This window comes from Nomia melanderi, chromosome 1 (genome assembly GCF_051020985.1).
Source record: "Nomia melanderi isolate GNS246 chromosome 1, iyNomMela1, whole genome shotgun sequence".
NCBI classification, from domain to species: Eukaryota; Metazoa; Arthropoda; class Insecta; order Hymenoptera; family Halictidae; genus Nomia; species Nomia melanderi.
Window position 1 is genome coordinate 38280268 of NC_134999.1, and position 70167 is coordinate 38350434.

The following is a 70167-nucleotide window of genomic DNA, read 5'->3' on the forward strand; positions in this document are numbered from 1 at the left end:
CTGCGGGGAACGAGAGCCCGACGGCGCAGCCGGGAGGTGGAAATTAATCCTTCTTCCAGGATTTTTCATTGTCGACACCGGCCGTCCCGTTCGCGAACCTAATAATTACGACCTACCGATCGCCTCGACCTCGCTGGTGAAACGACAGCCGTTACGCTCCTCTCTTTCGTCGTTTTTCCCGTTCATCTCGCGTCGCGCAGGGATATTTTCTCAGGATAATGGAACCCCGAGTGCCGACTGACTATGAGAAACCTCGGTTTCTTTTCATTTCCAGCCGCGCCGCGTTGGAAACTCTTATTGCAACGATTAAACGACTCCTCTCGTTTGATCATTACGGATGATCAGGACAGTAAAAGTTCCCGATAAACCGAGCTACTTAAAATATTTAAGCTGGCCGAGTTAACACAGCGAGCAACATTTCGTTTCATCCACGCTCGCGCCGCTAGAATTCGATGCTAGTCGATATTATCCTTGTAATTGCGAGAATTTATTATAACCGCTCTATCTTCCGCACGCCGGAGCCATTTCCCATTGCCCGAGGTGCAACTCTGATCGCGAAATGCCGCGGATTGAAAACAGGCCGGCCGGTAATAAGCGCAATTACAAATTTAACGCGTCCATCCGACGGCCGTGGAGTCGGCGTCCCGTTCCTGCGGAATCGTACGGGTCTATACGCAAATCAACTGCGACGAATCGCGGAAGAATCGAGCTCCCGTCGCGGTATCGCTCGGGAAAAAATGCTCTTTTTCGAGAAGATAAAAAAGCCAAGGGATGAGGAAGAAGGCAGGACGAAGGTAGGTAGCCGGGGTGCTCGAGCAACACGGGAACAAAAGGACGACGGCTTAGTTCCGCATGGACCTTTCACGACCGCCGCGCTCAGTGACGCTCGTTCCTCATCTCGTCCTCTTTCCCCGGCTCTATCGTTCCGCGCTTCCGCCGCGAGCCATACGCTCGCCCGCAAAGAGATACGCCGATGACGATGATTAATCGTCGTACCTTTGTCTCGCGATAATGAGATTTTCGTTTGCGCAATGCGTCCATCTGTGAGACCCTTTCATCCCTCCCCCCTCTCCGCGTCCTTTGAAACCGCGGCCGCCATTTGCCGGTGCGCATTCCCTTCGAAAAATACGATTGAGGAACGACTGGTTATCGATGAGCACATTATTAGCATTAAGTGTATACACGCATGCAAATCGCGCCGATAACATCTTGTTTCTTGCTTTCATTTATCGCTCGAATGCAGAACACTCGCATTTAACAATGATTTTTGTATTCATTATTCAGGAAACACCGCGCAGATAAGATAGAGTTTATTTTGTTTTCAAATTGTATGTATTTGTGAAAACTTAGTCGGTTCATTACCATTGGAAGAATTGCGAGTAAAACGGGTTAATGCTATGCCCCTGCTTAACGAAAGAAGTTTATCAAAATGCTTCGATCAGGTGGTCCGATTATTGCATCAAAATAGTGCGCGCGGGAAAGATGCTAATTTCGATCGGGGTGGATGCTCGTCGCCTTTGCCCGAGCCCGGTCGCGTTGCTCTATTTGCATTTAAACGGCTCGACGCGGTTGACAAATGAGGCCGATATTATCGGACAATCGATCGGCCGGCCTAAGGAATCGCTTTGCTCGCGCCCGCCGAGCCGAGGAGCCGAGCCGAGCCGGCGAATCTCTTAACTTCGCGAGCCCGTTTCAGGAAAGGGCCGGGAAGAAGAGAACAATCGGGCCTGGCGACATGCCTCTACAAGCGGACTCCGTGTTCTTCGTGTCCTCCCTGTTCCCTCCCGTGTTTTTCGCCCTCTTTCTTCGTCCCCCGTGTTCCTCTTTTTTTTTTCTCTCCCCATCGTCCCCTCCAGCACTACCTCCGCCGCGATCCGTGCGATTCATCCGCGTCTATGGGAACGAATAAAACGCACGCTTTTGTGAGAAACTGCAAGTGTGGCTGGTAACCAAAGAACCGAGGATGATATTATTCCCCGTCTCGTGCGATCTTTTTTATTGCGGCAATCATAAGCGGCTTCTTTTCCAATTGACATGGGAATTGAGATTGCGACCCTCGGAAAATTAGATTACAACCAAGTTGCGGGGAACAGTGTTACAATGCCGACAATACGGGACGAGATCGCACGAAACGAATTAGGATTCGAGAAGTTCCGTAGGACGAGGGAATGAAATTCGAGTATATAAATTGGACAGAAAATTGTCCGCAGGAAGTATTGCGAAGACGTGTAATTAGCAAGCGGTTGGATTTTAGTGTCATTAAATGAGAAAATAAAAGATTAAGTGGGAAGCACATGATGATGCCAATAATGTCTGCTGACGGAAGGGCACCGAAGTAATTTTCGGTCAAGGGCAGAAGGTTTATGAACCCCTTGGGAATCGAATCGAGTAATGTTCGGGTGGCGTATGTCGCAGAGGAAACTCCGCACGGGCAATTACAATATTTCCTACGTTGTGAAAGAGGATGGGCTTGGCTGACACTCTGACAGCCCGTAGTCAAATGTTCCACGCTCCCTTGCGTCCTCATCTATGTCGCTATTGTGTCTGTGTTTACGCGTCGCGACTGCTGGCCCAACAATGTCTTCTCCTTTTCAAGGTACACGTGTCACTGTTTAGGATCCTTTCACTTGATCCGTGAGGTCGTTTCTCTATTCCGTTCCGTTCCTTACTGGCCGATATTAATCCAATGATTAATGAGTATCCAGAAGATCGGGATTTCAGGTGTGAAATAATTCGCCGAATCCTTTGTCACGCGATTTTAATTCATTCCGACGGTAATTTTAACGTCGAACCGGGTCTGTCGCTGGATTTTTCGCCACTTTGCAATACTTTTAAGTGCCTAGAAATGTAATTATGCATTTTTATTCGGGACCATTGTACCTGTTCTCTTCATCATCCACTTTAAATGACCAGGAAATATTGGACACAGAAAGAGACGCAGCCATTGATGAATAGCTCCCTATAAAAATAATAAATTATCGCCTCCAGAGGGGGTCCATTCTACAAAGCGGTGCCGACATTGTGCTCCGCGTGCACACGGCTACTGTTAATTACGTTGTGCCGGTACTGTGAGTACCGCTGCGTGGAATATCATGATTATTATTCTACGGTTCGAATATTCAACTCAATTATTCTTCCTGCAACGGATCACGTAATTTTCGCGAGCGAATATATTAACACTGATACAACCGATCTGGAAGATCTCTCTACTCGGAGCACGCGGCTTGCACATACGATCGTACGTTACTCGTGAAAGAAGCGAAATTTTCTATCTTCAGATATATTCTGAATATCTCCCAACATTTTCTAGTTCGTGCAACGTGTCTCCTTTAATTCGAAGTAATCTAGATTCTCGAAACTAAAAGCACGATATCACGAAGAAAGGAAGAAAGTGGATGTCCTCAAGGCGCAACCATAACAACTGTCGTGTCAGCCGAGGAAACACAACCGTAATCCGATTGTACAAATAGAAAAAGTCGAAAGCGTGACACTAGATCCTGTCAGCCATCGTTTGTCTCCGGCATTTGCCTCTCCGACCCATTGTCTTCCTCTGTTCTGGATTTCAAGAGACCATGGAAGGTCGTTGGGTATGCAGATTTTGACCTGGCAGCGTTGCGAATCACCGTTCCTTAGGAATCACCCTGTTCCACCCTCATTGTCGCTCGTTCTCATTTCTAAGAGCGTAAAAAGCGCGTCACATTTACAGGGAACGAGGAGACCACTTGTTTTTCGACCGTCACTCGACATCCTCTCCTCGTCGCTGAAAAACGGGTCGATCTTCGATCCCATAGAAATCTCAAGGACGCAGCTTTTTTCCATTCCATCGGTTTACGCCACGGTGGAGAAGAAATCAAGGAACCTTGCGTAACTGTCTTCATACGTGGCACGCACGCGGTTCTCTTTTACGCGCGCCGCAAAACATCGCCACGGGTTCCGCGCTAAAAACTCGAACGACTGGATTCGAGGATAGGGTATGCCTTTAAGGGGGGGATTGGATCGTACGAGCCTCCAGTGGTTAAAGGCCATCCAGCCCGTAATGAAATTATTCACTTGGCGATACGTGGAGAATATATTTTCACTCGAGACAGCGTTACTCCACCGATTTCAGCCTAAAGTGGTAGCTATCGTCTTTAGCAGCGATGATGGATCGAGGATGCTTATTGTCGTGTCAAATACACTTGGTTCATCTAACCCCAGTGATCTGGATTTAAGTGAATCTTAATCACGGTTTTCTCCGGCACTTTCCAGCATTCTTTCGTTGCTCCTGTTAGCACGCTAATCGCTAATGACGTGCATCTACATCATAGTAAATTATTAATGAAGTTATTCCAAAACGAACGCCATAGTGGCTCTCTGCCGGAAAAGTGCCTCGAATCACTATAATCAGACCGTAAATTTGTATGCATTTATAATATCCGCAGTGCCACGGGGTTACCATCCTCTCGCTCGTTCCGTTCCTCGTATCCCAGATGTGCGCATGAATAAATAACTAAATAATTCTAGGCATCCGGAATAATTGTGGGCCAGCTAGGTTTTCTGGTTATATCAATTGGGACTTGCGTGTAGCATGGCCGGTGGAAAAGATGAAGTTGACGGAACGAAGGGGGGACGAACGAGGAATAGGAACTGGCAACGGCGGCGGCTCGATTGATTGCGGTGCAAGAAGTCAGGCCTTGCCTTCCCACCGATGGTACGGGTGGACAGATGGACGCACGGTTACGTGCTACAGGTGCTGGGCCCACAGTCGTCCTCTTCCCTGATCCCGCAGGAACGCGAGCCCCGCGATATCCTCGTGCTGCTCCTATCGGTACCGCCAAAGCTGGCGGGAGGGAGAAGAGGGACGTCGCCACTTTTTCTACGTCCCACATTCCGGCCACGTCGGGCATCGCCGAGGATTTTGCTTTCCGTCACTCTTTCGTGCTCCTTTGATCGACATGTCGATACGCGCTCGTATCGCTTCTTCGCGTCCAAAACACATCTCCATCTGGATACCAGCGGAAGGGCGGGGAGAGATCGATCGACGATTTGAGAAGAAACTTTTCCCTCAATTGCGTTGATGTCTCTTTACAGTCCGCGGCGAGACTCTGATTATGTTTTCGTGGCTCCGATTCTTCTTTCAGCGTCTTCTCTCTCGTTTAATGTATCAGAGGATTACACCTCTCGGATAGCAATCTATTGTTCAGGCAATTACTATATTCACATAGGCATTCAATATGAGATTCAATTGAAAGATCAAACTTATCTTCAATACTCGATTGTAATATATACAAATCACGGCGACTCGAGAATGTTAACACAACAAGGCGCTAGAGACACGGTAGGCTACGGAAGGAATAAAAAATATCTCTAAGCACCGCTCGATCAGCATCGAACCATCTCACACGAATCTACCAGTCAGCACTGATCCCGATTCATCGACAAAGGGGTTGAGAATCTCCGGAAGGGCGTGAGCTGCGATCAGCTAGCAGGGAAAGGGGATGAAGATCGGGACATCCGCGAGGACACCGAGATGAATTGCGGAACGGAGCCGCGAGCGTGTCGCAGCTACAAAGTAGGAGAGAAACCGAAAGAGGACGAGGCTGCGCGGCGGGACAACGGGAGAGAAAGAGGGAGAGCAGCGGAGCGAGATATAAAGGTATTCAGGGTGGCGAAGGTAGCGGCGGCGGCGGCGGCCACATCAAAGCGTCCACCGACTGCCGGGCTTTGGCTTCGACTTTCCGCGCGTGTTCCAGCGTGCGTGTGCGTGCACTCATGCACGCGCTCCCGCGATCTCCCTCTCTCACTCTCTCTCTGTTCTTCTCCCGCGAGAGATCGGTCAGGCCGCGGACCGGCCGTGCTTCGAAGCTTCGATTCCGGTTGAACCGGTGCGCGCTGGTAGCCGCGTGCGTGCGTGCGTGCGTGCGTGCGTGCGTGCGTGCGTGCGATTCAGCGCACCTGTATCTGTGCGTATGTCCCCAACAGCCGTGCATCCGTCGTCCGACGTTCCCCGCTACATGGAAAGGATAATGTCGCAGCATCCTTCCGAACACCGTGGAACGACCGTGTCGCCGCGTCTCCACGCCACCGTACCCGGGGAACGTACCCTTTTTTCCCTCCTTCTTAGACCAGAAAGAACGACCAGGACGGGGGACTCGCGACTTAGGCCGTGGTCACACGAGCGTTTACACGTAAGATGGTGAATCTCGCCGTTAAGTAGAAAGCATTGTTGCTTGCTGAGAAGTTGCCAGACAATTGCAGAGTCGAATCAGTTAAGCGAGGTCTTTGACACTTCTTTTTAGAAATTAGTACCTTGGTTTGCTTGCTAAATTCTCTTGGTTCTCTGAAGAAGGTACTATCATTTTTTTTCCACTTTTTTTCATTTGATCGATTTTCGTACTTTTGGTTCTAATAAGTGTCTGAGATTTCTGGGGGAATCTAGAGCTTATAAGGGAGACAGTTTCAACGCTCGTGTGGCCACAGCCTTATGCTCGACCGGATGTTCAGGAAGGAACGCTTCCAGGTGAAACACGATAAATTCAGTGGAAATATTCCCGGTATTTTTATTGACGCTCCGCATACGCCGCGATTCCCTTATCACTGAAAAATCGTCGAAATTACGCGCAATCGCTGGCATTCCCGGGTCGGGCGAATATCGAGCAGCTGAAAAACGGGACGGACGAGCCGTTTTTCGAGTTGAAAATATTTTTACGGGCCGATTTGCTCGGCTGTCTACGCTGATCAGGAACCGTGCGGCGCGGTACGCGTCGAACCGCGTCTAATTTGAATTTCACCTGAATTGAAAGGCACCGTGCGTCGCGCTACGTGTCAAAAAGATTACGGTAAAGCGGGCTGGGAAGTCGTAACAATAGTAATTCACCGTAATAACTCATCCGCGTATAGAAACACTTCGAATAATGGTAACCGTGGCCGTACCGGTTGCCGGGAATCCTAGAATTTCCGTGGCACTTAGTGCGCCACGGTGTTGCCGGGCATTCTGCACAGTAGCGACGATTAATCACGGGGTAAATGCATGGGATTGTCTTGGCTCTTTCGTTTGCTTGACAAATTCAAACCATTCCGTTGCGATTTTGCGAAAATAGTTTCATCGATCCAACGAGAATCTTTACCGACTATCTTTAACTTTAATTGGACTACAATCTTCCATCTAATACTTTCCAATATAAATCTAGTAGTGAACATTATAACATTATTCACTCCAAGGTATCACTTATACATAAGATAAATTCTGCGAGCGAAGTAGCAAGATGAAGAATCCATTAAGATTCCAATCTCTCCGAATAAAGGAGCTATAATGTCACCTACAGTCAAAAGGAGATCACTTTATAAATTCACCCGAGGAACAGCTCGCTCGCGCTATCCTTAATTCGTCGAAAAGAGAAGAAAGGACGACAGAGAGAAAAAGAATGACAGAGGAGGCGAAAGAGGGGCCAAAAGAGAAAGACAAAAAGAGGGTGTAAGGGGATAGAGATTGACGAAGAGGACGAGGAGCGCGCGATCCTGACCACCACGCCGGCTGGGTTACTCCCGATCGTAAAGTAACCGAGGCGCAGAAACCCGACGAAACGTGCAATTGAAGCGTCGAGCGAGCGTGATTACCGTCATCAGCGAAGTTCAAATACCGGTGTAAACGCTTCGCACTTTCGACTCGCTTGGATATGCGATTGTGCGAGATCGTGAGCGGCTCTACACTTTGATCGGGGACCCGTATTACGAGGAATCGCTCGTCTGCCCCGTGCCCCGCGAGGGGAAAAGAAGGGAAATTGAAATCGCCGCGGAGTGTAAAATCATTTGCTGGTTCGCGCCGATAACACACCGGTCAAAAGGATCCTGTATCTGCCGGACAGAGGTGTACGCCACGGGTACACCAGTAATGCATCGGCCCCGAACATCGCGGAATATAATCTCCGTGCCGGTGAAACTGGTTTCATTGCATCGAAATCCTAAAATTCAAGATCGCGGCGCCCCGGACACGCGTTACCGCTCTGCAACGTGTTACTTCCAACAAGAATAACGTAATGGATCCGTTAAGAGCGGGGCGATCAACTTAAATGCCGCGCTAAATTACTCGAGTTAATTTTTCAGTTACTCGGCCAGTAATAGCGGCACGATAAGTAATAACGGTAGACGCGCAAAAGAACCCGTTCATTTGCTAAATAGACGGCATTATTGTTTCCCCGGCGTTTTTTTTTCACTTTCGATGTTTTAATCAATATCCTACGGGCGGTGATTTAATAAGTGTATACATATACATATTTATTCGATATTACAGTGATTCCGTTTATCACTTAATCGGCACCTACAGCGGGAACAATTTACTTAGTTGCTTCCTTCGCTTCCCGTCAATCATGTTTCATAGAAGTTTTTCTAATTTCATGCATTTTCGCTATCATCCCCTTTTAAAGATTGTTCGAGGGATATTGCCTGCTTGAGACACTATCGCTGCCATCTTTTGACTCGCCAACTAACTAAGCGGTTGGAACAAGGTACGTGGCGCGCTCTGATGAAGTATCTTGGAAACACCTCGCGAAGGTTGATGGAAAAAATATTGACCATTCGCGACTGAATTTTGGTCCTTTGGATTTTGGGGGATTTGTCTTCCAATCTTCTACATCTCAACAAGTCGTTGCATCAATAAAAAATTGTACAACAATTATAATGTATCGCCAAGTTGAACAAGACTCTTCTTGTGTTAGGGTGTATGGTATTTTCAAGTGGCATATTCCAAGAATAGAAGACATCGTTAAAACATAAAATTTGCATCAAAACATAATTAAAAGTCAACAGTCTCTATATATTACAGACCGAATGACAGTAAGACTTCAAACTTGTCAGAGCTATTTATCCTGTTTAAATTAGCCCATTCGAATTTCTAGATTCCCATTGTATTTTATTTTGAAACGAATCAGTTGCGGGATTCGACGGGACTAAATGAATGGTCCGCGTCTCGGCCAATCGCTTACGGTTGTCCGCTACTTAGATCTCGTCCAAACGATTCACACGGGGCACGCAATTAACGTCCACGAGCTGCTTAATAATATAACGGTCAATTTGTCACGATTAGCTACCGTAATGATAGCTCCCACGGATAATTTATTGTTAATTATTCCTCGTACGGCTGTCGGTGTATATTCCCGGTCACGTTCATCAGGCGCCGACAACTAAATTGACAATTAATGGAAATATTGCACGCGCCCGTAATCATTGGAAAAATTATCTCGGCGTCGCGGCAGCGATAAAGTCTCGGGTGTAGTTAAACTGCCCCTTCTTTACGGCACATCGTAACAACAACTCTGCCTGATATTATGTAGTAATTAGGTTATCTCTGCGATCGTCAGTAGCAATTTGCTGACGGCGTTAATTGTAGCAAAATTTAGTAGCTTCGGAATGGAAGAAGAGAAAAAAGCTGTAGCCGGGCCTCGCGCGCGCGACGCCAGTTCAGATTCCATCTCTCGGCGGGTTGGACACTTACGAAATCGGTGTCACGATGAAATTACATCGATCTAATCTGACCGGGCTCTGCCCCGCTAATCATTAAATCCCGGATCATTACTATCATTTCAAATTTCCCCGGTCGTGTTACGTTACTTAATTACCTGTAGCGGTTAATGTACTGAAAATATAACGCGGTGCTAAACACACCGCAAAACTATAGAGGAATAATAAGACCTAATAAGAAAATCGGTCGGTTAACTTTCGAGAGTTTTATTCTATTACGCTTGCTGCCGCGAGACCGAGTCCAGGCCAGCCTTCATTCTTTCTCAGCCGAGAGATTTTCAACGGCGGTTCACCTTGAAGGTGCACCACCGTCCATGCGAATCTTCGGACTCGTGCAGCATCGTGGCTCACCGTGCCGCGTCACGACGGCCGAAAGGGGAAAAAAAATCTCCACAGGAACTGGCATTACACGAGGTGCGCATAAAGTTCCATGAATTATCGCGTGGCTCGCCGTGCCCCGGGTGAGTGCGGGACTTACGTGTTCGGGGAAGCAATGCTCCCGGTATGGCCGCAAGATGGGCTAGAGTTGCCGATCTAACCTATACTTACCGTCACTGAGATAATCTAGCGCTGGTCTAACCCACTGTAATCCGAGCGCCGGCACAGTCGTGTCGGGGACTCCCTCGATCCACTCTTCCTAGTCCTCGCTAACTGTGCTTCTAGCACGCTCACTGAAAAAATACCGACTTTGCGCTGACACCGATTTCGGTTGCCAAATCTGGCCAGTCAGTGGGGGTAAAGTTGGCTGGGGTTCCTTTCGCAATTCTACGAAGCAACTGTAGAAGTTCGTTCGCTGTTGTAGCTCATTTCGTTGTTTATAGATTCTATAATTTGTTTGCAATGAATGAACAGGGCGAATGTTTTATACAATCAATCGCATAACGTCCATTAATATCTATGAATCTAGTTCTTTCAGAAATTTCTTTTATCTCAACGCCAATTTCAGTTCCACTGATCGTTCAGTTCAACCTCATTTTTCCGCCAACCGATGAATCAGGTTTCCATTTGGAATCATTGGTATAAGATCATTTTCGTGAAGGGAAAATGTTTGCGACCGATACCATCAAGGTTTTTGCGGGATGGCTCGTTGCTCGTACTTCGGAGACACCCAATACAGGCCTGACAGTGACCTGAACGGGGTCCGCAGGCCGTGGGTGGTGTGGTATCTCATGGGTGAGGAGAGCTCAGCCAATGGGAATGGAACGTGGGTGGTTGTAGTGGCCCGAGTTTTCACAACCGCCTTACCTTTGCGTGGGTGTAGGTTGCACGGCTTGCAGGATGCACCATCTTTCAAAATGGTGGCCGGTGCCCCCCCCCCCCCCGAATCATCGCGGCTCTATCCATCTGATATGGCCGTCGTTTCTCAAATTCGCGACGGTATAAAGTACGAACACGTGTCCCGCGTATCTCTCCTTCTTAGAATGCAACGCGAATGCAACACTCTACGGATCAAACAGTAATTCTCCTTTCCGAGAAGCAATATCGTATCAAGGTAGACGTCTCGCGTCGGCTAACGAGGTCTGCCCGTCACAATAAAAAATCTACCGCGTTACAAATGCAACCAACCAATGAATATCGTTTCCAAGAAACCTGACAGCGTGCGTTGCAGCGTCATCGATTATTGATTTTTTCCCATTGAGAAGTGAAAATTATAATCACGAGAGAGAGAGAGAGCCGCCGCGCGTGATAATGGAATTCGTATGCGGCGAGTTACGAGCCGGCAAAGTGCACACGATCGATCCTATTGTTTCCATCTAGAAACGTGTGCTTTAGGAATGCACGCGGTGCAAGGGGACTGCTGATCTTGTCTGTATAAAAACAAACCGATGTCCCGACGCTATCAACGCCGTCGCGACGCAACGTGGACTCGAGTTGATCACAAAATTGCATTACGCTGCAACAATTTGCATACCTGCCCCGCGCACGCTAATTTATTCCCACTTTGTACACACATCTATTTTCAACACTATTAATATAAAAACGTCGTAAATTGATACCAGACCGGTATCTTCGGGATCGGCCGAACATTTTCGTAGACGCGAACCTTGTTCGATTAACCGTAGCGGCTGGAAAAATGGTTGACTCATTGGCCAGTGAAGGGAACGCGATACAAGTGAATAACTAGACTGCGGTAATTAAATGAGACCATCCCGGGCAAGCGTCGCAGCGCGGCCACCCTGGAAGGAAATACTTCGGCCGGTTCGGAACTGGTTTCCAGCGATTTTTGTCGGTTATTAATTGCACCTCGCACATATCACGGGCAGGCAAAGAAATAGGGCTAGACAGATTCGCCGTCGACTACGATCATGACGTAATAGGCACGTCGCGGCATTGTGTAATCGGCGTGACATGATCGGAAACCGGATCGCCGCATTACGAGGGGTTTTGCGGCCTAAATTTTTTGCCAAATGTCTCCCGCAATTTTCCGCGGCTCCGCCGTTATATTAATGCCGCGGCCGGAAGAGGAGGTGTGGTCGAAAAGAAAACATCTGGATCAAGAATAAACACACTTCGAACGAGATCGTTTTATTATCAGTTCCAATAGAAAGAGAGAGAGAGAGAGCGGAGAAAATTCAATATAATCAAGCCCGTGGCGTCCTCTTCGGTTATCCTTGAATCCCTTCGACGATCGCCTAAAACAGATCTAAAGAACACCAGTAATACCGTAACGGTGCAATTCCCGGCATAACCACGGATCCTAGCAGTGATCCAGTCATCCGGTGTGATCCCGCGTAGCTGAAGGCGCGCGTGCACGCGATTTTCACGCGTGCAGGACGAAAAAAAGGGAAGGGAAGGAACTGCTTCTAATTTTCAATTCCATATTTTACCGTTGGATTATCAAGCCCGCGCTCGGAATTACGGTTTATCTAATCTCGATCTTCGCCGGGACACGCTCGCCACGTAGCACGCCCGCGGATAGAACTCGTTCCCGCGCCATTTTCTATGCTCGCCCCGACAGGGGAGCGCGCGCCGGATGAAATTCGAACTCGCGGTTCCTCCGCGCGATTAGGATCGCTCGAGTGCTCGTGACCGACGGCACTATCGATGGAACCGTCCTGTAGACGGCCGCCGAAGACTTCGGCGTTCCCAGGCAAGGTCCCCGCCGTGTCGGTTCCTTGGAAACAATTACGCCTGCTGGCTTATAATAACGAGCCGTTCTTCTGGAATCGTAGGTACACTCGTGTGCACGTGCAATACCCACACACGCGCATACACACACATGTACACACACACACAACCGGAGAATCGTTTTCAACTCGCGAGCATGTGCACACGGCCGCACCGCGCGCTACGAAGATGGATAGGCTCGTAAATCTATTGGCAGAGCGCATTCCCTCGTTTTCGCATCCCACTTTTTCCTTTTCTGACGCCGCAGACCCTTCGGGGCCCTCACTCGTTTCGAGATTTATCGCCTAACGCCAAAACGCCGTGGGCACATCTAAGATGGCCCCGAATGAAGTTGGTTTACCTCCTTCCTGGCTCCTAGGACATTCCAATGGCGGATCATTCGGCACGCAGGAGATCTGTCCGCCAATATTCAGTACTCGGGGATGTTCTGTCGTGAGACCATTTCATCGATTCACGCACGTTTGCCGGACAAGTATCTACTCGCATAATGGTCCTGGCAGATCTTGAATAATCAATGAGGAATCAAAGTCGAGGATACGGGGCGAACGCGAATCAACTATGCCGCGTATAGAATTACGGTAATTGTGGACGAGCCGCGTAATGTTCTGCAATTGTTTCAGGAGGAAAGAATTGTTGGAATTCTGCCGTTTAGATGGCACATACGGCCACCGTCGTACGCAGTCTGTCAGTCAAGCATTAATTTTCGTATCCTTATCGTCTCTCGCAAAATATTGGCTGTCATCCTTCGCCAATAGCCCTGTCCTCGCAATTTCCACTGGAAACGTTTACAGGATCAATATCATTAACCGTGGAATACATGAATTCGAGAAAACATGCCCGCGCGACAACTCGAAACGACACAGAGGTTAGAGACATTTTTACGGGTCGCCATTTTGAACAGAGATATCGGCGCGCCGGCGAAAGAAATCCATACGCCACGCGGCTCGGAGCTTTTCTTACGCAGGACCCGTAATAACCCAATAAATCAGGGTAGCCCGGCCGGTGCAATTACGTCCCATGGTTGCGAGACTCGCAGAGAACCCAACCCTTCTCGTAAATATTGCCCTCCGCGACGGCACAACATCTTTTCTGGTGTCTGCTTTTTCTTTTCTCCACGCCTTTTTTCTCGCTGGTCTCACGACCCCGAGCACAATCAGGGATCCCCGTGTACCCTGCGTTGCACGGGGTTGTCGATGATGTCTGTCCACCCTCCCCCTTTCGCCCGCTTAGCTTCCCGTCCCTTCCACCGTGCCGCGTTTCCTTCAGATTCGCCGGTTTCTTTTTGCATTCGGCCGTGAGCTGCGGTGCATAGCGCAACCATGGGAACCAACGGCGAGAGTTAGACTTTCGGGGGGTTTAATTGCCACCGAGCGATCTGTTAATTCCTAAGTGTCAGCTTGAGGAAACGGCCGGCAGAGAAAGAGAGAGGAAAAAAAGATCACGCAGGCATGCAACAAAAGATCAAGATCCACGCAGGCTGTTTCGAGGGTCGAGTGTTTCGCGTTCGTTCGCGCCTGCGAGCAGATAGTATACACACGTCATTCGGCCCGATGGATCGCGAAATTTACGATCTGAAGTTAGATACGTTCTATCGTCTCGTATCTCTCGTGGAAAACGCAATAAATATCGCGGCGTTATCTGTCCAACCTGTTACCACGCAAGTAAATGAAGATCGACAACGTGGCGTTCGCGCGTCCTGCTGCAGCCCGATGCTATAGCGTCCGCTAAGTGACCAAAATTACAGAGTCATTACATTGCATTGTGACATTTATTGCCCACGGATAATACCGTGTCATTTAACTGCCAATAATGCCGTGTATCTTCTTTAGCGTCTTAATACGCTGACTAATAATTTATCGTCTACAAACATTGAACAACTACGGAAAACGATCGCAACGATGGCCATTATTGTTACATAAGTCGATTTAGTACGTTATAGCGGCTTATTCTTTAACGACCGGGGCATCGTCTTTAATTCTGTTAAATCAACGTTTCAATCTTCTTTTTTCGGTTGCTCGATTCCTTCTTCCCAGAATAATGAAAATCTCCAATGAAGAGGTGAAATTATCTTAGTTCCGAGACTCGTTTATTTCTATATCATTCACGTTCCCGCAGCTTTTAACGCGTGTCTTCTTTTTCCAACGTATGTCAACGTTTCGTTCGCGCAGTATCCTCGAGAACGCGCGAGATCGTTCAATCAAATACAATCGCTAAAAACACGTAGCAGTGCAGATCAACCTAACCTCAAACTGCACTGCGTACGGGCCCCGCCGTTGCACGCAGCAAATAAAACGAGCGGCAGTCGACATCGAAATTATACGTATAGATGGCATTGATGTATGGCCGAGCGGGTTTTGATAGACCGGACGGCCCTCGCAGCCGAGTATAATCGCGCCGCAGCGCATCGTTTTCTCGCCGTGCCGGTGGAGTCCTCCATTTTGAGTCTGGCTCTCGGTAACCTCGGCGTCACGGTCGTAAAGGAAGCTGATTATTGGCACTGGTATTCTATCTGGCCGATAGATAAATTTCAACCCGTCACCGATATCATTACCTCGTCCCTTCCGCCCTCAACACATCGGACAATGTAAAATTCAATTGAAATTTACCTGCGAGATGCATTTTGACTATCGTAACACGGTCAATAATTCTTCGAATCCGAATCGTATCGGATAAATGCTAGAAACAGTGCACGAATGAAATTTTCCTTGAAAGAAATAGAAAGATTTTCAATTTGACAGCGAGCCGAGGCTCCATTGCTGACAGACAAGGAGATTCGTTGGAAATCTCGAAATTCGCAACGAGATAAGTGCGCCGGGTTGGCGTGCCTATCGCAGGTAACGCAGTAACAGGCAAGTCTGTGGAAGGAACCGCGGCCCCAGGATATAAATCTTCGGCCGACAGATGCGCCGCCCTCAACGTTCGCCATCGACCAACCAACCGACCAGAATTTCCGAGGGTAACGCCCTGAAAAACCAGGCTCGCCTTGGATGCCTACTGCATTTGCATGTCATTTCGTAAGCGATTACACCCACCCCGAAACCCGCGGCACATTCGAGAAACGCGAGAATCCCATTCACTCGCGTAGATCTTCTATCCACGGTCTCCCGACACACATTACTCCGTCAAATGCATCTATGCGCATGAAATTTCATTGATACACCGCGCGCCACGGTGCTCCTCGATTCCTCGCTATCGAAGAATCTCCAGCGAATTCCGTCGTTTCCAACGAGCTGAATGGCGAACGAGTCTCGTCTGTTAGAACCCGCGGAACTCCTCATGCTCCGGAATCGCGTGTGAACCGTGCATTCATAAATCCACATAGAAGGAAAGGCCCGGCGTGTATTATATACAATGGCGTGCGTACAGCACGCGGGACACTCTCGTGTATAATGAGAACAGACATCTTCCACCGATAATATTTTTCTACCACGGAGTAGCACACGCATTCCCCGGACAGGCGAGCTGTCGTGAACGCGAATGCACCGCGATAGTTGCTGCCCCGATCCGCAAGGGAATTCGCGAATCACGCAACGCCGGTAATCTCCTCCCGCACCTGAGATAATTTCATTAGTCTTGTTACGGAAAGAAGCTACACCGTCGTGAATTCGAAGGAAGGATTCGCAGGAGGTAACGAGATCCGCGACGAGATCCTACATTTAGTCCTCGGAATGATTTCGATTATATTAAGTACGGCTGGTTATCAGCCGCACATCGGAATCCTCTCTCGTGACCGACGAGTCGTGTCAATATCAGCGATCTTTTATTCGATAATGGCGGGGCCTCTTTCTCCCGTCAGTTCGCCAGCAAACCCTGCCATTGTACGACGATGCAACCGATCGATGAATATTCAAGAGGCGAACGAGTCCGATCGGTCTTTCTCGGGAAGGCTTTAACTTATGTGCACCGTCGGATTTTTCATTATACCGTCGCATCGTGGCCAAGATAAAACGCGGACGTGCAGCTTCCTGGCCGACCCTCCTCCCCACGGATACTTCATAATTCTCCGCTCCCCGAACGGCGACGCCACGTACATTACTTTTGCATTAAATGCGTGATTTATCTGCGCCGGCTATATTTTCGCGTCCATGTATTCCCGCTTTCTTCTTGCTCGCGTTATTTACGGTGCATCGGTTTGTCGTTCGTTCCGTTTTAATTATAAACGAAAGAGGCCCGTCCCCCGTTCGACGGGCGCAGGTCTTTTTTGCGAGACAACGTTGCAGAATTTTGTAAGCGAAGAATTACAGTTTCCGCGGGCCGGCTGCGGATCCCGTCGGATCGCAGGATTTTCGTGCGGATCGTTCCGGCGGGAGCTGGAGGTCCAGCGTCGGGCTTGGAGGTCGTGCATCACAAGAGTCTGGCAGGATAATAGCTCCCTCCTTCGAAGAGTCTTATTGCCGGACCATGCGCCAAGTGATTGATAGGCACCGAACTATAGAGCGGGGCAACGTGATATTTCGAAAGGCTATACGCGCGGCTTGGAAGCGAGGCCGTGTATATAGCCGCGCACCGTAGAAACACACTAGACGCTACACGCGAAAATTCGCGTGTGAAATCAGCCACGTTCCAGCTACGGCTCGAGAGTAATTTTCTTAGCGCACCGACGTACCGGGCTCATTAAGCCGTAATGGAAAAATCAAGCAACTCTTTGATCGCATAGAGTTCTCTATAAGAAAACTATCTACCCTTTCCTTTCTCTAGGTGAAACGAGTCAGTTCGGCGCGCAACGAGGCTCGTTGCGCTATTCCAGGCAGCGAAAACGCAAACGCAATGTCAATACCGGGTTCGTACAGATGACGCGAAAGAATTCCTCCCGGAAGGCTCGTTACCGTGAAATCGAAGAGCGCAGGAGCCCTGAAAAATGCATAATATTGGAAGGTGGACGTCGATTGGCCAGCTGCTGCCTTATTTCATTCCGCGCGCCAGGTGGAGCCACGAAACAGACTGCGCGCCGCACCGTGTCCACCGCGCGCATATCATTACGAAAATTGTGTTCAAGAGGTGTAACCCGCGAAAGCAATGAGGAATTACGGCGTATATGTGATGGTCGTGCACGCGATCCCAAACGCCGCGTGATTCGAAGACAATCGTGGAAGAGGTGGCGACCGAGTCGACCCGGCATTTGGCACGGCCTTCCAGGGACAGCCAAAGGTAGCACGTCTCGAACCGTTCGTCGAGTCGTGCGAGGACTAAACAACTGATCCCTGAAGTTAGCCGGTATTTAGAGGAGTGAACTGTGTTCCGTGGAAAAGTTTCCTGAGCGTTTCACCATTATTGCAGTTTCGTCAGGAGTCAAAGTGTACAGCATCAGCATAGGTATCAATGCGTCTTTGACTCCCGATGAAGCTAGCTGTAATGATGGCGAAACGTCGAGGCAATTTTCATATTGGTCACGGCTTGATCCCGAGAGCCTCGAATAACTACAACCTTTCAGACCATGAAATCGCTAAATCTACCATCTCATCTGTGATAAAATAAAAAATGATATTGTCCAATCGCCGAGCGTGTTTGCGTCGCACGGACATTACGGTTTCAGTCCGGCACGCGTATCGACCAGGTAGGTGTAGGCTGAGCCTAGAAGCTGCCGCCGGAAACCATTCTTCCACCAACCGCCCTCTCGGTATCCTTTCCGGTGCGGAGACTGTAAATCTTTTCCAGCACGCCAACCGACACGAGGTCCGCCCGAGTCCTCGAAACTGCCCTATTTTCATCGCGCTATCGTTCCTCGCCCCTTGAACCGTCCCGTCGTCCGCTTCAGATCGCGGCGAACGATCAGTGAAAGGTTAGCATACACGACGAAGAACTACGCCCTTCGCAGGGAAGCGGGGGTGTACCGTCGGCGCACGGTAAACTATACCGTGGTTAGATTGTTTCAGCCGGTCGGTTATGAATATATTATTTCGGTTTTGCTTTCGCCCCGATGGCTCAGCTAATATTAGGTATCGCTCACGGCCGCGGAGGGTGTGCTTCTAATTACACGTGACAACGGCGCAACGTTTCCTGCGAGATAACCGCGGAAGACCAACGAGCCCGGTTAGCTTCTCGTGAAACGTGTGCCAATTAAAACGGTTCTCCTTCGTCTAATCGCTCGCAACGGTAACGAGTCCCCGAGAATGAAGCCACGGGAGCAGAGAGACCACCGGAATCGGCTTGTTGATCGCGAAAATCCATTTTGTAACGGTTTTCCATCTGGAACGTATTAGCCGGACTTCTTTCCACGGTGATTTCAATAGCGGCATCCCAGATCTTGCGGTCAGCGGAATGGGTATAGCATCAACCCTTCACGGTGAATTGGTCGCATGCCTTGCGGTCGTGTGGCCCGCGAGAAAATACACAGCCCGAGAAAATCGAAACGTGCCGGATCGATCTGTTTCTGACGCCAGACGCCACATAATGGGGGACTCGAGGCCTGGGTACGCTCCTTCCCCCGTGGTCCCGCCGGCTCTTTGTCCTGCCCGTTTCTTTCGGGTTTACGTGGACGTTTCGGTCGCGGTGCCCCGCGGTGGCTCTCGCGCGTCTCTCGCCCGGAGGGACCCCGAAAACCTAACCTCAAAACGCACGCGGATAATTGGGGATAATGTCGGGGTTCCCGGGGCCCCGTAATTGCACGAGGCCAGGCCCTTTCGAGGCTTCCCTTCCCTCCACGGCCTGGAACCCCTTCCTCCACCCCTCCCGAGCCGCCAACAGTTCCTCGTTCCTCGTTCCTCGGCACGCCGGGCCCTCGCGCTAGCTGTCCGTCCATCCATCCGTTCGTCCGTCCAAGCTCTACGTCCGTCTGTCGACCGCTTTCGCAGAACCCGATAGTACCTAATTCGTCGGTTTGTTTCGTGCTGCCGTGTTATTACGCGGAACCTGGCCCATGTAGCCGGGCTTATGCGATCCGCTTTGCCCGTCCACGGTCCCGCCGCGAAAGACAGCCGGCTCTCGGTGACCTCGAAAGTGGACCTCTGAGACACGCTGCCGGGGCCTTGCAGCCTCGAACATGTAGCTCTCTGGTACCGGGGAAACTTTTATCTTCACTGCAAAGTGTGAAGACTGGGGAATCAAAGCGAACTTGCGCTGATCTTATGAGACTTCTATAGGGAACATGGCTACTTAAATGCCTAGGATCGACGAGACGTTCCCGTTAAGTGGATTATTGGGATCGTAGATGTTTACAGATTCACGGAATTATATAGTTTATCTAGAGGATGATGTCCCGAGATGGAAGTTAATTGGGATTGCGAGATTGATAGGTGGACGCAGAGCAGACGAAGCGGAATATCGTTAGCTATATTGAAATGTTAGGCGAGCCGAGTGTGAGGTACGGATCCATTCGCTGTTTTGTCACGATTAGAGCACGATGCCGAGATTGCACTCAACAACCTCGAATTACGTTGTCCCCATCAGATCAAGTTTAACACAATTATCCAATCCACGGGCAAGAACTGGGTAAACATTAACCCTCTCCACTCTTACGCGGACCTATTACGTAGGTACACGTCTATAATATGCTCTACCGGCGAGTAAAAACTTGCGGTGTTTCAACAACGGTCGTTAAGCCGACGACGGGAAAAGTTTGAGTAAACGCGGGGAACTCGGGGGAAACTCCAGTGTGGCGATAACGCAATCACGGAAAAGGGAGTATCGAGGAAGAAAGACGAAATCGAGATGCAGAGGTAAATGGCCGCGTAAAGGAGAGATTTGCGACGGGCGGAGAAGAAACGCGGCACCGGGGCCGTCGCAACGGCGATCCTCGCGTTCTAAGCAGGCAATGTTACAAATTAGCAGATAATCAATTAGCCCCAAACTTCCGGCGTGCTTCAGCAAACAAATGACAGAACTGGACGCGCGGCTCGTAAAATTTTTGGTAATTAAAGACCTCTGGGGACGTAGGGCGGGGTCAGGACCTGCTCTAGCGACGGATCGTTGTTCTCGTGAACAGAGTCAGCCGTAAGTACCACCGGCAAGAATACCGTGAAGATTAATTTCAACGTGACATACAAAACATACCGAAAATCTGCATATAGATAGAATCCGCGGTGTAATAGAGACGTCGGAACGAATTTCGTCGAATCTCTGGAGCTTCGTGGCTCCTCTGACAAATCCGTATCGAAGGATTTCATTCCGAATCGTGTTTCGATTATTGAGCAATCGGTGCCGTGATCGATGAGATCGAGCTGTATCTTCTCTTGATGCGGGACACATCGCCACATTTAGGCTATCATTATCCGCATCTGCCGCGGCTGTCCCGCAAGATACGGGGGAAGCTGTAATTACAGCCTTAAACGGTGTGTATTCCTCCATTCTTGCGACTCGGTCTTTGTTTCCACAGCTTGGGGGTCATCGCATTGTCGTTAGTGCCTCTTGCGGCTGGTCTGATTCGAAGGTATCTATTTGGGTGTCTAGAAACGACTTATGTTCGTAAGAGCGTGTGCGTTTCCTGGAGAATTATTTAGTGCTCTTTCTGATTTCGAGGAAACACCGCGCATTAATCCGGTTTGCTGAGGTTCCTGGACGCGCGGTGCTTTTCCCACCGTATTTACGTACTAATATAGAAAGTGTGCAACCGTAATCGTCCCTCGAGACAGACGTTTTCGCATTCTTTTTCCAAATATCGTGAAAATCTAGGTGTCCAAGACGCGTGCCGGCAAGGGCTTACGATTCTAGCTATCGCAGGAGGTGTCTACCGTCGGGCAGCCGTTCGAGCGCGTTCCGAGGCGCAAATATTTCACAATGGCGGGGTTCGAGGCACTTCGAAGAAAAAACTGCCGACGCGCACCAGCCAATTTTATAAAAGAAGCGTCCTTGTGGATGGCCAAGGCCACATTTCAAAGGCACAATGAAATGAAAAGGTGGAAGGAACGGCTCGCCTGCGGGAACATCGAAACCCGTGGACGGGTTCTGGTACATCGATCGTGAACGGGAGTCCGTTCGATAACTAGGAGGATCTTATCTCCGGGGCTCCCAGTTTCGACGGTCCTCGTACCTCGAACTCTTAAAAGGTGTACCCTCGAGGGGCGATCGTGCTTTGAGGGCGCCGCATCGCGCCAACCACGCCTCCTCCACCGTTATTTACCTCCGTCCTTTTCGCCCTTGCGGTTTTATTGCCTCTTTCTCCCCCTTTTTCAACGTTGGTCCAGCAAGCCCGGGAGCGATAGATATCCCCGGCATCAATAAGGATCCGACGGCACCGACGGTTCCGTTTTCTACGTGACGAGTCGCGGATAACCATCGTTCCTCCGGTTTCTGGCGAAATTCACGGGTTTCGCGTGGTTTCGTACGATAAACGTCTCAGAAATCTCGAGGCATCGCCAACAGATAGCAACTTGACGCGTTTCCAATGCCCGCAGCCTCTCGTAACACGTTAATCATCTCGCCAAAGCAAACCACGACCATATTTTACTAGCCTGGAATTTTTGCCGGGTAAGAAGAACGCGCAGCGGCAGCTAGATAAATAAAGAAACAAGTTTTTTAAGCACCAAGTGAACAACACAGTACGCCCGCGCAAGCATGCTGCTTTCAAGGAGTATAAATCTCCCGTGACAGTGATGTCTGCGCCCGAGGCATGTCGGAGGTGCAGAAGAATTTGTCTGCAGAATAAAACGAACCGAAAAAGAAGACAGTGGCGCACTAATTAGAAGGTAGGAAGTAAATAAATGGAATACTACCGACGGATCTTTTTTCAAGGGACTGCGTACGACAGGGGCGTTCATCATATCGCTTCAATTAACCGTTTAGTAATCCCGTGTTTACCGACGAAGTGTTCACTGCGGTTTCACGATGTTCATGCAACCGAACAGACGAAAAAGGCAGTAATAAACCGGTAATTACTGTCACAGAGTTATCCCTCGTCTATTCGCGGAAACTTTTACACTGCGAATATCACGGATACATCGGAGAAATCCCGACCCATCGGTGAATAAGAGTGTGGTCACCAAAATGGCGGCTACGCGCCATATACGTTCCTTCCATACGAACGATCACGTATTCGCAGAACTTAGGAAAATTACTAACACTTGATCACGTTGAAGAGTGTATACACTGACGGGCACAGGTGCACTCCGATCGTTACGTCACTCGTGTAATACACGGAAGGGTGGAAGATCCAAGATATCTATACCCTGACTCGGAACGAGCCCTCCTCAAGGTCGCCAAAATGGCGACCGGATAAATAGACAGGTTGATCGATCCAATGACGGACGTCGCGGTGTCTCGAACAAACGCGTGACACTTTACTGGATAGCAGGGTGACAAACGGAAACGCACTCGAAGTCGATTCGAAGTGGAGAGCCCGGAGAGAGCACACGGAACGGGCAGGTGTAACGCGCAGCGGCAGTAGACACCAACTGATCTCACATAACAACGGCCGATAAAATTGTTGCGTTTCCACCAAAAATTATCCTCTTTTTTTCCCTCGCGGTATAAAAAGTACAAAATTGTGGTAATTTAGCCCCCACCGCCGTGGTCGGCGATGCTCCGCTCGCTGCCCACGGGGAGGAGAGAGGCAACGAGCGCACAGGAACAAAAGAGAGAGAGAAAGGCGTGAGCCCCGGCGTACGGTAAGCGAACGAGGATAGAAAATGTTAGAGACAGCGGCAAGGGGGAGCGGAGGGACGGAGGAGGAGGAGGAAAGCAAAACGGGGGCCTTTTGCCCGTGAATACTGGCGCACTAACAACACGGGACAATTACGGTTCAATATAGCCGACGTTAATAGCGATAGCTGGGGCGGCTTCACACGTTCAGCGTATTCATCGTTCCCCGCATTCGAAGAAAAAGTACCCTACTTGAAATAACTCCTCGAGTTTACACTATACCCGTGCGTGAACCGACCGATGCTACGAACTGGACGAAACGTAGCATGCGAACGTTCGACGTGAAACGGTAGCGTCGATCCGTCCCGAAGTAATTGGCCGTGGCGGCAAGAAACACGCGGATGTAATTGCGACTTACGGAATGACGACACTATTATCGCGTGCAGCTCGAGCCAAATAAACCGTCAAGACGTGCCTGAACGGAACCGAACGGAGCGGGATCGCGTCGATGTCGCTGCACCGACAACTTCGGAGCACCAGGATCACTTCGGTAAGGTGTTCGAAAGGTATCGAACGAGACCAGCCTGTTCGATTTCGCAAGCACGGATACTCTTGGCTTGTACTGCTGCTCGTGTGAACTCACCCAGTGCTTAAAGCCACTGAGAAGGGGCATACTATGAAATTAGTATAATCACGATCAAAATTACTCGCGCCGGGCTATGCTGGAACCACCAACCGCCGCTCAAATAGCCCGCCCCGCCATCGCCAATCAGCGGTCGCGGGTTAGCGGCCATCTTGCGCAATACCGCCTGCGCGTCGGAAGCCACGAATTACCGCAAAAGTGGATAATCCCTGTTCGTGAGGCGCATACCGTACCGGCGGGTACATTTTCGCTGGTGTCTTCCTATCGGAAGAACAGAAAAGAAGATGTTTCTCTAGGATAATTCCGTCCTCGTCGCGTCTATCCGCGGACGATCCGCTCCGCGCACGGAACGAGAGTCAAGCGTGCGTGGATCGCGATCAGATACCATTCATAGCTCCGGTCACAATACGTTGGTTCCCTTCTTGTAAATGATAATCCGTTCCATTAACTTCCCTTTGTGTCTTCGTACCGTAGTATCGCGCAGAACCGCTGCGTTATGCTGTCACATTCACGGAACGCTTTCCTTTCCGTGTTCGGTGCACGGGAAAAAAAAGCGGCACGCAAGTCGAGACCGCGAAACGTAATCGCGCTTCGAAGTCTCTCACGCAGGCTGGTACAAGGTTGTCGTCTTCCATTTACGGCACAGTCATGCACTATGTAATTATAAGGACAAAATATTTAGACTGTTCTAACTCGGCGTACCGAGCCTGCGTGCACGGACGGCGGTAATGACAATGCTCGCATGGATCCGTCCCAGGGCTCTAAACAAACCTCGTTGTCTATCTTCCCTTGCCACCGATTCTTCTCCCTCAAATTAGTTAATGACCCTAATGACTCTAATGCGGCTATAATTTGCCGGGAGCCGTTAGCGGACCCGCTGGGTGATAATCAGATAGTTTAAATACTGTCTCGCATTTTCCCTGATTGCCTCATCACAAACTAATTAGCGGCATCTGATAAGTTTGAACATTTTTCTCGGTGTCGTTCACGTTTGCGCACACCTCGCAACACGGCGGTGCACGTATATGCAACAAAATAACGTCGCGTTTATCCTTAATGCACACGCCTCGCCCGCCAGGGGTTTCCGTAGCGCCATGTTACGTTTCGTTAAGTTGCGTCACGTGGACTGGTCCCCTGATCATAGTCCTTAATTATCGGTGGCCTGAACTATACGACGAGATGAGAGGATCCGAGGTAGCTACTCCTCTCATATTAAAAGCGAAAATAAAAGTATAATAGGTCTCTCGTGCCTCGCATTAAACAAGCAATATAGAGCATAAAAGGAGAAGCTAGAACCAGCTCTGTCCTGCGAACGGACATCGCTACCTTCGCGGAAATTCTAATCGCGTCTTTAAATTCATGATGGGCCGCAAACGACGCGAGAACGGCCCCAAAGAGTACTTCGTTCGGAATCACAGAACACTCGGATTACCGTTCAGCTTCGAGATTTGCATTGCTAAAATTCGATAAGAAGAAAACGGCGGATAGGGAGAGAGAGAGAGAGGGGCGTAGCATAGAAGATTCCTGCCAGTCCTTCCGCCGTTTTTCGAGGCACATACTATCTGTTACACCCGGGGCACGAATACGAATTAGGACCAAGTCGCAACAGGATCGAGCCCGACCGATTTCGAGTATGCTGGCGCCTTGGGCAACGATAAGTTGCTGTAGTGGGTCTAGCCACTGCTCTGCCCTCTGTAATTATACCGTACACAACCGAGCGCCCGGCTTGCTCTTTCTTTCTGCGTTACTTTCTCCTTCGTTTTCCACCGTTCCTCTTCTTCGCCGATGCTTCTTATTGTTCAACGTGTGTTTCGCCCGACCGTGGTCCCGCCGGGGGCGAAGGTTGCGCTCGGGCAGCCGTCTGCGAGACTCCCTTCCTTTTCATCCTACCCGCTCGCGTTTCGTTTGCTTTGTTCAACTTACCTTCAACAACCAACACTTGGTCCATTGTTCACTTTTTCCACGAGCACTGCACTTTATGTAACGCGAACACGAACGACGGATGTATTCCGCCGACTTTCCTCCATGAAACATTTCGTTAATGCCGCCGACGTGTAATCAGCACGGTCACTTAATTGATGATTCCTCGTTAGGTACATCGATACGGATATTGTCGACCGGCCACTGTCACTGCGCTCGATCCCTGGAAGCCGTGTTATTTGCATCTCGAACGCCCGGAGCCGAGGACGCTCCGTTGTGGATATTTGAAAGAGGATAATTGGTTCCAGATCCGAGCTCCGTTCGCGCGATCGCTTCGATACGCATCTCGATACACATCTCGGCCAGTGTTCTGCGGCGTGACCGTAATTTCGTATCACGGTTTAATATTCGTGAAAAAACCGGCTGCGCGTGGTTGCTCGCCGACGGAAGATCTGTGCCGCGACAAGTTCTCCTTTCCCTCCACTTTCCATCCTCGTATTTATCGTGTAAATTATGGTCGTGTCTTCCCGCTTGCGACAGGGATTCTTGTTTACCGGTCAACATTTGCCGACAACCGCGGAGATATCGACGGCGAATGCAAATATCGGCCAGGGTAAACAATACGTCGGACCGTTCTTAGCTTTCGAATCGAATTAGCAGATGTTACGAGGAGATTCGATAGCTCGGTTCGTAGCTGCAGCCTTAATAAGCTCTAATAATCGTGGTTAAACATTGTAACGTCGGGCACGGGTCGGGTTTCGCTGCGCGTGTACAATGTTTACGCGCGTACTTGACGCATGGACTCATTTATATGAATACAGGATGCACGGATACCTCTCATCCGCGCGTGCATATAAGCCCGACCAATTGCAGTGAACCTGTACACCTCTATTTTCCGGCTACGCACGCTCGCTGACTGCGAGATTTATGATTTGTTACGTAACGACATCTCTCGGTAGATTTAGTTGCACGTACGCGGTGTGTAATCATTTCACAGACTAGCGAGCACACATTACCCGAAAACGTCCGATACCAGATAATGTACACTCTCTGCTGGAGATAGTGATATAGTGTTCGCTAGCACGAATCTACGGATGCGTTCAATAATTAAAGATGTTGAAATGCGCAGTGGCTTCGCAGGATCCGAACTTATTCGCGTTGCGTTTCGGCGCTATGAGTGCGCTTTCATGGAACATCTCGTGCGTAACGCATCACCGCAATTAGCTAATGACGTGTTGCCGTACTTCTCTATTTTATATTCGTGTGTATTTCACGTGAAAACCTGAAATGTTCGCTTCCGGAGGACTCGCGATTTGTACAACGCGATCCAAGTAGCATCGTCGGGTCAACGACGGCCACTTTAAGCGGAAGAAGGAAAGGTTGTGACCACCAACCCCATATAATATGCAAACAGTACGTCCATCACGGGGAACAACACACGAGAAAGCTTCGATCGCCGAAGGCTTGCGTGTCAGACAGCCGGCCGATCAGACCTGGAGTGTTAGGAGCAGGCGTGATACCGCTTTTTACGGGTTAACCGACGACGATACCACGGCATGTTAACGGTCATGCGATACAGTAGGTCACGCATGCAAAAAAACAATGCGCGCGTGTATGCGTGAATTCGATATTTTTGCATTCGTATGCGCCTACATGGATCTGCATATATGCAACGTTACACAACGAAACGGAGTTTCGGAGTTTAACATTGTATCCACTCTTCGGCTGTTCGAAATTCGCTCGCGTCTCGAGCACTTTGCAAGCGCACGGCTATTCGACGGAAAGTTCTTCTTGATTGCGGTGAACCATCGAATCAGGAGGGTGCGAAGGTAATCCACTTTGCCCGTCACACCTCGCGCTCCATGTTAGACATTGATTTCGCATTATCCTTAGCAGCAAACCCGACCGATTGGCTCGACTTCTCTCGATTGTCCGATGTTCGAGCACGAGAGACCCCTTCTCCGTAGACGTGTTCGTGTAGGCACGCGTGTCCACAAAACCGACGCGCCGGTGTTTGTATTTGTACGAAGGGAGCCAAGCTTTAACGCCGGTGGGGTGTAGCACGCGAAGTCGAGGGCGGCGGCAACCGCAATATTAGATTAATGGCGGATGTACTTCAGTTTCAGGTGCGATATCGTCTTTCAACCTAAACTTCGCCGGGAATTCGACTTTTCTTGCGGCGACTCGCACGCGCGATACATCTTCTCACATCCTTTAAACCATCGCCGTTAATACGCGAGCGGTGTGATTATCTAAATCGAATTACGCGGTATTACTTTATCGTAATTCGTTTCGAAATTCAATTCAGGCAGATAGAACGTTTAAGATGGCCCCCTTATCTCGGATCTAAGATCCCGATGATACGCGATGCAAATGGTTGACTACATTTTAAGGGACCCACTGTACCACGCTGCGACGTATCGTCGCGTACCATAAAGAGGCATAAATCAGCGTGCAAAAAGTAGAAAGTTATAGCCACCGAGACGTCCAGGCAACGTCTTTGCTTGAACAAGCGGCAGCACCGGGATGGCCTCGAGGGCTGAACGAGGTAGAGGAGCAGAATGGGAGATCCCGGCCCTTGATCGTGATAAGATGCAGCGGCGTCGTCAGTTGACAAAGGGTCGTAGGAACGCCCCCTCAGATCCGACGTGCAACCGCTTGCGGGGGCGTACATATTAAAATTGGACCCCCACCTCTGACCCTCTATCAACCATTCGCCGATCTTGTTTATTACTGGCACGTACAATCACGTTACCAGAAAATATGAGCCCTTTTACTAAAATGTTCGTCTGTTTACATTCATGGCTTGCGTACTTGTGTACCAACACTATGTTACACAGCAAGGGGTGCTATACTGATATGCTGTTGGTAACATTGTGTTGGAACTTGCTAAGAACCATTTGGGGTCAAGAGTTTCAGGATTTTTTGGAACCTCTTCTGTTCCAATTGTTTCTGTATCTTATTACAGGGTCATGTATCTATAATATTTTGGTATTGCGATATTTCTTGCAATATTTTATATTCTTGATAGTAATATTCTTCTTATTTATGCATTATTCTTCAAATACATTGAATAGTTTATTCGTTGTAACCTCTTCTTGTTCTTCTGTTCCATATTCTTGCGTTGTAACAGTCATTTACACTTAAATACTCAGTAAACATCTTGAATAGTTACTTCATTCATAATTATACACATTCATGCACTAATATTGTATTGAACACACATACTACATAATTAGGAAAGTAAAGGAAATTCACATCCTGACTAAATTTCCAGCTTTCCTTTGTATAAAATATATCATATATTACACCCTACCATTAGTAGATTAACTTCTGTTGTATATTCATCATCAAATATAATCATTTCCTTAATATTAAAATATTCTTACATGCTAAAATATAATTATACCCTTCTATTGTCTGTTCAGAAGACTTTGTCAACATAAAAAATGAAAATATTTGTTTCCAATCTTCAATTGGGAATCATAACCAAAATACCTTAATGTATTTTGCTCCTATATACTGCTTAATATCTTATTTTGATAATAAAGGATGAAAAACATAGTCGGAATTCATGGACAAACATATACAATATAAAATACAATAATTACTCATCGTTTCAACGTGTCTTTTCGCAGCATATAATGATGATTACAAATAAATAGCTTACATGCTAGTAGTGCCATTTTGTGCACCAAACGTTCTAACGGTCGTTACATTCTTTCAAAGTTTACTCACGTGAATAGGCGATGAAAAGGGCAACCTGCGGAATCATATTTGTGCAACCTGTGAAACTGCATGTTCATGCGTCGTTGGGGCCAAATAAAAACAGTTAAACGTCCGAATTACTTGCATATTCTTTCTTCTATTGCACGAGCAAAACTTCCTCCGTCCAACGCACCGCCTTCATTATGCAGTTCTCGATTGTGCCGACTCGATATGAATCGAAATCGCAACTGGTGCTGCCCTCTGCAGGCTGCAGTTTCAAGCATTCGATTAGTGTGGGATCTCGAGGGCGCATCGTTTATTTACCGCGATTGCTCGCGGTTTGGTGATTTCAAATTCAATTTAAAATACGAATTTTCAAGTGCATCGTTTGAAAACACAGTTGAAATGTTCCCGCAGAGTTCTCAGAAAAGGTACTGGATGTTCTCTGATGAAAATGATTTGACAGTACTGAGGGAGAAAACAAACGCTGAGTTTATTGAAAGACATGGGGTGAATATGACGGTAAGTTGGACGGTTTTTGCGGTGAGTTTCAATTTTCATTTTGTACATTTAATTCTGAAAATGTTCATTGTTTTCTGTTATCTTTTTGTTATGGTAACATCACTATTCGTCTCAGCGCTATATGATTTTAGAGGTTACATTCCTTTCTCTACCGATAAACTGAAACTATCGATACATTCGTTCACTGCTATGTGTTGTTACGTTTTTATTATGTATTCTTTTTTTTTTTTATTCCATTACGCATACATCTTATAAAAGTTATACAGTAATTATTAGTATCTTGCTAATAGTTGTAATATTAAAAATATATTTTCAAAAGTCAGAGGAAAGGGAGGAACATTTCCTATCATCTACAGAGGAGCGTACATTGTTACGCTTTTATGAGTTGCAACTGAGAGATTTCTGTCGTCGATTTAGCCCTCCAATGCCACGGGCTACAATAGCAACTGCGTTGCACTACTTTAAAAGGTTCTACCTAAGAAACAGTGTCATGGATTATCATCCGAAAGAGATATTAGTTACATGCGTTTACTTGGCTTGTAAAGTAATTATCATGAGCTTAATCTGAGCTTGCCTATGAATTCATATGTTTCATTGGAGGATGTATTTTAGGTAGAAGAATTCAATGTTTCTATATATCAATTTGTTGCCAACATTAAGGGTGACAGAGATAAAGCATCTGATATTATACTTAATAATGAGTTACTTCTTATGCAACAATTGAATTATAATTTAACAGTGCATAATCCGTTCAGACCTGTAGAAGGATTAATGATTGATATTAAGGTACATTAGTAATTAAGTTAGGATTTATTTAATGTTAAGGTAATTTTAACTTAGGCACTTTTAGACAAGGTATGCATCATTGGAGAATCCAGAAAGGCTAAGACCATATATAGATGAGTTTTTAGAGAGAGTCTTCTTAACCGATAGCGTTTTACTTTATGCTCCAAGCCAAGTTGCATTGGCAGCCACATTACATGCAGCATCTAGGGCATCTGCAAACTTGGATAATTATGTGACTGATATTTTATTCTCTAAGGAGCATTTAGGGTGTATAATTGAAGCAGTAAGAAGTAAATATAAGTTTATAAATAGTGTTTAGAAATATTTTTAGGACATACTGCAATATAAAATGATTATTCTAGAAATAAGGTCTATGGCAAAATGCGTAGAACCTCCATCGAGGGATGTAGTAAGGGCTCTGGAAAAGAAATTAGAGAAATGTAGAAATCAGGAAAATAATCCTGACAGTGATATGTAAGTATAGGTATAAGCTAATTTACAGTTTAGTTTAGTGTTATTTTAGGTGGAAGTAAGTTGATTTTAGTAGTAAGGTAATTTGGCTGGTTCTTGTACATTGTACAATTATAGATATAAGCAAAGAATGCAAGAAATGTTGGATGAGGAAGACCTACAGGATAACGAGAAATATGCTAAAATAATACAGGATCAAGCAGCCCATGATGAGAAGGTCTTAGGAGTTAGCAAAGTTTTGTCTCCTTCAGCTCTTTAGTAAATAGATCCTAAGTTACCATAAGAAAATACTGTAACAAATTTCATTAATATAAGTTTTATACGAAAATTCGTTTGTACAGTTAATAAATAATTTATTATGTAGCATATAAGACAAAAATACAATATTATTTATGAGTATACTTATTTGGAGATGAAAATATGTTTGTTCAGTTCGTCGATTAAAAATGAACAGACTGCGTTCGAAAAAAATCTCCATACTGTATATATTGCATCTCTCCTTACAATAAATGCAAGTACAAAAAATACCGTACTTTCCGTCGAATCTTTAACTTTTTATCTATTTACCGACGAATATCCAATCCTTTTGGATATCATTTTTCAAACGTGATATGTATCGATAGCGCCGCGTTTGGCGCAACTTCCGAATCGTTCCAATTCTCTCATTCACCCACATAGTAGAAAGACTTACAATTTTCAATGTTTGAAAACACTAACATAAATTACGATACAGTGCACTACGTTCTAAAATGGTTAACGATATCTACCATACGTGATCCCAGTTTTTAGCGATTCGTTCGCGCACTATAATTTCATTGCGGTGGACACACACATTCTTAGGTTTAACACAACTGCTAGCCACTTGTTTATTTACGAGTCCGGATGCCGAAAGTCTAATCTCTGACTCAAATGATACGGTTGACTATTTGTGGGGATATTTTGAAAAATCGAAGACTGTTGTCCCATTGATAAATTACTCGGCAGTGGTTGCACGATGGGTAAGGCAGGTGGTAAAGGCACTGTCGCTAAATGTTGAGGGAAGATTGGCGTTCCTGGTTGCGGTTGTCCCGGATAATTAAAGAACCTAATGTCAAATGTGTCGATTAAAATTCGAAAGAAATACATTAATATATATGAAAGGAGAAAAGGTACTCGCCATAAACGATCTCCGACAAAAATCGGCCGAGGCGCTGGAATTCCCAGACTGGAATAATATTGTTGTGCCAGCAACTCTACATCGTTTGTGTATTTCCTCTTCCACTTGGTGCGTCTGTTTTGGAACCAAATCTTAATCTATGTAAAACAAAAAAATGAAGCTATCTCAACAATACTGCGTGATTGAGTGGCAAAGGCTAATCGAGAGAACGATAGACCGCCCGGGACAAAGATAAGATAGTCGATACGTAAAATTAAGGGATACTTCCCTGCCAAATGTTTGGGAACCAAAAATATTTGCCCCGGGTGAGGATCGAACTCACGACCTTAAGATTATGAGACTTACGCGCTGCCTACTGCGCTACCGAGGCTCTTGAAAAGCTTTATTCCGAACCGTTTGAACAGGGTGGTAAGTGGTTCAGAGCTTTTTCAAGATCCTTGTAAAAACTTAGCTATTTCTAAGTTTCATATCGAACCGTATTAAAGAGTGTGAGAAACGTGGAAGCGTGACTGATGGCGTGTGTCTTGGATTCGAATGTGGATGCGTGGAAGTGGATGATCATATGGACGTCTCGGAGAAAAAGCGAACACGTGAAGCGACGAGGGAAAAAATGATCCAAAAGTTTTCTGAAGGGAAGCCGGATTCGGAGCATTCGAGCGGTAATATATCCTAATTAAAAAATCGACGCCTCTTCGGTCCGACGCCTCGCAGCATCCGTCGTCCGGGACGTTTGGTTCTTGTGGCATGCTGGAACGTATACGCGCGGATCGGAGAAACACCAAGAAGAAGGGGACTCCCGGACCTGGCTCGTTAACTACGAGAAATATTGTGACAGTTATGTCTGCGGCACGACACGTCTCCTTCTTCCCTCTGATCCGTCGTCTGATCGTCCTCCCTTTCGCCGTGATCGCGAAGATAATTATCTGCCTCGTTCGCGGCGCACCGCGATATTTCTACCGTTCTGGCAATTACTGCGGATCCGCAACATTGCTGGCCGGCCGATTGCAACCGCGCTGAAGGAGAAAATATGCAGCCGCGTTATCGTAAATTAATTAATTTAAAGCGCGACAAACCCTCCTCGCGAGCCAATGCGCTACAAAGTGAATGGAGGACTTATGTAACTGGGCTTAATCTACTTTACAGCTTCGCGTAGTTAACACGAAGATTACTTAAACCCTCCCCAGTTGCCTCCGGGGCCAGGGTAATATTAGAAACCCGGCGAAAGCTGCGTAAAAAGGTGTGTCACTCGTGTCGCGCGGCGCTGTCACCCGGCAAAAACGATCGAACCGCTAAGGAGAACCCGATCATTAATTAAGCTTCTTCCACGAAAGGAAGAAGCGACCATTTTGCTGTCTTATCGAGTCGAGTACGCGGGAAGAAACGGCGTATAAAGTGCTAATTGGTGCTCGAGGGGGCGATCTTCCCCCATGGCGCCATTGGATCTGGCGCCTACACATATGGTGGCCCTCGGTCCCATAATTCAGAGGCTAGTTGATTTTTAAGGGACTGCGTCTAAAGGGACAAGGAACTTAAACTATTTCAGGTGGCGAGTCCTGCGGAAGTCGCAGCGGATGTTATCGCGATTTATTGTGCGCAGTGCGTCTTGTTCGGGGCGACTTCCGCGGAACATGTTTCCTTTTAATCTTCCGGGAATCTTGCTTGTCTGTTGCCTATTAGAATATACGGGGTGTCGGGTAAATCGCGATACCGTTTCGTTAATCTACATCGCGCGGTACGCTTTATAGTAAGAGTAACTTGTAATCGATCGGCTTTCATCGGTGTTCAATCGACGAACAATGCGTATCATCCGTACCTGCGTTTCGGTGAGTTTGAGGCTCTTGCTGAGCTGCAACCTCTTCGCCACGCTCAGGTATTTGTTCCTCTCGAATTCCGCTTCCAACGACTTAATCTGCGACGCGGTGAACGCGGTCCGCGGCCTCTTCTTCCTCTCGTCGTCGCTGATCGCACCTCCGCTTTTTTCTTGACCGTCTCTATCCGCACCTGTCGTGGAGTTGGCACCACTGCTGCTGGTGCACGCTTCTGTGACGATGCCGCGGAAAAGAAGAAAGATAAGTCGCGACACGTCCAGCCCGCCGGGAACGGAATAATTAAACAGAGCTCCCTTATCGTGTAATTATCGAGTAATTGCGTGACACGGCCCCGTTACATTGGAGCCCGAGAGTAAACGGAACGCGAAACACGTCGTAATTAAATGAATTCTAATAACACGTGTAGTCGCGGTAGATTGAACCGTGGCCCGCGGTAAATTATAAACCGTAACGTCGTGATCGGCGTTTGATTGGGAATAAATGGAGCAGGATCGAAGCGAGTGACGCATTGACAAAGGTCCGTCATTAATCGTGGCGGCCGGTTCGTAGGTAGAACACCGTGACGGACCTTGTTTTCGTTTTTAATTACTTGTAAATGAGACCACGCGCGGCTGCGCGCCGCGGACACCGACTCTCGGCTCCCGGCTCCCGGCTCTCGGTCCCGGCGAGGCCCAATTACCCCCACGAAATTTTCCTCCTCATCAATCTCGAGACTCCTTTTTGCCCGTCGAAGTTGTTTATATTTATATTTATCCCGGCGTGTACAAGCCGGTCGTACAAGACGTCGCGCCTCGCTCATGAGGAATGTCTTCGGGGTCTCTTTTAGTCGGCTGGTAACAGGACCGCGGCTCTAAGCAGCGGGGATCATCTTCTAATTATCTGCCCATTCGTCATCCGACGAAAAACCGTGGCACCGCGCCGCTCCGCCACTGGATATATGTCTGCTACTTCGGGGAAAAAGAAAAAGAAGACACTTGCGACACACCGCGTTTCTGTGACGCGTCGTCGTTCCACTTTTATTACCACGCGTCAATTTAGCATCTTGAGAAGCTAATCAGATTCCCCCGCGTCCTAGGAATTACGACCGAATATTTCCAATTGAATTTGTCGACGCGAAGGTGTTTGCAAAGGGTGAAGCGGAACGTGTCCGTCAAATCGAGATTCAACCCCAAGGCAATCGGTTTTTTTAACCCCAATAATTCGACGCCTAAAGCTTCCTTGTTCCCGGGTAGAATGAATCGGAGTCGAGGGACCCTCGCAGTTGGGAAGGCAATAAATATCCCGATAAAAGTATTTGCGGCTCGGTTACAGGGACCGCGGAGTGTCGTTTACCGGCTACTAATTGTCAGATGGCGACGTAATTGTCGCGTTTCTCGCGCGTTTTTCGTGACTTCCCTTCGGCCCGTACTACCGAGTCGCCGGCTAAAACCGTACCGCCTCTAATTCACTCGACGTGAACCACGCCGTGCGACGTGCAACGGCCGTGTGTACGTGCAAAGTCAGGAAAGATTCCAACTCGGAAGCCTAAATAACAGTACACGCCGGATAATAATATCAAATTGTTCTACAAATTGCTACTGTTCGCGTTTTAGCGTCGTAAGAGGATCAACGGGAACGTGATTCATCGGGCAACTTACGCGAGAAAAATTATTGTTTGTCCCGTTTGCTTAGCGGTGCACGGCCGCGGAATTCTAATGGACCGTCCGTTTAAGGATTACAATATCCTGAGGGGAGGGAGAAGAATTACGGGGCAGGATCTACGGCGCATTTTTCACCGGAAGCGTCAAGCGCGCGAACGGAAGAAGGAAAATATTTTCGGAGGGTGACTGCGTTCTCTCTCGCGCGGCTCATTTGTCGTCGACTTTCTGACTCGGTTGCATTGACGAACGAGCTCCGCGAAGAAGGAAGAAAGGGTTAGAGGAGACGCGGCGCAAAAAGATGGCCAGGACAGCGGCGCGAGTGTGCTCGGGATGGAGGACCGCGAGCGACGCCGAAATAGAACACCACGCCCTCTAGTTTACCTAATTGCCGCGAGCCGCGGTGAACTTGTCTTCTAATTATTCGGTGATGAATGGCGCGAGCACGAGTAGAAATGCGCGATAAAGCGTGGCTAATTTTCATTCGTTCAGCGCTGCACGAGTTCACGGTGCCGGCCGACTGCCGAGATAATTAATTCGTGCACGAGCCGCCTCGATTGGTCAAACGGCGGCCAGAGGTGAGATGGATGGCCGAGCCTTTTGTTATGATCTAGGGTGTTGTTCCACGGAATTGCCGATTAAGAGACATCAACGGAACAAGGTGACGCTCCAATTCGGAAGAGAATAAAAAGGCGCGGATGGATTCCAATTAAAAGAAGTACAGTTTTAATCGACGGATCTACAGATTTGCGTTACGCGTGATCAACGTTATCGCGTACGAAACGTACCGACCATTGGATATAAGAAAGACGGACTCGTTCGCAAGGAGAACAACTTTTGGACGATTTTACTCGTCCGCGGGGTTGACTCTCACGAAGATTTACGGATCGCGTTGACGGCTTTGTAGTTGGACGCGACGTCCCACATATCTCAGTCCGGGCACACGGCGCAAACGAGAATTGTCCTTTCCTTAGATCTCGAATTTATCGCGCCGACCATTATGCTGTGTAAATCAAGCAGCTCGTGGGTCCTTGGTAGAAATTAGTCGACGAGAAACTTAAATCCTTCCGGTGAAATGGAATTAAGTTGCTGTGCGGATCTCGATGGCTTCTCGTAAGTCCTCAGCCGGTCACAACATTCGTTCGAAGTGGAAACTTTGTACCAAAGATTGTCGATATAACCACGAAATGGAGAGAATTCTAAGCATCGTTTATTTAATGCGTTCAAACGAAATTGGATTGTATTATGTGCTTGATGCCATTGGACAAGGGCTTGCGCGACTGTTTCCTCCGCGAACGATTGTCGTCGAGAATTGCCAAATACAGAAGTGGAATTGTTACGTGTATTTGATCGGTTAACGAAGAAAAAGAAAGGATTCTTTTCTCGTAGAAAGAGGGGTCGAAGAAGCAAGATCAAATGCACCAAACAAGATGCCACAGAATGGGCACGGTCTGCTGGGTCTTTTTTCATTCTACGCTAGGTACCGCGGGAAGGCACATTTTGCTGCATTTCCATGGCAGAATTAGCAGGAGACAGATAAATAGTGGACGAGAAGCAGGAACACTGAGTGGGCGTGGACCCTGCAGGAAGTAATGGATCAAACTCACGGGCAACTGTCCTCCGCGCAAACTTACGAATTCGTTACCACACGAGGGTACCGGGTGGATTCTGTAACAATCACTCCCTTTCACATCGGTAACAATATCCGAATTAAGTGGGAACAATTACTCTTTATTACATACTATGTAATAACCGTGAGTTTCAAAGGCTCGAAGAGGACTCAAGTTTTCTGTAAACGCATTTGTCTCGTAGAACCGCGTCGTTTTCGGTTTTGTTCTTTAAAACAGACTGCGCAGCCTTTAAACCGTGATTTTTGTTATTATTTATGCATTAAGAATACGATAAAAGAGTCGGTTAAGATGTTGAAAGAACGAACACGTTTCCGTGCTGTTCGATTGAGATACTTTCGCTAATCGACTGATTTTGCAAAAGGTAAATACGCGATAGACACTTTGCGACGCCTTAATATCAATTTTTCATCTGGAATAACTCCAATGTTGATTTTATCCTCGCTGTAGGCCATGTGCCTTTATTAGCTAAGTGATTTGAGAAAACAAATACAGGTGTCAAACACTTGTACAATTTAAGTCCTGACAATTTGAGTATCGCAAAATGCTGCTGATCATCGAATTTAGTAACATAATAAATGCTGCGTTAAATAAATTTCTATGCCCATCAGCGACAGCGCCTTGTACGTATTAAAAAGTTGAAAAAGTCGAAAGTATTGAAACGGTTTTCTTCGAAACTTCATCTTCACTTACCGTAGCACATTTCTGGTTCAGGAGAAGTGGAGCAAACCATATCGGAATCATCGAATTCGATATCCTCCACCATGATCATCGATGAATCCGGCGCTACCAGTTTCCGGCCATCCGAGTCGTTCGCTGCTTAAAAGGATCAACATAAGATTGAATTGATTGTTCCTTAATTAGTTCTAGACTCTCCCAAATCTACTTACATTCATGACCGTGCAAATAAACTTCGGTTTGAATGGGCACACGCCTTTCGTCCCCCGTGCTCTTCTTGGTTGGCGCTAAAAGGCTTTCAATGCTGAACGAGCATAATTTCGGGCTTTCGGCTAACTCTGTCGATTCCTTGGCAGATTCCGATGGTTTTACGCGCTCCTCCGACATTCTAAATTCTCTTCTTACTCAAATACTAGCCACTATCATCTAAATCTTATCACCATTCAATATTCCAATTGGACAATCGAATGTCCCGGATCCTCTGAAAATACGTGTCCTCACTTTCGCGCAATCTCTTCGATCGTTTCATCGATTCTTTCGTGACAGTGGTTCATTTATCACACATCGCACCATTTGTACACCACGATCATCACCGAGGAGCCACAAGTTCACTCTGAACGACAAGTCGGTTTTATGGAGAATCAGTGACACGTCCAAGTGTTGTCATCTGGAACCAACGGGTCCCTAATGATCTCTGGTGTAGGGAGCACAGGATCGATTCCGGTTTATCGCCACCCTGCGAACCGTTCGCGGGATTAGAGTCGAAACCAGCGACTGTTTGTCGGGGTTGCTCGCGATGTCCAACAATATTTTTTTTGGCAGCCAAGTCAAATTCTTCGTTCTTCGAGGCGGTGTCGAAAAGCCACGTGCTCACGACGTCATCCGCGTCGCGGCCAATCCGGTGCCGCTCGGGGCGGTTCTTGGCAAGCACGTGCGTTTCTGGAAGGAGCCCCTAATGATCTCGTACAGCGCGACGGTAGCAGTCACTAAACGGTGGTAATGAGGTATCCATAAATTTCTGTCACCGCCATGAAACGCTATTTAATAATTGTCCTGACAGAAGGCGGGCGTGATTCGAAATCAATTTTCAATCTGTTGCACGTGAAACGTATAAAACTCCCCGACTTCCGTATCATCGACGCGACGGTCCGATGGAAGGCGTCGTAATGACGATCCGCTGAACGTGTTACCAGCATTTCGATAGCTTAACGATCCCGTTACATATAGAAATATTCGAGCGTCTAATGGAAAGAGAATATTCGCGGAATTTATAGATCGAGGTGGGCGGACGATTATTGGCAAATATTTGGATATTTGTACAGAACAAGATGAGCAAGATGAAAAACTGAATAGCCCGGATGTATTATTAGATCTTAGCCAACGGTTCGCGTCGTTTGAATTCCTATGGATTCATATAAAACGGTGAAGCGCGACAAGTTTGTCAGGCGTAACGCGGCTTGCGCACAATCAGTCGTGGTTTTAATGAGATTATTAGACGCACAATCGACTGTATTAACGCGACGATGATAGGGATGACAGAGTGATACAAGAACTGTTGACAGATGTGGAACTTGGCTGCGATTATGCGAACCAGCAAAATACACTGCAGAAATTTGTATCAAACCGTTCGCAGCCAACTCGCGATTATTCCGTATAAATCAGATCGGCCAGCGCGTCCCGTGACAATTCCTTGCCGGACAAGCTCCAATTAAAATTGATTTACGGTCGGTTACGTCTGATTTATATCGAACTATCCATTTTTAACTGAACCGTAAATATGAAACGTCGAAGAGAACGTTGTGAAACGGCGCGTTCGATCTCAGACGGTTTTCGATCTAATGAACGTCGAGCGCCCGCCGATGGAGACAGCGAGTTGTCGAAAGGACCTAAAGTAGGTGTGTCCGTGAGATCACGTTACTCGGACGACACTCCTATCGCAGGTTCCGCAATATGTTACATTGCCAGAAAGCTGAAACCCTTGGAGGAACAGGTCGGCCAAAATGTTTGTCAATTTCACGCTTAATTGGTGTCGCGATCGACAGGGTTCCCGTTCGCAGGATGGATGTAAATTATCGGTTCCTCCGAATGCGTCAACCGCGAAACAAGCCGAGATATTGAGACATTTTCCCTGGCGTTTGTTTCCCCTCGCCTTGAACATATTTTTGGAGTCACGTTTCGTCAGACGAAAAATCTCGGAGCCCGCAATTCTGTGTTCTCACCGTTGTAATAAGCTATCGCGTATCATCTTACAACATCGATTGTTGGCACAATTAACTCTGCTCATGTCGACGCCACTGGGATATGGGTGTCAGGGAACAAGAAACCACGATTATCGTATGTTTTACCGTTTTGTATATCTTTATTTATATATTAACAGAATAAAGGCCATCTGATAAGTGCATCTTGCCTTTCATTACACAGTAAAATGTAATATGTGGATGGCGAATCTTTATGCAGATATAACATGGATTCATTTGTCGAGTGCAGAATCCAACGGAAATTCCTTTACCCATTGGGAGTTTTATTAGGAGGATTTTCTTGTTCCTTTGAAACATCGAGAATGTTATAAGTGCATAAAATTCACAGTCCAATCATATGCATAGCAATACGAATCCGTGTTACTGTTCGAAAAGGAATAGCTGCGTTGATTAGAGTACAGTATTAATACAATTTGTTTCAAGGAAATCTTTAGACATAAATTAAAATTCGTCAGATTATTTTGACGCTCGTACTATCGTTATAAGGATATATGTATTATTTTATGTGTTGTTTGTGTAACTGTTATTAACGCAGTTGAACTGCGTTTGGTCCGTGTATCACTCGTGATTAAAATATATTACTGTTTTGATAAAGTGATACCGATGTATGGAGCACCAAGTATTTTCCAAAAGTACCGTGAAACGCAAACGTTCGATTACAGTGCAATTAACCGGGAAGGTGTAAAATATTAACAAAATATATACTTTTTAATTAAACCTGTTGAATATTCTAGTTAGTGAACCAACTTAACCCATTGGAACTTGATTAATCGATGACAAGCTACATTTGCTGCGTCGAATTACCATTCCATGTGTTATTTTCATCATTATCATCCCCACCTGAATGAAGTCTATGTATATTCCCCTCCGTTTTGATGGTTGTCCCCCCTTGATCACCCAAATATCTTCTGACCAAACTAAATACCACAAATAATATTGTAAGAAGCCGTGAATAATACCATTCAACTGATAAAAGAACTCCTTCATAAATGTGGAACCTACCCAGATGAATTGGTAACATTTTGAAGGTTCGGTATAAACGTTTCGTCGGAACTATTCGCAGAGTCGTTGTTCTCAACGGGGTTGTTTTCTAGTCTCCGAGCGTTTTGTTGCGTACCTCCTAAGAAGTAACCCATCAAGAAGTTGTAAACACCTAGTATAGGTGCAAAGAAGGTCCACACAAATCGTGATATGAACCCAGCGTTTTGTGTCGACGTTACGGTCGTTGTCACGTTAGACTAAAATCATACATTAAGACTGTAAATAATTCGTAGTAGGACGAAAGTAGGAATCTTTTTTAAAACACAAATATCAATTACATTTTTCAATGGTAGAATTAATATTACAGCGGTTGGAACCAGTTCCAGTTCCAATAGAGTTTTGTCATCTTCTTCGGGTGTTAAGTCCCTTCTCGGGAATGAGATAGACATCGCGAATTGTCGGAAAGGTAAATCAATGTTTTGGACAACATAATTACGTAATTCGCGTAAAGTACTCGACGGTTCGAATTGTCCCATATGAGGATTACCAGATGGCAATCTGAATTGAATTCTAGTCACAGTTGCATCGCTTGCAACAGGCATTGCTGGTTTAGGTGGCTCTTGGCCTTGTTGTTTCTGCATCTGTTGCTATATTTAATAAACATTTATTTTGTCCGAAGATAAGAATATTATTTTATTAGTAAGATTAACTAAAAAAATAAGTATACCAACCTGCATAGCTAGTTCCTTTTGCTTTCTTTCTAATTTATCCTGAGCAATTTGTTGTCTAACTTTCTCCCTAGCTGCTGCATCAGCAGCTTTCTCTTTCAGTCTCTGTTCATGAGCCTGTTTCATTTCTAGATCCTGTTGTTTCTGTCTCATCTTTTGAAGGTCACGTCCAACCTTACGGCGTTCTATTTCTCTTTCCCTTGCTTTCTTTTCTTCATCCTCAACACGTTGCTTACGTTGCATTTCTATCAACTGCCGTGCTCTTTCCAACTGTTCCTGAAGGCACATAATATTTTAATGTTTTCCTCCTTAAAATTAAGTAATTTTAAGATCAGTGAAGTATAAACATACTTCTTTTGTCAATTCTTTGGTACTTGTTTCTTGTGTTTCAGTACTTGGGGTTGGGGGATCAACTGGTTTATTAACAGTAGGTGGTTCAACTTTCACATTTTCTGTTGTTACATTATTAATCTCATTTTCTAATTTTGTTGGTTCCAAAGATATATCTGTATTTGATTTTATTGTGCTATCACTTTCAAGGTTTACAGTAGTATTGGAATTTGTACTAGAAGTGTCAATAGTGCTGGTACTAGCAGCGGCATTTTTCTCTGCATCTATTAAATTGATAGATTCAGAATTCTTGTTTTTTCCTGTTTTTGTTAAAACCAAATCAATTTTTGTTAACAAATCTTTGGCTGTTATTGTACCAGCAACAATTTCTAAAGGTGTGCCATTTATACCAATAAAGAAGATAGATGGCACAGGTACCAATTGATCTTATAGAAAATATTAAAGAAAATAATATTTAAATTACCTCTACTTTCATGGTATCAATTGATTAATTTAGTAATTGTTAATACATTACATAAAAAGGATACAAATCTGGGCAAAAAACCTATAGGTCTCAGACCCACTTTCCAACTTAATTGCTACAAAATTTTCATGTTCCAAACGACAAGAAACTTCTGAATCATTGAGTGCTTCAGCAACTTCTACAGATGTGTCATCTTTTCCTGCAATACAAACAGATTGGAATATGATGAGTGAAAAGGAGAAATTTTTATGTTTAATGCAGTATTAAATGTGGCTGCATATCACTGTGATTGAAAGTAGAAGATAAATTTTATAAAAAAAACATGGACAATCAGAATGAATAATAGCTTAACCTATGATTATAAATATACACCTTCAACAAAAACGACGAAAATTGCTTTTCTAGCTTTTGATGTTGCCACAGCTTCATTAATGCTACCTTCGAACCACTTCATTTTTTCGTCGGAATTGGAAATATTTATGCTCCGTTATACTATTAATTGATAATGACGTAATGAAAAAGTAGTTTAATCACTAGAAATTTTCTGTAGAACTTGACGTTTCAAAATCTGTTCGAGGTTGGAATAGGTAACTTTGGGACAGTATCAATGAAACAGGTCAAGGTACTCATCAAGTCAGTTTATTTTTCAAACAAATTAAATCGATGTACATGGAGGCATTTACTGTAAGCATCATCGTCTATAATACTGTATAAAGACCTAAATTTATTTAATATAAAATACAGATCAACATTATACGCATATATAAGAAATTTATTCTGAACCAATAGCTGTAAGTTTCGTTATTAAATCGATGGAGGTTCAATCTGTTGTGAGTCCGCCTTTAAATTCCCAAGGCCAAATAAGGACCAACAGAAATGAACCATTTTAGTGAGGTTAGTGTGTAAATAAGGACTGTGAGGAAGAAGTTAAGGAACAGGCGAAATTGAACGTGAATTCTCGCCTGTTTCGTGAGAAGGGCATTGCTAAACAATGGCGTATTTAATGGAAAAAGGTAAGTGATGTTCATATGATTTCTCATTTATTTAAGTTAAACGGTATTTCCTTGGTAATCGCAAGACGAGCGCGGTGCATCGTGTTGTTTTGTTGGCCACACTGTTTGTATCACCATATTCCCCGCTTTTCGTTGGATTGTCAAACGGAATGGTGGAATAAAATCTGGTAATGGCGAGTGCGTCTGTTCCGCATATTTGATGTTGTGATAAAGTTGGGCGTACGCGTCCGCCTTATCAGTTGTGACAAAGTATTTTGTTTCGAGTATGTTCACTTGATTTTGGCGTATACGCTTAGTTTTTAAGCGAAGATAATCGATACTAAAGAGATCAAAGTGCCCAGTGTACTATGTCGGTGATTCATTATCGGAATATGGAAGTACGGGACAGATAATAGAAGATAATCGTATTATACGAGAAAAATTTACGACCTCGTATATTTTACAATACGTGCCTTTTTTTCATCGTTCTTGCTTCATGCCACGTCAAAAATATATTTGAAGGTGTTACAAGGTCGAAATAATCAATACACGGAGAATAACGCGATAATATGAAATCGAAGCGAGCATGAAGGTAACTGTGTGTTTCGACAACGTTAGAGTGGTGGTTCCTTGCGGGGATGGAACCCTACTGGTTAAAGACTTAATGCACGAGGCTATTCTAAGGTATAAAAAAGCTACTGGAAAAAATGATAATGGATTAACTATAAACAGCCTATCCTCCTTGACTGGAGGTGGTCTTCTGGATCCAGATGATAGGTTATGTGATGTAGCTGATGACAGAGAGCAGATTGTTGCTCATTTTGTAAGTACAGATACAACGCATGCTGGTGGTGATGGGGCAAGTTCTGTTGGGACAAATAGCCCTGACTTTTTTCACACAGATGGCAAAGAGTTAACTTATGCAATAGATACACATTCCTCTATACCTAGCAGTAGTATTAAAAGAGAAAGTACTAAAAGATTGTCTATGCATGCACTGTCAACTAGAGAACCTTGTTTAGCTACATATTCTGCTCAATCCCTTCCCAGAGAATCTAGACGTAGAGAACCTCTGGGACAAGATGCCAAAGCGTCATTTGACTATGCGAATGCCAATGTAGAACTTGCAGATCAGGGTGAAATTCGGGAAATTGTGATAAAAAATGAGGCAGGTCCACTGGGACTTCACGTGGTGCCATGTTACGATCTGTTGGGTAATGATCAAGGACTTAGAGTCGAAGGTATTGAGCCGAATGGCAGAATTGCCAGGGATGGGCAGATTGATTTGCATGATAAAATAATAAAAATAAATGGTCACAACCTATTGCATATACCATTCTCCAAAGTTCAAGAAATCTTTCGGACTTGTATGACAGAACCCTGTCTCAAGATTTCAGTGGTGAAACACAAGAAGCCACGCGAGAAATCATTGCATAAAAATCATGGCAACACCAGTGGAGGGTCGGAGAAAACAGAAACCGATGATAATGTCAAAAGACTCCAGTGTAGTAATTATAATCTATTGCAAACAGCTAATACCCGTAAAATTGGTCGTATGATAGAAATAGAATTAACTAAAGGAAGCAATGGATTGGGATTCAGTGTCACGACCCGTGATAATCCTGCAGGTGGGCATTGCCCCATATACATAAAAAATATATTACCAAAAGGTGCTGCGGTTGAGGATGGTAGATTGAGGCCTGGTGACAGGTTACTGGAAGTAAACAATAAAGAAATGACTGGCAAAAGTCAAGCAGAAGTGGTGTCACTTCTTAGAAGTATTCCACCAGGTGGGAAGGTGAGAATGGTGGTCTCCCGACAAGAAGAAATTTCATCCAGTGCTCCGGATTCTCATTCCCAAGCCACTTCCACCAGCCAGACGTCAGAAACTACAGATAACTCAAAATACTGGAACGCGTTGAATGTATCGCCAATAAAAAAGAATACCGAGGTACACGATAAAGTAAATACCCGCAGTTACGATAAGTGTACGTTTAAACCCGTCAAATCATCGGAAGATATCGTTTTATCGCCACGTAAAAATCGTATGATATTAACGCTGGATATACCAGTGCACGATTCGGAGAAAGCTGGGCTGGGTGTCAGTGTAAAAGGTAAAACGACAAATACGGACGAAAATACCAACATGGATTTGGGGATTTTTATAAAGAGTGTCCTTCACGGGGGTGCAGCGTCTCGGGACGGACGATTAAGGACCAACGATCAATTGCTCAATGTCAATGGGGTGTCTTTATTAGGATTATCCAATTCCGACGCGATGGAAACCCTCAGGCGGGCGATGCTCAACACAAATAGCTCAGTAACGGGTGTAATCACCCTCACAATAGCAAGGAGGATATCGTCCTACGACGCGAACGAGAAAAATCTTCCAGAAAATTTAAATTTCCATTGTAAATTAGAGTCCGCTAACAGTATATACATTTCAGACACCACGAAAGCGAACGAGGGCAGAGTTAAAGAAAAGAATAACCTAAATTCCCAGTCGGACATTTTAGACAATGGCGGACTGTTGTCCTGCGTAACGGCGTCTCCATGGAACCCAGTAATAGACCGATTAACAGAACAATACAACAAAAACAGTTTACGAAACGAAAGTTACTGCATCGCCACTAATAAAACGTGGATAGAACCAGTCAGCAATGTAAAGAAAATTACGGTAGGACAGCGCGACGACCGCGCGGAACCAGTATTGTTAGAAGACACCAACGACGCCCAGTGCAATGATCCTAAAAGGAACGCTGACGACAAAGATAGTCAATATTCAGGAGACCCGACATACGATAGTCAATTGTCCTTGGAGGAATTCAGCTCATCCTCCAATAAATTCTCCCGAGACGCTTTAGGCAGGCAGAGTATGTCCGAAAAACGGCACGCAGCATTGGACGCGAAGAACACGGACACTTATAAGAGGAACAAGAAGCTGCGAGAAGGACGCGAGAATAAAACACAGGAGCAGGGGAATCAAAAGCCCGCGAACCAGTCGACTGAATCGGAGGATCAGACGAGGCGGGCTGGTAAACCGGAAAGTTTCGAGAAAGGGAAAAGTAAAGGCACCAGCGAAGGAAGCACTAGCGACAATAATTTGAAACGGTACGAGAAGTCCGTGGACCCAGCTCAGTCGGAATACGTGTACACTATACCTGGGTGTAATAATAAATTCACTTCGCCGAGGAAACATTGGCTGGTGGACGACGTCCACGGCGAGATAACGAGTAGCAATAATTTTAAGGACGATCGCGAGGGTTTCCCCAATAGTCGGGGCGACGTGAAACAGGCTTCACTCAATTCAGCTTTAGATGATCGATACAAGCGTTCCAGAAAAAAAGGCGGCATCCGGTCGATGCTTCGGTTAGGGAAGAATAGGAAATCGCTCAACTTCGGCGACAGCATAGACGCCCGTCACGAGTCCAGCAATTATTGCAGCGGGACAATCAATTATATCGCATAATAATTAAGGAAACAGAGAAAGGGGTATTTATAACGTAGACGCGGAAACCCACGATATACATAAAACGTACTTGTACATCTTAGAGAACCACGTATTATACACGAATCACACATTTTTAACACGGATCGCACGCTGCGTACATATAGTATATATACACCATACATGTATGATTTGTTCCAAAGTGCCTTATATCGTTGAACTATTAAAAAAAAAGGAAAGATTAATCGATTCTGTATATATATACAATTTTTTTGTACTCGTCCTCAATTCGTACCGATCATGTATCTATTTCGAAAATAAATCGGAGACGTGCACTCAATTAATCCAGTGTGTAAATTGAATAACCGGTCGTCCCGAAGCGGGAGATGTTTCGTTAGACTTTCGAGAAATTCTTTCTACCGTCCTAGGAACGTTCGTAAATTCCATGTAATTCCATTCAATCGGAAAGAGGGAAATTTGGATGCAAACAGTGTGGATAGATGCCCGAGGATACACGACAGTAGGTACCTCCAATCAGGTGTCCAACGAAGAAACTTTATCGCATCTGTAAATTTAACCTGTCTTCACTGTTTCAGCATTTCAGTTAGTACCAAAGCAGTTGCTGTATCAGCAGAAATGTTTCAAGAGCAAAATCAACCTCAAGAAGCCAAAAATATTTTTTAAAAAGAAGGTGGTGAACCAGCTTGTGAAACCATTCTTTGTTAATCCCAGACCGAATCTAACCTTCGAGGATCTGTGCGTCGAGTCGGAGTTTAAAAAGTCAAATGAACTTGGACCGTACGAAAAAATTATAGCAAGGGACATCCGCAATTGGTTCGACCAATCGAAAATGGTCGCTTGCTTACACGTGAATAGCATTGGTGGGGAAGAAGTGTTCGAAATGAGGGTCCCTCTGACTAGAGCGAACCTGCATTACAAAAAGTATTCACCTAAGATTGTTCGTGCGGCAATAGAGGACACGCCTTATGCAAAAGCGCTCGATCCAGTGATCAGTAATTTTACCGCGTATGTATTTAGTCCCGAAATAAATTTAACTGATCTGGAGAAGATCCTTAAAAAGTTCTATCGAGTACATATTTTGGGTGAGTATCCGCAAGGAGAATACTTAACGACCGGCCTCGTTGGAAATAATGTTGTTCGTTTCAGGGGGTATACTGGAAGGTGGAGTACACAAATACGATAATTTCATGAAGTACGGAAGAATGGACATCACGACAGCACAGTTGGGTCTGTTTCAAGTATTGCAGAACGCGGGCGGCGTTAACCTTAATCGGCAGCTCACGCATCATCAGACAACACTGGTGTCTCGACTGAAACAGATCGGTACAAACGGGTCAGCTACGAACGAGAACGAACAATCGGTGCCTGTATAATTCGCAGAACTATCTGTATCAATAATTTATTATACATTTGTCATTCACACGAAGCTTTAAAGTAAAGTACAATTTATTTACCCCGAGTCCGGTTAAGGCAGAGCTTAAAGAGAGTAATCGTTAGATACCCGAGATATCCGCTTCTCATTTTTTCTTCCCCTTTCTATTTTTTTTTTTAGGATTTTTTTGTTTCGTAATTATTTTATCACTTCCAATTCCACGAAGGACGGTTCCGCGATAAGGTTAATCGTTGAGCAAGCAGCGTGTAACGTATACGTGTAAACTTATCGGTATCAGTTTTATCGGCCATCGAACTCGTCGTTAAACAACCATCAAAGTTTCTGCGACGCTTTGACTGACGATTGCATTCGATGCGCGAGTACTTTGTTAGAGAGACGGCGGGGCCGGGGGAGGGGAGGGTGTTATACAGAAATTCCGCTGGTAGACGTTCCCTCGATCCTGTACATTGTTATTGTGCGTCGCCGCGGTAACTGTATCTTTTGATGGTTCCCCTCAGTGACAGTAATTGCAACGAGGATGACACTTGACTCCATTTTCCCCGCATCTGCAGCCTCCGGATGTGTCCCCTTTTCCCTACGAATGCGAGGAAAGCGATCAATAAAGAAATGAAACAATCAAGTCGGCGCTGCGTGCACTTCAATTTTTGTGGAACTCCGCGAACTATTAGGTTCGAATCTGTCTTTCCGTCGAGTATAAAGAAACTCGAAAATAATTGAATATATTTTTCTACATCAATTTCTAATTCACATACTTCCATAGAGAAGACGGTACGAAAAGCTTTTTCTACATTTTACAGAAACTATCTTTTACCTGAATCATCGGGATATTTGTTTTATCCGAATCGATTAAAAATTGATTCTCATTTCTCATTACATACTGAATATTTCAAATTTAGCTAACGGAATGAATGGAATTTATCAAGATTTCTATTTTCATTTGAATGTGAGACAGTATGGATTTTATAATCTACCACAAACTTAATTGGATCTTCAGTGAACCAACTTATATTTAACGTGAACTTTTTGAAGAAGAATTCCACAATGAAGAAATGGCGTGAAAATATCTACGCGACTTCGTATCACCTCAAAATATCGATTACTCACTCCAGGTCCCCAACGTGGACCCCTCGTAACCCAGCATATCTCGGTCTTGCACATTGAGCAACGTAGCCAGTCGCAACCCCATTTCTTCATAAGCACAACCGCACAAGTCGGACACGCGAGTGCTTCTCCCCTGTCCACCATTTCCTCCAGCATCGCCGCGGTTCTCCTCGACTCTTGGTCGGTCTCTTTGGACAGTCTTAATTCCAGCTGGTACTGTTTGCAGTTTTTACCGGCGTGTATTACCTGCGACGTGAGAATTAATTAATTATTTCTATCCGGTGTGTGCCGGAGTAATTGCGTCGCGGTATCGTAAATGAAATAGGTCTTCGGACCCTCCTTTCTGACCTGACAGGTGAGACAATTGTTTGCGCCACATACGGGACAAAGGAAGTTATTCACGTCGTCGTCGTAGATGCACCAACCAGGACAATCCGGCGTTTTACAGTGGAACGCGTTGTTCCCAGCATTGTTCTCGGCTTGGGCAATCGACTTCGCCAGATGCTGTTGGTAAACCTCTTGTTCCACAAGCTAAACAGACATGTGGAACGTGGTTTTAATCAAAAGCTTCACCACTCTTTGCTGGCTCTCCTTAGAAGCCGTGACAGAGAAGTAGTACAAGGGTGGTACAGAAATATTCTTCAGTAATGGTGTCAACGCTGCGGGTGTGTTTTTTTTTTATATTAAAATTGATCTGCAATCAACTTACAGCTTTAATTTCGCGTTCTTGAAGAGTCGACTCGCAAGTGTATTCCGAATCTCTGTAAGGACATTTCACTTCAGCTTCTTCGCAGTATCTAATCGTATTGACAATACAAGACCTAAGGAAAGAGGTAGATTAGATAACTTTTATCAAGACAGCGACTGTTATCGTAGTCTTTCCTACCTGCAGAACATGTGTAAGCAATCTCTCAATATCACGCCCTCGCGTGGACCGTATGTAACGAAGCATACGGGACATTCGATTGGCTCGGAATTCGGTATAACATCGCAGTTCTCTAACGAGATCAATTCTTCGTATCGTTCCATCTTCACCTCCTCTGGCGTATTTCTTTCCTCTGTCTCCTGTTGGCAATTATTTCTCGCATTAAAATCAGCTAGACGTAAAGTAGCTATTCATTAACATTAATACCTGGGGTTCTTCGACTACTTCATGATCTTCTTCCACAGTCTCCAGCACTTCTGTAGACGAAGCTTCTTCATTTGTTACGGTTGGTACTCTGTCTGCGTTGTCAGCTTTGTCTTCGTGCGTTACATTCGCAGGCTTTAACTCTGTAATACCACGAAGAACATTGAAACGATACGTATCGCGTTAATGCGCCTTAAATCTATCATTCTCAATCTTCATCATATTCTAGTTTCTACACTGCACAACTTTGTGCTATCTGTCGACGTACTCATTTATTTCGAATATCCAATCGTATATCATATCGAAAGCGCTAGAACGAGTAACAAACAATGATTGTTAGCCAACCATACCTGGCGCAACGAGATACAAAAATATAGGTGACCCGTCCACCGCCTGCAGCTCATTCAGCGTGGCAGCGTCAGAGTCGGCCAAGTTCTTCCCGATGATCCATCGTTGCACATTCGTGGGTATCTCGAATTCCGTGTGTATTTTCGCCTTCAGTTCGGCCACTGTCATCCGGCTCGGCAACTGTCATCATATCTCGGCTTAGCAAAGCATCTAATATCGCCTTATGGAATAGGGAACGCGGGCGCCTCGATTTCGCCTAGGCACCGCTATTTACCTGAAGAGGTATGGGCCCCTGGTGAGCAAGCTTGTCCTCAATGTACATATTGACTTTAATCAACTGATCTTTGAGACGGGCCGATCGCTGCCGAATCACGGAACAGTGGATCTTCAGTCGTGCCAGCTCCTTCGCTAGGCCGGCCGCCTGCTGATGATGGCCGGATGCGATCGCTGCCTCCAACTTTCTGAGTAATCGGTTTATGGCGAGCGTATTCATGTTCTTCTCCGATGAATTGTCCTCTGCAACAAACGGCCAGAAGCGTTAACACAGAGGAAAAACGAACGGAGACACCGCGTCATAAATTTAGTCAGATGATTCAGCCGTACAGTCACGGCGTGCTCTCATCCCCTAATTACTATCTCGGGTTACCTTCCTCGCTGAACGCGTCCTCGTTCGCGTTCGCCTTTCTTCCAGCCAACGGAGACGCGATCGGTATCGCGGCCGCGTTATCGATCTTCCTCGCTTCGTTAATCCTCGGGGAACCGGTACGTTGTTTCGGCGAGGCGGGAACATGGGCATTCGCGTAAATCGATTGCTCCATCACGTTCGCGTAAGTGTTCTCGTTACCGGCGGTCTTCACGGTCTTCGTGGCCTCGATCTCGGCGAAATCCCGCGGCCGTATCAGCTGAAAGGTGTTCTTCGTCAGCCCGGAACCGCCCAAGTTCCTCCCAGATGTTTTGTAGAGAACGTTCTCCTGTTTCCATCCCGACGTGGATGGCTGATCCAATGGAGGAGGTTGATGCAACCTGCGCAAATTCCCGCTGGTCTGCACCGAGCACGAGACCTTTTGTTTCTCGATCTCGTACTCGTTCTGCAGGGCGATGTTCTCGACCTTCGTCACCGCGGATACGAAGTACGTGGTCTTGTTGTCCCGTGCAGCAGTCTCTTTCTCCTTAGTCACTTTCGTTGTTACGTCGCTGGAACGTGCCGCCATTCGGTCCGGTTTCGGCCGCTTCGGTAACGAGTGTTTCATTTCCTTCAACATCTCCTTCAGGTCCGTAGTAATTGGATCCTCGACGGTACTGAGTATCGGGGACCTGGTCTTCTCCGATTTCGATTTCGCGCTCGCGCGCGGCGCGTCGCTCTCGAACGGCATCGATTTCTCCGATTGAGCCGCGCTGCTCTTCGTCTTAGCGTCCTTCTCCGCCTCCACCAGGATGTCGAGCACTTTAGTCACCTTACTTGATATTCCGGCCTCCTCGCTCGGATCTTTGCCCCTCTGATTAGTGGCCGTCGCCGCGCTCTCGCGCGACGACCGACGATCGATGTGCTTCAACTCTTTGATGCGAAGCTGTTTATCGATCTCCTCGAAGATCTCCGAGAACTCTTTCTGCACGCCGTCGAAATTACGCTTGTCCATCCTTCTCGGATCCTCCAGGATGCTTGTAGCGTGCGTCTTCGCCTGGCCTCGAGAAAACAACCCGCCTCCGTCGTCCTCCTCCGCCGGTTTTGTCTCCGGTTCCTTCGTTTCACCGGCGACTTCCTGCCTTGATCGAATTTTTTCCTCCATTACAGCCGTTACAGTGTCCTTCTGAAGAATCGCCGGTTCGTTCATTCGATTTGCGGCGAGTTGGCTCTGCAGGAACGATATTCTGCTCGAGGTCTCTGTGGCCAGCCGATCGCTCTGCTCCTTACCAGCGCTGATCCTGCTTCCTGGAAGCTTCGCGGCGTCCGCGTTTTCCGGTTTGCTTCTAGCTGCCTTTTGTTGTTGCTGTGGGAAATACCTGGAGATGTCCTTCTCGAATTGTCCGCTCTGGCCGGGATGCGCCGAAAATCTCGGCTGCTCCCTCCAGTCCGTCGACGGGTCGCTCTGTCTCGCATTCCTCGTGTCTCTTTCGAACTTCGATCCTTGCTCCCTGGCTCCCTTCGCGAAGAAGTTGGTGTTCACGGTGACCTTCGTTATATTGCTGATGGCATTAAACTTGGAGATCAACGCTCGAGTGCCGCGTCTGGGCGAAGAGTTCTCCATCGCGGATGTGACTATATCTTGAACGATCTCCTCGTTCACGTCCCGTTTCTCGAAAGCATCGACGAACCGCGACGACTTCAGCAGCATGGAGGCTCTAGCTCTGGCTTGCTCTTCCTGCACGATCGCGGCGGCTTCTTTGTCCAGCTCGCTGATGTTCGTCAGTATCGACAGACCCGACTTCCGTTTCGCCTCCCTCTTCCTCTCCTCCGGCTGTCCACGGTGGAAGAAGCTCAGTCTCGACAAAGAGGCGTCCACGGGGTAGCTCGCGGATGCTAGGCTCGTCGTCGCCGCCGCGGCGTCTTCTTTTATTTCGATCGTCGAGGTTGCTGGCCCCCGGAGCACATCGCCCCTGCGGGACGGCCCGGAATCCCGGGAATGCTCGAATACGCTCCGTTTGTACCAAGGTCGTGGCATCGCGGCGTTCAGCGTCCCGAACGCCGGTGCCGTGGTCTGAGTGTCCTGTGGAATGACGGTGTCCGTCGTGCTAGTACCGGTGTCTTTCTTCTCTTTCGCGGCGGGCTTCTCTTTTTTCGACAGCAACACGCCTCCCTGTAGAACCAGCGTGTCGTTGCTGATCGCTTGCCCTTCCCCGGCGTCTCCGCGCGGCTCTACGTCCATCCCGCCATCGGTCACCTCCTCGTCTCTCTTCCTCTCGGCTGGCTCCTCGTCGACGATCTTGTCCGGCGGTTTCGGGGCTCTCCTCTTTCGCCTGTTACTGTTTCTCGGCGTGTCGCGGGCATCTATCCCCGGCGGGCTAGCCGCGGGCGGGTTCGGCGCGCGCCTCTTGCCCTTTACGTGCACCCTCCTGCGCGTGGAGCTCGCACTGGAGCTGGGTCTTCTGTCGTCGAGCCTCTTCAGCGATCCCAGAGGCTTTCTTTCCGGAAACGGTAGGTTTCCGCAGGAAGTGAAGGTCGCCGATGGCTGCAGGGAATACCTGGCAGTGATGTCCCGTCTGTGGGAGTGAGCGTTCGTCGGTAGAGTGGAGGCAACGTCCGCGACGTCGTTCTCTTTGTTGCCAACGGTGACCTTGGATGCACCAGCCGCGAACGGGCCAACTTCCGCCGCCTGCTCGAGGATGTCTAGCGACAGGGCGTCGCATCTGCCCAGGGTGCCGGTGTGGAACGCGAAGCTGCGTACCGTGGTGGTGCTGTAGAAGGTGTCTACGCTCTCCGCGCTGGAGGAGATGCTCGGCTGTTGCCTGTCATTCTCTCGACACTTGTCGGTCGTCTTTCGCCGCTTCTCGACGGTCGAACCCCGATTGCCGGACCGCTTGAACCACTTGAACAGGGAGAACCTCGCGCCCCGATCTTCGTGCACCGGCCGCAGTGCGTGGTTTACTGTCGCTTCCGGCGCGACCACGTCCGCGTCTCTTCCGTCCCGGTCGCTGATCCGTACGCCATTGGGGAATGTGTTCGGCTCGATGCTGCATGCGGCCCGCTGTACCATTCTTACTCACCGCATATCCCTCTCGCAGCCTCTCTCTCTCTCTCTCTCTCTCTGTTCCTCTTCCCCTCCGTCTATCTGCTCCTCTCGCTCGCTCGCCGCCCCTCCGCCCCAACTCAGCCGCGGCTCTGCATAGTTCTTTATTTAGATTCACTCGAATGCGGCTTTAACTTCCTTCCAGCCTCGTGTCTATAGGTGAACCACGAACTCGTGGAACCTTCGTGGAATCTTGCGGTATTCACGCGCCGGGTATCCGGTTCCTCGCAACTAGTTTCACTTCGTTTCCTCAGACGTTATCCGCACCTACCGATGGATCTGCGCGTCTCTCTCTCTCTCCCACCTTTGCTCCGTTCCTCGTCCCAGCCTCGCCGATGCACCTGTCTGGCCCCGGCTATAGTTTCGACGATGTTTAGTCCCATCCACGACCAGCCAGGAAATTCGCCAGGCTTAGACGGCTGCCAGCCACCGAACCGAACTTCCACGGGACATCGTCTTCCGATCGAGTTTCGCGGAGCTTAACCCCGAGGCCACGCGTGTCCCCGTGCACACGCGCGCGCGTGCGGCCGCCCGGAACAATGTATTATCGCGGAACCGTAAATCGACTGACGAATTTTCGCTGCGAAAACCTCTCGACGCGCGGGGACGCCTCCGACGGCACCACGACAAAGATACTCGCCGGCGAACTATTAATAGACGGGCCTTCTCCTGCCGTCGGTTATTTTCAAGTCCACTCTCGCTCTGTCTGCGCCGCGCTGTTCGAAATCAAAACAGAAAACCACGGGCACACGCGCGCGCGCGCCACTTTCGACCGCGGCCCGCAGGCGAGTTCTTCACGAATATCGCTGGGATTCCTGATTCGTTGCTCGGAATTTAGTTGCTGATCGTTCCAGAACGCCCCGTTGCAGAAGATACTATATTGTTTGGATGATTCGTGGATCGGAGTTTTTTCATTCGCAATCATTAACCCCTTAGAACGTGAAAAGGAAATATGTTTTCATAACGGTCGCCTGTTTATTTGTCTTTCGCGTTAACTCAGTATGGTTCGACGGATGTGATTCAGTAGGATCGATCGAAAATAAATCATTCTGCGATACGAGACACTGTTTATTGCGAGTAGAAGCAGACACAATAACCAGACATGGCTTCGTAGTTTCATAAGAGAATGTTTTCTATATCCATGACTTATTTTATACGAAATTGATTCACTTGTTTCCTAATGCTATTTGCTTCATCTTCCGACTCGAGGAACATAGAATATTTCAATCCCGGTTCCACCATTGAAGAGCAAGCCTCGCCATACGTTGGTTCCAACGGACCACGCCGAAATCAACGCGTCGTCGTGAACAATGCCTCGGCCGAATGTTTAATAGACTGCTCGTCCGATTTGCGTCCGAAATGCTTAAACCATCCGATTTGCATCGTTGCGGAGATTTGTACCGCAGTATGCGCAAACAGTGCTCGCCCACGGTATTATTTTGGGATTTGACTAATCCCGTGAGAGGGCATGGACCAGCGAAGTGGTGACCAGCGTCTCGTTTCAAGTTAGGCAGCGCCGCTGTCGACACTTATTTACGAGCCGTACCAATTCTGTTTCGGAAAAATATCGCATCCGGCAACGTCACTCTACACCCGGCGCCGTATTGGCCGCGGGTCAGCCCGCGTCTCTCGATTTTCACTTTCAATTTCACCGACGCACCGGCGACATTTCTCTGAAAATAACGCGCACTCTGCCATCCCGCGATACTTTCTATCACAATCACTAAAAATAAACGAAACATCGGACGCGGCTCGCGGCTCGAAACGCGTCCGCCGCTCTAAATAAAACATTCGACACGCTCTCTCTCTCTCTCTCTCTCTCTCTCTCTCTCGACCTTTGCACCTCGGCCGTGCACCCTGCCACGAAATTGCGCCCGGTCCACCATAATCCGCCTCTGCCTTTTTTCTGCCAGCGGTTTACGTAAACCCTATTTACCCTCGGCCGGAAATTTCGCGGAGGCTCCGCACCCTTGGATCCCCAGCCGTAGTTGGTTCTGTGTGTACTCGCCATTAACGGAAATTTTTTGGCGATAACGCGGTTTTTAGGCGTGGCCCCCGAAGCTGTTTGGAAATTAACCGAGCGAGTATTTTTAATTACATTTACCCTGCGAAAGAAAACCGGCCGGCGAGAGGGTGCCGTGCCTAACCCCGCTGACTTCAACTGCGCCGCCGCTAAGTACGACTCTGCCTAAGAGTCTCGGTTGCTCGGCTGGTATCACGAAAGACCCAAAGCGGCTTCCGTGAACCCTGATCATCCACAATGCTGTCTAAATCATTCTTAAAGGGATCCTGGGCTCGGAGGGTGGCCCGTTCCCCTCGCGAGACACCGCTGTCTTTATGTTTCATTTAATTAAGGAGACATCATTCAAACTTGTCTCCCCGTGCGTGCTCTCGTCGGGACGTGACGCGCGCTGCTTTTTTCTTCTTCGTGCCGCGAATCGTCCCGGCGACTCGCTATTATCCCTGCGTCTTCCTGCTTGCGTCTTCACAGCCCCCCGCGACGCGTTCATTATTCGAGTTTCTTCTGTGAGACCGTGTTGTACGAGATGAGGGATTTCTCTTAATCAGCGCGACGTGTTTCGCGAGTTGGACTGTGCGTCTAGTAGTTGACATGGTAGGCGACAGTTTAAGAGTATCGCGATGGCTCGGTTGTTCATTAGCTGCAGGTACAACGCTAGAAAATAGTGAATTTGTCAGTCTAAGATATGTTCTCACATATTCTCTGTTCACAGATCTTACCGACTCCGAAGCGGCGCGAACCAGTGCTATTCTCGTGCACGGGTGTCCACATCTTCGCGGCGCTTAACACCTTGAAGACTGGCGCCTCTCGTACGGAACTTTGCGTTGCTCCTAGGATTTCCTGTCCTGTAAGTGAAAATATTTATACATAATACATTATGTATAATACAACAGAGCATGAAACCTAATACAACAGAGACACATTTCATTAGCGAATGTTCCAGTCGAAGTCTTATCCAACTCACGCATCGAAATTCCCAGCTCGTATCGTTAATCGCGAATCAGCAGCAATTCCGTCCAGCGAACGTTCCATGTATCCGATAGAGTGTTGGCCTGCGACCATAGAATCCCCGGTACGTCCCGTAAAAATTATCATCCGCGGTCGATTTCGTTCGATTATAGGGAGCAATGAGACATCGAGGGGCGAGCAACGTCGCCAAATAAAGTCTCCGCAAAGGGCGCTCTCGAGTGTTCCGCGGCGGGGTTGCACGCCGACAGACTAACCCACCCTGTATACGTTCACGTTCGAACGACGCCGCGACGCTCGGGTTTGCGTGGTCTTAGCTCACTTTTATTGTCGGAAGCCGAACTGGAGCGCAAGAGACTACCGTGCACCCTGTTCTCGCTCTCCAACCTTTTCCCTCTTCCCCCCCGATCCCGGCGTTCGCTCGAGTTTATTTCGCGAATCCACCCACCACCCAGCTTGGCTCGAACCCCTATTCCACCACTACGTACCAGCGGCATATCGCGTCCTGAATACAAATCGCGATGTTTCCTTCCGCGAGTTCCCGAAGACTTTTAGGACGCGATCATTACCATTAATGAAGAAGTCAACGTTGCGTTCGTCGCTTCTTTCCGAACCCCCACCGTCTCCCTCCCGCCCTCCTTCTGTTTTATTTGGTTCCTCCGTTCCTTTCTTTCTCGCCGTTTTCACCTACACCATCACCGATGGTCTCTTCAGGCTGCCAGTTTCCAATACCCGCGGATCCTCGTCCTCCTTCCGCGCGGCGGAATCTCTTCTTTCGCCCGTGTAACCGACGCCGCGCGCGCCCGCGCAAGGGGAAGTTTCGAGGCCCGATCGTAATGCACGATTATTCCCTCCGGCATCGGCGGCACCGGCGCATCCGCGATTTACAATTTTTATGCCGGATCTCCCAGCGGGGCGCTACAAGTCGCGACGCCGGCTGCCGGTCCGAGTGTCGTTGAACTTTCCGCGGGAGAGGTCGCGGCGGCGCCGTGCCATTGCTTAAAATTTAGTTACTCCGTCGAATCCGGCCCGATGTTTTATTCAGCTACGCGCCGGGCCCCGACGCGGGGATATAAATTAATCGACGATCCGGGATGATTTTTACCGCCGCAAGAAGTTTTCCGGTATGTAAAACGGGATGTCGATCGCGGCAGGTCGTTTCATTTGAACCGGGGACTCTTCCCGTCGCGTCTTAAATTAAAACTGAAGAGGACCTGCTCGGCCGTCGGTCATGGCTTCGTCCCGGGACGATGGTTGTTCGAGTGTCATCCGGTTTCGTCTGGTTCGCTCGGCAACCTGCGTTTCGCGATTTTCATGCGGTCCGGGGCTCGGCTGGGAATGTATGGTGTGACACGCGAATGTAAACTGAATTGTCAATTAGAATAGCTTAGCATTTGCAATCCGGTCATCGCTCGATGAATATTGATCATCGAAATTGGATTAAATTACAGGCTAATTTGATTCCAGCGATCTTATCGTTTCGGTACGTTGAAAGGGGAGTTTCTTGATTTCCGACTCGTTCGTATTGGCGTGTCCGTTTAATTTCGAATTAATTTGTTATTCTATCGCAGGAATTTCGTATATGCTGACGGGTGGAGGACAAGTTCTATTAAATGTTCCGAGCGATATTAAATAATCTGAGACAAAAGTTCGTGTCCCGGTTAAACCCGCTTTAGTTTCACCGATGACTGCGCTGCTACCGGATGTGACAACGGCTAGCGCCGGAGAAATCGAATTTCGCGTCGAACAAACGCGCGTTTCATAATTTATTTCGTCGCCGGCGAAACGAATTTACCGACGAATGTAATTTGGCACGCGCGTATCACCGATTATTTCACGAATCCGTAGGCTGCCGCCGGATTCCGACCGCGTACACGCTGCTGCACGGCCGAAAGAAGCTTGGAAATAATCAATAGAATCATCCTATGACACACCACTGTCGCTACACGCACAGTATATTATTCAAACATTACTCTTCCACCTTGCGAGAGTGAAATATCCAGCACAGAATTAGATAACACGAAGCACCAACTGGGAACACCACGGAAACCTCCGAAAACGAAAGACCAACACAGTTCGAACTGAGCTTCCATATAATTTATCCGCTTTATTCCCAGCCGTAGTTCATTTCTCACGAAATTCCAGATGGCTCGATCGTAAACACGCGCGAAGATCAAACAGGAAGAGCGTGAGGCGAACGGTGGCACGCGCGTAGCCCCGGAACGACCGAGAAATTATTCGAATTGTTAATTTCGCGGAGCGCACCGGCGCGACGCGGCTAGTGGGGCTTCGCGTTCATTTAACATTTACGCTAATTAATGGATGATAAATGAATCCCGCGTTTTATTAATAAACGTTCGGGCACAGTCGACGCGCGCTATTCGTTCGTCGTGGATCGCGAGAAACGACTCCCGTTTGATACTAAACTCGTTTCATTACAAATTCACGAGGCGCGGCCGGAGGGCGAGACGGCGAGCAGGCGGGTGGACAGATTTTAACAAGCATTCGGGGCTAACAATTAATTCGAGGACAGACGAATATTCGCGGATCGTATGTGTCTCTGTGTGTATGTGTGTGTGTGTGTGTGCCGACGTAATAGGGTGTGGCGCGCTTTTCGGTTCCGATTATTATCCGTGACGTGTCGAGTATCGTTATCGGGTAGCGAACGATGGAATAATAGACGGACGGCCTGGTTTCGTCGGTAAATAGAATAAACAGGAACGATAAGCGCGATTACATTTGCCCTCGGCCTGGTCCGCCTCTCTCCCTCCAGCCACTGGGCCGACGCGCCGTTAAATCCGCCCTCGCAAACCCCCCATTCCGTCCTTCCACTCTCCCCTCTTGTATCCACCGACGATTATCGGGATCGTTTTACTATTGTTCCTGATAAATGACCATCCTCCCTCCTTCTGTTCGCCGGCCGTGTTTCAGTTAATGCGTTCTGAAGATCGGGCCCCGGGTAATCCGCGGCGCGCGCGCGGAACGCAAAGCGCATTAAAGCGTGTTTTGAAATTGAAGGGGAAGATTTACTGGATATCAATTTCGTGCCCGATCGGACCGCCCGATTCGATGGGAAGGGGATTCGGGAAACGGCGTCGAATTAGCGGAGAACCGATTCGACGGTTCGCGGAAGTGCATCGATGTTTACCGCGATACTGTTTGGATTTTCGAAATTTCTCGAGTCACCGTCGATCGTTCGTGTTGTATGTTTATTTACCGCGCAAACATTCCGAGGAAAGAAATATTCCGGTGGAGTAAGGCGGACCTGTCAATAGCAATTACCGTAATTGGTTGTAACGCTTTGTTTGTACATTTCTGTTTATTATACACATAAACGAAATGTCAATAATCTGTAATCACTGTGAGGGCTACCTGTTTGATTATGAAACATAATTAGTCAACGTTTTCGACCGGAATTCTAGCGATTCCGCTAAAAGTGAAATTGCAGCTGGCTCCGGTAAGCTTTTGATCTGGCCTGCTGCGCACGGTTTACGGTTAAACCCTTCTTAGTCTCCTTATTAGTCCCCGGTACCGACGTGTTGGTTCGAAAACCCCATTATCTCTGATGCAATCTCAATTCAAATTGCAAATAACACCCCTCAAACGATAATTCGTCCCTCGTATCTCCTCAGAAATATCCGCTTTCCCTTTCATCTCGAAACCAGTAAAAAATTCTATTTCCTCCCGAGAACTTCTCGAATACCTTTTATATTTAATTAACACCTGCATCACTGTAGAAGGAAACATTCACGGCACTATTCAATCCCTTTGATATCAAAGTCGACCGAAAATTCGCAATTCCGGCCACGATCGAGGCGGGGAAATCTCGAAGAAAAAGCCGGCAACCCCGGGCCGCAATGGCTCGGTTAAATAAACCGGGGTAGGTAAAACGTTAAGATTCAATCGACGCTTCTAACCGGGATTACGCCTAACAGCGGCGTTCCCGCGGGAGTGTAGTTGAAAAGGGGCGGAAAGGGAAGCCGTGTAACCTGCACGATCTGTTCATCTCGGCGGCGGAACAGAAGGAGCTCGCGATACGTGAGGGAAAGTAAGTACACCGCAGACGGACTTGGTCCCGCTCTCTGGCTGGGCCTCGAACCCTTTGGCTATCTCCTTAGTTACACCGCTGTTCCGTACGTGAGCAAGATAGTTAGATTGTCTTCCCCGAAGTTATCCACCGCACGCGAGATTATACTCTGGCTTAGTACTCGTGTCCATACGTACCGCAAGCTGCGAGCGCTCCCCGGCAATATCCGCTAGCTGATAAATACACGCCTAGTTCAGGCTACTGTCTCCCCTGCGTGTGACGTGAATAGAAAAAGCATCTTCCGCGCTAACGAACCCCATAGTCCTGTCAATTATCCATGAAACGGGTGACCGTTTAAATTTAACTTCTAACAAAGTTGCAAATGAAACTCTTAATTGAAAACGCGCCACGAATCAAACTTTCGAGGAAGGTGCTATTCGAACTGCCAGCTGAAAATGTATCGCATACGTTGACTCTTAACAGAGTTAGTAAAAATCTGGAACGAACCCGATTGACTTAAGCATCGCGTATAGGGGATTCGTTGTTAGCGGAACTGGTAGAGGCCGGAGTAATTAATTTCCCATGAATCCGCAACGAAGGGCAGGTGCATTCGCGGTAAACCGATAATATATATCGCGGCACGTAAGAACGGTGACCGCGGAATTGGTGCCCACGTGCCCAAAGAACTGTGGACGGTGGGAGAGCGCAGCCGGGGATCAGCGTACTTTCGTAATACCCCGGATTGCGGATACACGGACCATAAAATGTCCCTGGGCGCGGCCGTAGGGACCGCGCAAACAAACGTTCAGCGAAACATAAAATCCAACGTAGAAAAATTCGCGCGTGCGCGAGCCCCTGGCCAAGCACGTGTTATTTAACGCCGGTCGCATGTGCGTTTGCCCGCGTTTAACTACGCGTATTAGCGGCTCGGCCCGTACCGCTCGCGGCTCGGCCGCGTCTAATGCGATTGTCGGCCGCTTCTTTCGGCGGCGACGCAGCGCGCTGCACCAGAAACGTGACGCTCGTATATCCGGGGATAATAAATTTAATAATTTTCCGCCTCCCTTTTTGCCAGCGGCGCGAGCGCCGTTCCACTTCCGCGGACGTTTTATTGGCCTGTTAACCGAGCAATTTATAGTTTACCGCGCGAAGTAATCCTCGAACAAACAGCAAGGAAACGGACGGACGGGGTCACTGGAAGAAACGGTTCCGTACGAATGATAAACCAGCCTGTCCGGCTTCGTTAACGGGTTAATTAGTATGGGCCAGCTTAGCGGAGGCCGTAATCTGCTGGCGGATCTCAATTATCGTATTTGACCATCGGAATGGTCCGTCCCGTTCCCTAAATTGGAAGAATAATTAATCGAACCCCCGGGAGACGACGTCGTTGCTTCAACCCTTCTGCATTTTGCGGAGATTTTCTGTTTAGCGTATCTTTCCAACGGAACTCTAGGTAACACATGTACCTACGAACATCTGTATTTAAATATTTGCTTCGGAATTCGTGCAGGTTCTCGGGAGGACGAGGTAGGGTTAAACGGATCGAGTGTTTACTCGGCGAGAGTTTATTAGCTCATTAGCAAGTCGGCCGTCCGGCTGCATCATGAAAAATGTTTTGAGAAGCGTAAAAAGGAACCGGGTAGGATACATTTCGTAGGCATCGACCCGACGTATTTTTATCTCCGCGGCGGGTTGCGGACCGGAACAGCTGTTGATACACGTGTAAGCTCCAATTCCGAAGCGCGCGCTTGTGTATCTGTCTATAGACTCGGATGTAACCGACGCCTAACCCAAAGCTACCTAAGACTTAACCAGTATTCAACCGATAGCTAACCAAAGTCCAACAAAGATCTAACCAAAACCAGAGCTAGACTGACCATTGCTTTAATCCCACGCGGGATCGTTGGTTTCCGATCGACCTCGGCGCACTCAACAATTTTGGTTTCTGAAAGGGGAGAATCGATTTAAATCCCATCCCCTCTTAACTGCGAAAAATAGTACGATTTCTCTGAACGATGGTTTCCAAACATTCGCGCCCCTTATCATCGAGTCGCCCCTGCTACCAGCTTCAACCCCCGCAATATAAATGACTGTTCTTCGCGGAGAAAAAACGTTTGCCAAATATCGTTGACTTTGATCAGTTTCTCCAACTAATTTCAATCAGAGTTCCATCAAAATCGGCGGACGCCTGTTCGTTATCTGCCTTTATAGCTCCGCCATCCCTCGAGAGGCGCGTATCGCGTCGCGCCGAGCGAAGTATGTCATACTTCTCCGCGGATCGGTTATATAGCATCGTTGTCTTTACGCAGACAGTAAGTTATCGCGGGAGCTTATGCCGGGTGGTGTATCGGTCGCGGTGGAACGATCCCGAGAAAAATTCGAGTTGTTACGCGCCGCGGCGCCTCGAGGTGCTTGGGACGACGCTGCGCTGCCTGACGGATATCTCGGCTGGCATTAAAGTATCCCGGATGAAATACGAACGGCGCGTCTCCCTTCTGTCCCATTGCAAATGACGCGGGGAACCCGGTATAACGACGGGAATAAATTGCTGCCGCGTAATCGAAGTATCCTCCGATATTAATAGGAACGAAATCCGAAAGCTGAGTACTCGACTATAAATTATTGACGCGTATACGAGCCGATTTGAGCGGAAGCACAGCCATCCGTGTTGACTCTGATCATACTATAAATTCTCTTCGCCTTACTTCTCAAGATTATTCTTCTATTTAGCAACTGCCATTTATCTGGAAAGTTCAGCGACATTAACCTTTGTCGTTTCGTGTGTAACTTCGGTTTGATCGGAACAGTCAGCCATGTATACGACAATTCTCTCATAAATTCTCTTTCTTTCTTCAACATTTTCTTCCTCCCACTTAGCAAATACCATTTGTCTTTCAAGCTTGTTACCATGTTTCCTCGATCGCTTTGTTCATTCCACTCTGTACGATTCGTGTTCAATAAAAGCGTCAGATCCACGGCTGGGGCATTAAAAAATCGTTTGATATGCAATACGTTAATCGTACGTCTGTCCACGATCGATACGTTACAGACAGCGGTTACGGTCGTCCGTAACAATGGATGTCGGCGAGGTATCCGTATCATTACCGTGGCAGGATATCCCGGGGATATCAAAATTTTGCCGGGAATACATCGATTAAACTCTTGACCGGAAAGCTTAACGTTGTCGAGGCACGGCCAATCGAAGGGCCCTGTAAATTACGCGTGTACGCGGTTTCGCGGCGGGCCGGGTAAACTGTTGTCAAAATATCGGCGCCGCGTCATTAACCGGCGAATATCGGCAAAAATCGGACATTGTCCGCGACAGGGCCCGGGGACGTGCAAGGTATTACAGTAATCACGATGGCATTCGCCGGGGATGATCCCTTGCGGATAAATAAATCGGAAATTCGCGGAATTCGCTCGTGCGCGGCCTCGCGTTCGATTGAAAGTGCTGTAAATAATGCAACATTAGGTCGGTGTGCCCGGTACTCTCTGGTTCTCGCCCTTTTTCCACCAGTTGTTCAGACTGAAAGGCAATTGTTTCCCTTTCACCTAAATTCACCGCGAAACTTCGCGTGCATCGTATTCGCGGGCGCCATTTGATTAATCGTTTGATCAACGCCAACCTCGCCTTTTTCCCCCCGAAAAACATGGAAATTGGATGTTCGAAGTTCCGTACGTCGAAAGTAAAACAAATGTAACCGAGGTGGAACGGCGGCGGTCGGTAAATAATACATAAATATTAAAACCGCAAATATTGAACTGCGAACCGCTCGCTGGCGGTTAAATATTTTCGGCGAGGAGGCGTCCGCCGTCTACACTTATTTGCGCTCGGCTCCAATATTAACGCGTCTGATCATTGCTTATCTTTTCTACTTACAAACTCAAACAAGCCGCGCGCAAGACAAGCAATCAAAGTCGATTTTCCTGGTAACAGGATTTTACGGAAACGCCGAGTATTCCGCAACTTTTTGCTCCCCCTTTCGGCGAAGAATCAGCGTTCCCCTAATTGCGGCATGATTACTGGGACGCGCGGGCAAAGTAAAAGGAATTAGTCCCCCGCGAAGAGGAAGAAGTTGGTTAGATGCAAGGGAACGTAACGAAGATTCACGGGGATGCAAAAGCGGACGAGTCGCAATTACCGGTCCGCAAAAACCGATAAAGAGATAAATATACAGATGCCGGGGGAACGAGCGATTGTAACGAAACCGCGGAAAAAGAGTTGAACCGCTCTCCCCGAGGGGGTGGGAGGACAAACGGTGGAGAGAAGCTTAATTGAATCCACCACGTCCACTCGGTTGATTAATTCAGTTCGATCACCGCAGCCTGGATACAATTATTTCATGCCGGGCTGCTGGAAAGGACGGCGCACGTACGAGCCGATCGCTTCTAATAATCATCCGCGACCGGACCTGGAATTCCGTATGCGGAGCGATCGGTTTTGCGTGCGGGCACATGTGGGTTTACTCGTCGGCTCGGTATACATGCGGTTGCGTGTAACAAGTGATCGTGAAGACGCTGTGGTCGATCAAGATGCTTCGGCTTGGTAACTTTAGCTTATAATCCTTCCGTGGTTTTTCAGGTGTTAGTGTTTACGATAATTACTATACGAGAACAAGTCTATTTTTATCAAGTTTCCGAGAAACAAGTGAGTCGTATCGCTAGAGGATCATTTCGCCCTTTGTACTTAAGGGCGACCCTTAGCGTGACAAGTGTTTGCAACAGAGTAATTGCAGTGTAGTTGAAGTTTCAGAGTTGCAAAGGTAATCATACAGCCTAGTGTCAAATATCGAACAAATAATGACAGCGTTAACCACTAATCGCTGGAGCGATGTAGAACCGTAGATTCGTGTTTCGAAAGTACAATACACCATGAAACTACTCGCTTCAAATAAATCCACAATCTATCTTGCTAAGGAATAACTTTACTGATCAACTTCGCCCCTACAAATCACACTCCAACGAATCACACCCCGCAGATCCCTGTATAAATCCATACCCCAGGGATCAAACGCAAAAACGTTCATTCCTCTTCATCATCGAGGAACTGATCTTCCCGGTATCGACCAGCAACCGAGACTTTCTCCGGACTCACACCCGGTCTTCGCATAATCTGATTCTAGAAGCGTTCCCATTTGTTTATTCCCTCCCGGTCGAACGAGATGGATGGGCTTACGAGTGTTTGGTTTCGAGATTGGGGTCGAAGCTGCCGAGAAAAACGCGCGAACGAAGGATACAAATACGGAAAGCGAAAGGATTGCTGCGAGCACGGAGAGCGAGAGAGAGAGAGAGAGAGAGAGAGAGAGAGAGGTGGCGGAGAAAGGGATTGAGGATCGAGGGTGGTAGATAGAACGCGTCTTTTTGTCCACCTAGAACGGCGAGCTCGGCGTTCGGCCACCTTCCAATAACGCAATCGGCGGGGATCGATTTTCAATCCAATCATCAGAGAATGCAACGTGTAAACCGTGGCGGAAAGTGCAATATACTTTCATGAGTACCCACCTATGATCAGCCGAGACGACGGCGGGAGGGGTACAACGCGGATAGTACGTTGGTTATGCGGGAGGGTGGAACGCTTCAAAATCGAATACTCGACCAAACCCTTGTATCAGCCGCGGATACCCGGTATAAACTCATAATCCCACATTTTTCCCTCGTCCCGCCGATCCTTCCGTTGTCCCCTTTGCTCATCCCGTTTCATCCCCTCTTCCGTTTTCCTTCACCCCACAGTTCCATAAGCTCGATCTAAATATCGCGCCATTCTTCAGGAGTTACTTTGTTCCTCGTTTACCCTACTGCGTGGCTGTATTATTCGTAACATTTGTGTGTCGGTGAATTGTTTCGTATCGTTTGATCGGTTTTCGAGTAACTCTATTCCTACCCTTTGATATCTTCGCATCAAACAGAATTCAAACGAAAATTCCTTTGAATATATAGTATAATCTAAATATTTCCGAGGTAAAGAGTAGATAAAATAAATAATCTCACGGTTCCCTGCTTCCGCAACGAAAATCGTTTCCCTTCTCGAAAGGGATACAACTTCGATCCAACGTTCCTTCTGTTCCGAGATCGAGCGATCGATACGATTTGACGGGCGTCTATAACAGGACGACACCAGAGACATATTCCTCGCGGAAGAGCGTAACACGTCGCAACGTGGAAATCGTCGAAGTCGGTGCGTGCAACGCTGATATCACAGTCGCATGTCGCGAACGCGTCGCAGCGAAATCGCGGGTGAAAGTTCGCCTCCACGGGTAACGCGATACCGAAACGATCCTTCTCTCTCACTCGATTCGCGAGATTTCCCTCTTCCCAGGACCGAGAATCATTCCCCCGGAATCGGGAAATCTACGGGAACCGCCCGGGGCTGACGGGTCGGGGCAGATTTATTTCATGAAATCTTTTTCGCCGCGGAGCCGGTTCAAAGGGATCCCGTTCGGTTCAAAAGGTGGAAATCGTTCGTACGAGTCATTCGGTCTCCGCTGGATCCGAAATTACGCCACGATGTCTGGCCTCTGTACGCACAGGGCTGCCTCTGTATGCGTGCTAGACTGCATTAGGCTGGGCTCTCAGCGTGCCTCGCCTTTAGTCGTTTCATTCCCCCCCACCCTTTTGTTACGGTTCCCGGCGAAAAGTATTTCGGGCAATTACGTTTTATCATGGGAAATTTCGCGAGGGCGCGGAATAATTGACGATAAAAAATAACTGAGTGTCCCGCGAATTGAATTGCAGTCTGCACAGCCTTCGGATTAAATTTATGGAGGCCGAAACGTTTCGGAAACGACACGACGAGACCAAAGTTAAAAGAGAATTTCCTGAATGGTACCATTCTTCAACGGAATTTTTCAAAACAACTGCTTCCACTTGGATCACTTCCACTAGGCAAAAAGCGAGTTCATAGTATACTTCAAAGGGACAAACGCGTCTTTCGTCAACCGCCATTGTAATTAATACAAATATTTTCTGAATCATAGAAGCGAATAATTCTCGCAGCAGACATTATAATTCGTTTAATCAAATATTCTTCGCATCGCGCTCTTCGACTGCAGGAAAAAGAAGAAAATGGAGCGTGCAGCATTCGAAATGCGAGGAAAAGAACCATCTCCGCGACGGTTAGGCGAATAGAGCAGGCCTCTGGAGAAGTGGGTACACAGGCCAGCCGTCGAAATTCCCTGGGATAATGAAAGAGAGGGTAGCGCGGAGACAGCCGGAGCGAGAATAAAGTATGGATTGCTTTTAACGGGTTCACGAAGAATGGAGGCGATAGATAGAATAGAGCCAGGCCGTGATAGCGGCCCACGAGACTTCCTCGAAGGGGTTGGGGCAACACGAAAGGAAGAGGAGCCACGTACGCCTGCGAACATCGAAAGATACCCGGCCACGGATTGTTACACACAGAGCTGCGCGGACAAAGAGGGGTCGCGCGGGGGCTGACGGTTCCAGCAACTGCTGGCTGCAGTCTCGATAAAACATTCAGTTCGAAAAATGCTGCTCCATAAAAATTCCATTCACTATTATGCCGCGCAATCTTCGGCCGGGATATCGGTTATTGCTACCAGCAGCCATATCGCAGCCAGATTTACGTACGGATGCTTATAATGCCGGTGTCTTGTGCTGATTTGCCACTTGAACTTCGCGAACCGTTCTCCCGCTCGTACGGACGCGCCAGTTTCCCCTCGGTGTACGCGAGCCCGCGGCGCGTAGCTTAGACCGTGCATTTTTAATAACCCGCGTGCATCGCTCGGGCATTTATTAATAATTTAATATCGCCTCATCGACCGGATCAGCTCTTTAAACCGAGCGCCCGGGAAATTACAGAAAAATCCCGGCGACTTCCGCAACCGGCACCGTAATGAGCGGCGTCGTCAAAGGCCCTCCAAATTACGGGTTAGCCGAGTCGCGATTAAATGCGCAGCCGAATAGTTCCCGATATACCGTATTTATGGTTTAATTGCTGTTATCGGTTCCCGTGCATGAGAATTCGTTACGATGTCAGCGCAGGATTTAATTCTTGCCCGACGATAGACGATGCTATGCGACTCGCAATCGTTCCACTGTAGGGAGATTACACGTTGCGAGCGTTTAATGATCGAGTGAAGCTT

General features: G+C 47.5%; 6 protein-coding genes and 1 non-coding gene across 8 annotated transcripts; 3 read left to right on the forward strand and 4 right to left on the reverse strand.

The window, feature by feature from the left end:
• The first annotated feature begins 29686 nt into the window (after positions 1-29686).
• CycH (cyclin H) lies at positions 29687-31453 on the forward strand. Its single transcript, XM_031971861.2, has 6 exons — positions 29687-29929; positions 30249-30473; positions 30542-30715; positions 30780-31005; positions 31078-31189; positions 31304-31453. The coding sequence occupies exons 1-6, from the start codon at positions 29813-29815 to the stop codon at positions 31443-31445; spliced, it is 996 nt and encodes a 331-aa protein (XP_031827721.1). The 5' UTR covers positions 29687-29812; the 3' UTR covers positions 31446-31453.
• Positions 31454-31698: 245 nt separating this feature from the next.
• LOC116424888 (homeobox protein MSH-D) lies at positions 31699-38879 on the reverse strand. 2 transcript variants are annotated; one of them, XM_031971862.2, is made up of 5 exons: positions 38327-38879; positions 38130-38252; positions 34156-34382; positions 32343-32479; positions 31699-32270 (listed from the first exon to the last, which is right to left on the reverse strand). In XM_031971862.2, exons 1-5 carry the CDS (start codon positions 38499-38501, stop codon positions 32057-32059), a joined length of 876 nt encoding a protein of 291 aa, XP_031827722.1. In that variant the 5' UTR covers positions 38502-38879; the 3' UTR covers positions 31699-32056. The 2 variants fall into 2 exon arrangements, with proteins under 2 accessions (XP_031827722.1, XP_076228778.1); XM_076372663.1 differs by having other exon boundaries at positions 38130-38255.
• On the reverse strand, positions 32640-32712 carry TRNAM-CAU (transfer RNA methionine (anticodon CAU)). Its single transcript has one exon. It is a non-coding gene; the product is annotated as a tRNA-Met (tRNA).
• Positions 38880-40449: 1570 nt separating the features above from the next.
• LOC116424886 (UBX domain-containing protein 4) lies at positions 40450-43508 on the reverse strand. The gene is made up of 7 exons (XM_031971860.1): positions 43268-43508; positions 42960-43094; positions 42433-42857; positions 42085-42357; positions 41692-42000; positions 41375-41610; positions 40450-41289 (listed from the first exon to the last, which is right to left on the reverse strand). The coding sequence occupies exons 1-7, from the start codon at positions 43347-43349 to the stop codon at positions 41154-41156; spliced, it is 1596 nt and encodes a 531-aa protein (XP_031827720.1). The 5' UTR covers positions 43350-43508; the 3' UTR covers positions 40450-41153.
• Positions 43509-43738: 230 nt separating this feature from the next.
• LOC116424885 (large ribosomal subunit protein uL10m-like) lies at positions 43739-48815 on the forward strand. Its single transcript, XM_076372668.1, has 3 exons — positions 43739-43908; positions 47932-48438; positions 48503-48815. The coding sequence occupies exons 1-3, from the start codon at positions 43887-43889 to the stop codon at positions 48727-48729; spliced, it is 756 nt and encodes a 251-aa protein (XP_076228783.1). The 5' UTR covers positions 43739-43886; the 3' UTR covers positions 48730-48815.
• On the forward strand, positions 44016-47806 carry LOC143175144 (partitioning defective 3 homolog). The gene has a single exon (XM_076372655.1). It carries the CDS (start codon positions 44474-44476, stop codon positions 47354-47356), a length of 2883 nt encoding a protein of 960 aa, XP_076228770.1. The 5' UTR covers positions 44016-44473; the 3' UTR covers positions 47357-47806.
• Positions 48740-56758, reverse strand: LOC116424929 (uncharacterized). The gene is made up of 9 exons (XM_076372653.1): positions 51974-56758; positions 51602-51843; positions 51330-51507; positions 50983-51122; positions 50737-50915; positions 50560-50671; positions 50199-50381; positions 49854-50096; positions 48740-49323 (listed from the first exon to the last, which is right to left on the reverse strand). The coding sequence occupies exons 1-9, from the start codon at positions 55017-55019 to the stop codon at positions 49243-49245; spliced, it is 4404 nt and encodes a 1467-aa protein (XP_076228768.1). The 5' UTR covers positions 55020-56758; the 3' UTR covers positions 48740-49242.
• Between the last annotated feature and the right edge of the window lie 13409 nt (positions 56759-70167).

Bases quoted from the DNA above. Each gene is read 5' to 3' on its own strand.
- LOC116424929 (XM_076372653.1), bottom strand. From the start codon at position 55,019: ATGGTACAGCGGGCCGCATGCAGCATCGAGCCGAACACATTCCCCAAT. The intron at 51,508-51,601 runs GTAAATAGCGGT...ATATGATGACAG, and splicing joins AGGGGCCCATACCTCTTCAG to TTGCCGAGCCGGATGACAGT. The intron at 50,097-50,198 runs GTCAGAAAGGAG...CTCACGTCGCAG, and splicing joins ACAATTGTCTCACCTGTCAG to GTAATACACGCCGGTAAAAA.
- LOC116424885 (XM_076372668.1), top strand. From the start codon at position 43,887: ATGGCGTATTTAATGGAAAAAG. The intron at 43,909-47,931 runs GTAAGTGATGTT...TCACTGTTTCAG, and splicing joins GGCGTATTTAATGGAAAAAG to CATTTCAGTTAGTACCAAAG. The intron at 48,439-48,502 runs GTGAGTATCCGC...TGTTCGTTTCAG, and splicing joins CTATCGAGTACATATTTTGG to GGGGTATACTGGAAGGTGGA.
- LOC116424886 (XM_031971860.1), bottom strand. From the start codon at position 43,349: ATGAAGTGGTTCGAAGGTAGCATTAATGAAGCTGTGGCAACATCAAAA. The intron at 42,858-42,959 runs GTATCCTTTTTA...ATTTTCTATAAG, and splicing joins TAGGTTTTTTGCCCAGATTT to ATCAATTGGTACCTGTGCCA. The intron at 42,358-42,432 runs GTATGTTTATAC...ATGTGCCTTCAG, and splicing joins CCAAAGAATTGACAAAAGAA to GAACAGTTGGAAAGAGCACG.
- LOC116424888 (XM_076372663.1), bottom strand. From the start codon at position 38,501: ATGTCGGAGGAGCGCGTAAAACCATCGGAATCTGCCAAGGAATCGACA. The intron at 34,383-38,129 runs GTAAGTGAAGAT...GCATCGTCACAG, and splicing joins TGAACCAGAAATGTGCTACG to AAGCGTGCACCAGCAGCAGT. The intron at 32,480-34,155 runs GTACGGATGATA...TGTTTTACATAG, and splicing joins TCAAACTCACCGAAACGCAG to ATTAAGATTTGGTTCCAAAA.
- LOC143175144 (XM_076372655.1), top strand. From the start codon at position 44,474: ATGAAGGTAACTGTGTGTTTCGACAACGTTAGAGTGGTGGTTCCTTGC.
- CycH (XM_031971861.2), top strand. From the start codon at position 29,813: ATGTTCCCGCAGAGTTCTCAGAAAAGGTACTGGATGTTCTCTGATGAA. The intron at 30,716-30,779 runs GTACATTAGTAA...AGGCACTTTTAG, and splicing joins GATTAATGATTGATATTAAG to ACAAGGTATGCATCATTGGA. The intron at 31,190-31,303 runs GTAAGTATAGGT...GTACAATTATAG, and splicing joins AATAATCCTGACAGTGATAT to ATATAAGCAAAGAATGCAAG.